General features: G+C 28.1%; 2 protein-coding genes across 2 annotated transcripts; both read left to right on the plus strand.

Annotated features, from left to right (window-relative positions):
* The first annotated feature begins 27,902 nt into the window (after window positions 1-27,902).
* fz (frizzled class receptor) lies at window positions 27,903-36,411 on the plus strand. The gene has a single exon (XM_071183181.1). The coding sequence runs from the start codon at window positions 28,204-28,206 to the stop codon at window positions 29,920-29,922; it is 1,719 nt and encodes a 572-aa protein (XP_071039282.1). The 5' UTR covers window positions 27,903-28,203; the 3' UTR covers window positions 29,923-36,411.
* A 30,918-nt stretch (window positions 36,412-67,329) lies between these two features.
* LOC147813975 (zinc finger MYM-type protein 1-like) lies at window positions 67,330-68,462 on the plus strand. The gene is made up of 2 exons (XM_087160185.1): window positions 67,330-67,684; window positions 67,792-68,462. Exons 1-2 carry the CDS (start codon window positions 67,330-67,332, stop codon window positions 68,460-68,462), a joined length of 1,026 nt encoding a protein of 341 aa, XP_087016311.1.
* The last annotated feature ends 3,627 nt before the right edge of the window (window positions 68,463-72,089 follow it).

A 72,089-nucleotide genomic window follows, 5' to 3' on the forward strand; every position in this document is an offset into this window, starting at 1 on the left:
AAACACTGCCTTAGACGATCGCTCCGTTCGCCAACCTCAAACCGTAACCCTGATTTAAACGATGTAGCCAAACAAAAATAATCAAGCAATATAAAATCCTGAGGAAATATAAAAAATGAATTAAGAAAAAACAATCGTCTACGAGTCTATCAACGAGGTATATGTTTAACAAAATTTTTGCATCTACTATATCTTCTGGTATACAAATAAAAATTATATAATAAAAATTAAAACATTCCAAATCGAAGAATGTTTTGTGTTATTATTCTACTATCGTAGGAAATGCTATCCGTTTCTTACATACATAAATATCTTTCCATTTAATGCAAGACTATGAAGGCAGTAAAATTTTAATATTAAAAAAAAAATTTTTTTAGAAATTTGTGGTCTTGTTAATCTTCTCTTTATGACCTATTGATATGTTTAATTTTTTTATGCCCTAAGTAGATTTCTCCACTTGTGTGCTTTTAAGAAAGCTCTAAATTTTTCCTCGGTAGCGTTTTTGAAATAAATTTAAACAGATTTTTTGACCCGAAACCGATAAGCAAGGATTCTAAAATCTTTTTGATTAATATTGAAGGATGTTGTACCTTGAAACATTGACAATTTCAAAAAAAATTATCATATTACCTTCATTTTTATTTATTTCTTATAGCCTAGATCAATGAATGACACTATAGCAAAACTTAGTGTAGAATTAATGCCGTGGTGAGGAAAAGAATATTTCATCCCTTTATTGTATTTTTTTTTTCAATCTATTTTCTTTTTCTGAATATGAACTCAAAAAACTATTTAACTGAACTTTATTCAATCACAGAAGAGAAGAGTTCTAAACTTTTTTTATTATGGGAAAATAATGAAATTTTATTTAGATTAACACTATTGCACAATTTTGGTTTTATTTAAATTATATGGTGATTGAAACTTGGGACAGTAAAGCATTTTCTATCTTTTGGTATGCGTCCCAATGCACACGATCTTTAATAACTGCAATAACTTTTGTTATAAAATGGTGTGTTATAATCTTTTTCGTTTTTTTTTCTTTTTTTAATATTGGAAATATTCTATCTTTTAGACATAGCTTAGTTTAATTAATTTAATGTATTAATACAATTTTTTTAAAAATTTCTGTAAATTTACTTATGAATTTGGAAGCAAAGCCTTGTTTATTCATTCTACGCATGCACTTGGGTTCAATCATTAATTTTTGCTTTAATTTTTTTATAAAACAGTTAGCTTCCTACAAGCAAATAAAATTTTTTAGTTTAAATTATTCTCATAAAGCTTCCAATTTATTAAAACATTTATTAAAAGTTTTACTTATCGCTATCCTTCTCAATACCGAAAAAAATATTATAACTGCGTTAGTAGAGTGTAAACGCATTGTCAAATTGTGAACATGAATTCTGGAGAACGTATTTTTAATATTTGTCATCCTTGTTGTCTTGCAATGGAAAGTATGTACTATACAAACATGTTCATGCTTGCTCCATTCATCTTCTGGAAAACGATATTTTAATATTCGTCATTCTTTTTGCAATTAGTAGAATAAAAAACAATTCTGGGTTATACATATTCATAAGCGTTTCATCTTCTGTAGAACGTGGTTTTAATATTCATTCTTGTTGCAATTAGTGCAATAAAAATTATGTGTTATACATGCATGTTGATGCTTACTCCGTTCATCCCAATTCTACGTTGAATTTTTTTATGCATCAGGTTTAAATTGAGAACTTCTATTCCTTTTTTAATACGTCTACAATATATATTTCCTTAATTTAGTACTTTAAATATAGAACGTTTGTATGTCGACATTAAATAGGTTCAAATATCTGTTGTCTGAAGCATTAGTCTTGAGATAGTTTGCAATTTCTACTTTACGGATCTGACAATGTTTATTCTTCATTAGTATGTGTTCGAAAAAATAGCTTACGGATGAAAACGCTTTCACTTTTATATTTTGACTTTAGCTTGTAAATCTGACGGTAATTGTCGAAGTGAGAAAGTGAGTTGTAAAAAGTGTTCCAAGGTACACTGTAAAAAAATTAAGGTAAAAGGTACCGGCACCCTGGGTGTATCATCCGTAAAATAAATTTTAGCGTAATATTTTATGTTGTATATTTTACAGTAACAATCATTTAACTACAGTGATACTATAATTTAACAATAAATGCTACTGTAAAAATCATAATACATCAGATTTTATTCTGTAAAATTTTGCGAAAAAAAAAATAGATTTTATGGTAAAAAGTACCGGTGCCTTGGTGCCGGTTCATTCCGATCGGCAATTTTTTACAATGTTCAGCACTCTTCCCTATCTATAATAACCTGAGGATAAAATTCGCACTCACAATTCCACCTTTGGTAGACCAAATGTAGAATCAATATTTTATACAAATGATACAGTTCTTTTAAACTTAAAATTATATTTAATAATCAATTTATTTACAGAAAATTTTTCCTTATTACCGTAAAGATAGGTGAGAAAATTTTTGCTAGTCTCAGATTTTTATTTAAGAACTATTTTTTAGAAAAAAATCAATATTTTAATTCGATTAAAGGCAGAATATGATTATTTAGTTATTATGGGATATGATAATATGATATCAACATGGAATATGATTAGGTGATTACATAATTGTTACTGAAATAAACTTGGTTAGCTAGAACTAAAATAATATACTACTTTAAGAGTTTCAATATTATAAGCAATTTGTTCTCTGAAATTAATCATGACGGTTAGTCAGAAAGTAGCATCATCTGGAATATCATAGATTTTATGTATTGGTTAATTTTAAATATAAAAATTCTTGGCCATGATAAATGTTGAATCGAAGTGTTTCTAAAATTTTGCAACATTCATATTCACCATGCATATAAATTATCATTACATATAAAAAAAAACCATGCACTTCTTATAGAGTTATATTTACCTTGTAAATGCTTTGTTTTGAAAAATTAATCCCTATCATGAAGGTAAAGAATAAATTTTAGGATAATCTCATTTCATAGACATTAATTTTATTAACTTCATATTTTTAAACGAATATATATCTTAGATAAATGTAAAACTGATGTTCTTAGATATTTCTTATAAAAATTAAATAGGTTTGTTAGATTAAAATTTATTATCATGTTTGTAAACGATTTGTTTACAGAAATATATTAATACCATGAGAGTAAGATAGAAAATTTATGCTAGCCTAAGATTATTATTACATATATTTTAATTAAATATTTTTAAATAAAAAAATCATAACTCATATTTTAAAATAATTGTAAGCAGATTCAGGAAGAAAAAAAATACGGAAATGGGAGTGAGTTAGTATTGTTTACTTTTTGGGTGGTCTACAATACTTTATTAATACCGCTATCACAAATTTGTGCTCTTCAAAACTCAGAATTCATTCTTGTCCAAAACAAAGATAACAATTTTTAAATAATAATACTTATAAGGGATTATGCCGAACCAAGATATTTTTCTTCCGTTCCCTCTATAAACACAAAAGAAACCAATCATCTAAAACAGGCCGTCTGGATTTATCAAAACGGCACTCAAAATTTTAGAGACAAAACCAACCTCCTCATACTCAAAATAATCAAAATCTTATCTAGAACTTAAGAATTCTTGGTATTACTCAATGTCACAATACTCTATTTCAAGATTTCTTTTTTTCTCCATAGAACAACGTCTTTCCTTTGTTTATGTTTTCAGTTCTGCTGTTGTTTATGGAACAAAGAATGGTTTGTTCCAACCACTGCGAGTCAAAAGAAAATGAATAAAATACCTTTATACACCAGATGTTTCTACGTTTTTTTTTTATTAGTATTATAATTCACAAAAGCACTCAATATCAATAAATATGGCAACTTATAAGTTGAAATATTTTTTTCCTTACCTTTACCTTTTTCTCACAAAGCCTTGCTATTCTCTATTTCGAACTACAAGATTATTAGAGAATGGCTAACACACCAAACGAGTTCATGCTTCACTTATCCATGAAAATATCAAATTACCATAAAAATTACTAAAGTACTGCAAATAAATTGCACTTTTTTTAAATATATGAATTAATAAACTAAAATAAATATAAAATTACCATAAAATTACTGAAATATTGCAAATAAATTGCACTTTTTTTAAATATGTGAATTAATAAACTAAAATAAATATCAAATTACCATAAAAATTACTGAAGCATTGCAAATAAAGTGCACTTTTTTGAAATATATGAATTAATAAACTAAAAAATATATAAAATTACCATAAAAATTACTGAAATATTGCAAATAAATTGCACTTTTTTTAAATATAGGAATTAATAAACTAAAATAAATATTTTTTATTCTATGAATCCAGTCCCAAGGTGGAGTGTATTTATATCTTCGTTTAAATAATGAAGTATTACACTTCCTAATACGAACAATTTTTTTGTTGAAATTTTTCGTCTGGTGATTAAAAAGGAATTTTTAATTAAAGTTAATGTTTTTTGTAAACAAAGATTGTTAATAGCTGTTATTCCTTCGAAAACTATTATAATTAGATATGTTTTTAATACCAGTTGCCACGCTGTCTAGTTTAAATGAAAAATCGCACCCTAACCTTACGTTACCTGTTTTAAAATACTACAAAAAATAGGTAAATATAACTTTAATTAGTGGAGGTTATCATTCGGTAAATAATAGCCTACTTTATAAGAAGAAAACTAAAGATTTAACTGCACGTAGTTTTAAGAGAGTAAAAACTTTTAATATTTTTCTTCTTCTTTATTTGAAGTTTCTGTACGAAAAATAATATACTGATTTTGATGAAAAGCAACTACACAACCAATCATGGCTGTTTTAAAATAAAATAGAAGATCATAATTAGGATTTTTTATGTAAGTTGTCATATAATAGCCTGGTTAAAATGAAAAATAACATTAGAATACACAGCTGTTTCGGGTTAAAATGAAAAATTGTAAATAGGATTTATATTTAATGTTAGATGCCATGCGAATAATAATAGCCTCATTAATAAGAAAAATAACAACTTAATCCTATATTTTTTAACGCTGGAGTTCGTAAAGCGTTTAAAAACTACATGTACTTTTTTAGTGGGGACATTTGATTTTTCAAAATTCAAATTGATTTTCATCATTAATTTTTACGCGTGGAAAAACGAAATTAAAAGATGTTATTACGCAGAACAAAAGTTAGAATAGCGCGTGATTTTTTCCCAAAAACGTTTCACGAGCTAAATAATTCATTAAAAAAAAAAATTCGAAATCAATTTTCCTCATCACGGTGACGTCCGATTGATACTTTCTGCCGTTAGAACTCCAGAATTATTGTTATTTATGATGGTCAATATTCTTAACGACCTGTAGTAAATGCAGGGTAATCAAATTCTAGTTGCAGGATACGAGGTTTCTTAAGAATTTGGGCTGGGCGTCTAAGGGTCATCTTCTCTTGGAAGGGGTGTTGAGATTGTGATGGAATAGGTGAAAAATTCTAACCATGGAGGCAAGAAGGGTTAAAGAGGATGGAGATAATTTGAGGGGAGTCTGACCTCTTAAAAAGCAGGGAGGATGGAACATATACTGAAGAAACTAATAAGATGATAAATGTTTCCAGCACATCTACAATAAGTACTTATGAGTATACCATTAATCTTTTCTTTTTTGTTACAAATTAGCACAATTCACCATCACAGGATGTTGTCGTCTTCTCACATATTTTTATTCATATTATTATTCTTTCAAGGTTTTAATTACTTATTGTAATGTCAAAATTCTGAAGAATGTCATTGAAAAGAAAGGGATAAAGCTAAATCGTTAATTTAGGTTGCGATGAAAATGATAAATCTAATCCAACTAAAATCGGTCTGATTTAGAATGATTTTGTACTGATTCGAGGAATTGAACCTTCAATTAATAGTTTCTGTGTCATTTTGAATTTATTGATTAGGTAAAAAAAAGCTGGAGTTGTAAAGACAGCGTCTCAAATTGTCATTCATTTTAATATTTTACATCTTTTGTTTCTATGTTACTGTGTAAGTACGAAATGGCGGCATTCTATAAAATGTTAAGTAGGTATTATGTATGTTGATGCTATTGTCCGATTGAATTGACCTTATCCGATTAATGTCCGGCCTGATGTCCGATTAAATTGGCCTTCCCAGGCCTATTTAATCGGACATCCAGTGTCGGGTGACACTTATTTATGACAAACATTACCATATTCATAATTTTAAATTTATAAAAAAATGACAAGCAGTTTCAGTAATACCTTTCGGTGTAATTTACATTTTCTTAAATTTTAATTAACTTTTATAAATCTAAAAAAAAGAAGAAAAAAAAACTGAAAACCAAAACTAGCTGTTACGGATATATTTCGATATGTTACGTCAGTAATAGTTAGTTTTTATTTTCCAAAGAAATGTTACATTTATAAAAGTTAATAAAAAATTGCAATAAGCGTGAATAACATGAGGAGATTTCTTTACACAAAAAAAGCTAAAACAGCTTGACTTTTTTTTTAAAACTGAGTTACATATATTTGAAGTCTGATGGAATGATGGAATATAATGTAATAGTATGATCGAATTCGCAAATGATGGAATTGACCATATTAAAAGATTTAAAACTTAACAGTTTTGGAAAAAAAGGAACTTAATTTAATTTTTTTTGTATTACTTCTAACCATATGTAGTATTACATCGAAATAAAAGAAATTGTAATTTTCATTAATATTAATTATTTCATGTATTTCTTTGTTAACGTATTTAATTTCGAAAGCATAAGGCATATAAACTAAAGAGTTTCAACAATGTTTGCAATTGCGCATCAAAATTTTAAATTTGCAGATGTTAAATTTGCAACAGAAAAAATATGAATATATGATTAATCAATACAAGAAACATGATAAAAAAATAAAATGGATGAATTGTATTAATAGAGTAAATATTAAAAGGATTGTAAAGAAATAGAATGTGTCATTAGAAAAAAGAGCCGTTAAAATACTCTATGTTTATACCTAAGAGGGGGAAGAGTTTTGTCACTTGCATATTTTAGCCAGTTGGAGGGGGATGGGGTTAATCAATGCTTATTTAAAGCACTAAATCACTAGATTTTTATATTTTAATAAGAAAAAATGTAGTAAAAAAATTTGAAAAAAAAAAAAAAAAAAGTGGGAAATTTTTTAAATTGAAATAAAAGTTAAATTGAGGGAAAGAAAAAGATGGAAAAAATTCCTTCTAAGACTTTCAAAGATTAAAGGTTTTGACCGCAGAAGGAAAACACAAAAAGATTCTTTAAGATTGGAAGACTTTTTTAGTAAATGAACTTAAGTATGCAATTAAATATGCTGAAAGCATGAATGATGAATAGATGGAGGAAGAAGTTGCTCACGTTTCATTCTGAGTATAAGAAAATAGGAAAGAAGCAAAGCCATGATATGAAGAAATGGCTGCAACTAAATTGGACACCTGATTAGATTATTTATATATTAAATTTAAATCATTTTTTCATCAATCGTTCTGTTTTTAAATGGGTAAAAGAGAAAAATTTTAGATTCAAAATTTTATAAAATGAATTAAAACGTAAATTTCGTTTCTGCTCAAAGTTATGCTTCTCTTGTTTGTATTTAATTCTAAAATTCTTCAAATTGCACTACAAAAGTAAAAGTCAAATTTGAAGCAGACAGGGGGCGGGTTGTTGCAATTTTCTTCGTTAGCATGGTATTGTAATTTGCTTATTTTTGTTGACAAGAGAAAGGGATTCAAAGTTGACAAAAAACGTGCTTACATGATATTTGAACGACCCTAAATATGAAGGTAAGTTATTTCATAAAAGACCTTTCCTCTCCCGACCGAACTCTACTGTAGAAGGAGTGGAGACAGGTTGGAAAAATTCTAAATGTGTTTTAATCTTCTTTATTTAATTTTCACAAATAAATTAATGGTGGATATTTACTCTATTTGGCACAATCTTACGATGCATGTGAAATACAAGGCCGTCACCCTCTTACAATTTGAGATATACACTGTTAGAGTTTTCCTTCTAAAATTATGGTAAAATAGCCAGCAGCAGTCTGTTTATCCAATTAACCATAAAGTTTACGGTGAAGAACATTTTTTTACCTTTACAGTTTTAAAACCATTTACAACTAGTTTGGTTAAGAACCCATAAATACAAAACTGTACAGTTTCTTAACCATTTACAACTAGCATGGTTTCAAAACTATAAAAGAAAATTTTAACTGGACATTGGAGATAGTTTAACTGCTTTATAGTGCTGCCATCTATGCTTGAATGAGAGTATCGCATTCTATCTCAGTGGTTTCAAATTAGGGAGTGCAGGACATTGGAATCTTGTAAAGTTTTCATGGGATAAAGGGAATCGAGGAAATATTGTAATAAAATCGAATCCCCGTTCATGAGATTGACATATTAGCCCACTCGGGCTATTATATGCAGCCATCATCATCACTAAAAGTCTTCATTACGTGAGCCTACTTGGTACGAAATAATTCTGGTAGCTTAATCATGTTTGGTGACGGCATATATACGGTTTTGCTCACATAAGACAGTCTGAATACCATATTGTTTATGGTCATTTGACTATTTTGTTTAAATATGGTTTAATAAAAATTAAATAGTAATTTAATAATTTTTTTCCGAGAAATTTTTAACATTGTAAAGAGAGTGGATTTTTATTAGTGTTTAGTGGTATTTTCGATCAATTTTTTCTGATAAAATTATGTCAATACAATTTTTAAACCAACAGTGTTTGCCTGTTTTTAGAATTATGATATGTATTTTTGTTTTTATGCACTCAATGGTAAAAGATGTTTTAGCGTCATCCAAATCGGTTTTCATCAGTTTAAATTGCAATATAATTAGATTTTAAAAAATTTAAAAACTGACAAACGTGTAGTTTAAAAGTACTTCCTAAAAACCAGAAATTGCACCATTTCATTGCTTTAAAGTTTTGAACAAAAATTCATGGAAGAAAAATCATTCTAATAATTATCAAGGGCTATTTCTCCTAATCTAATAAGAGACATCTTTTATTTTTTATTTTTTTAAAGATATTTTGCTGCCTAATAAAACTTTATCATCAAATGTTTGTTAAGTACGAAAAAATATCAAGGAAATACAAATAAAAATTTAACCTAAAATCAAAGAGGAGTGAGGTAGGCCTCTTAACGAAAAGTGTAACTAAGAACAATAGGTCAATTTTGCTGCGTGTGATTCAAAATCAATTTATTTTCTCAAAATAACATTGTTATTTATTAAAGTTATTTGAGTTACAGGATTACATTGAGTTACAGGATTACATTGAGTTACAGGATTACATTGAGTTACATGATTGCAGGATAACATTATTTATTGTTACTTGAGTTACAGGAGAAAAACATTTACAGAATTACGAAAAACTTTGGAGGTTTTAAAAGAAAAAAGAAAATAATAAATAAATATTAATTTCTTGACTCGACCGAAATTTTAAAATTCATTTTATCTTAATATCGTGTAAAAATACTCCCTTCATAGAAAAAAACAAAAAAGAAAGAGAGACACCAAATAAAATTCAAAATCAAAAAGCCATTACAAGATGACTACGACCACGTTCGTCAGTTTTGTGTGACTTATCTAAGAAACTTAACGCAACAGCTGCTGTAAGACCGAAACAGGAAACACGGTTGTGACTATGAGATGGAATTCGTTTAATCTGTGCCTGAATTTAAATTCGTGACTAGAATTTATCTGGAAAAATACTCTTTTGACACTAACCTAAATACAGACAGATCGTATTTTATCGTTAACAGAAGTTGGTTTTATTTATTTTTTAATGATTAAAAGGAAAATCTCCTTGAAAAACATGTCAAACTGATGTTTATCACTTGTAATACACATATTTCTCTACTGTATACGTATGAATGTTTTAGTGCTATTTTTATCATGATGCCAGAGTATTGTGCCCGACTCTATTAAGCTTTAGGTTAACGGTATGAGAAGAAATATATAAGATTAGTTTTTTTTATGAAGTTTAATAGCACAAAGACAGACATAAATTTGAGGTTAAAAAAGACACCGTAATGGAGTTCAGAAATTATGCTTGTTGACCAAACGGAGGGCACTACAAATCAGAGAAGACAGGAAAAACAATGCACTTATTGGATAAGGCTTTGTATCTAAAAATAAACAATGGATTAGTCCTGCTATTCAAATAAAGCATTCATGTGCAATTAAATTTTTGCTCATGGCATTAAGTTTAGAAAATATCCAAAAATTATTATTCAAATTTGTCTCCAAAAACCATGTTGTAATGTATCTTATTTTATAAAATCGAATTTTAATACTTTACAACAAGGAAAAAAAGTCATTTTTTGAGTAAATGATTCCATACGAAAAAGCGTATTTAAAGAATCATTTTCTTATTTTAGATTTTTATCTTTGGTCTTTAAATAAAATAAGACTGGTAATAAAATAATAATAAATTAAATAATAATAAATTAAATAATAATAAATTAAATAATAATGAATTAAATAATAATAAATTAAATAATAATAAATTAAATAATAATAAATTAAATAATAATAAATTAAATAATAATAAATGAAATAATAATAAATTAAATAATAATAAATGAAATAATAATAAATTAAATAATAATAAATTAAATAATAATAAATTAAATAATAATAAAGGAAATAATAATGAGCGAAATAATGATAAGATAATAATAAAATAAGAGTTATCATAAAATAATAATAAATAAAGTAAGACTTACTTTTAAGGTAGCATATTTAAAGTTGTTACACGTTTGGCGTAAAGTTAATGAAATGAAAGTATAGGTAAAGAAATTATTGTAGCGAAACAGTTAGCAAAATATGTTTTGGCTGTCGGATTACATCCAAAACATAGTTTTCCTAAATGTCTTATGAAAATATGTTCCAACTAGCTTTTAATCATTGCCTAGTTATCAAATAACGACAAAGAATATAAATTGAGTATTGAGTACAGTTAAGTGCGGCGAGCTCTCTGCTTATCGCTTATAGCTCTGCGTTTAGGATATAAATTTGAAGTTAAAAAATAATTCCTAATCGGATGCGGTTTCCAGTTAAAATTACCGACTAACACATATCCCGAAATTCCGACTCGATAAAAACTCTGACTCCACAAATTATAATTTTTTTTGGACTCAAAATAGATTATTTATTTTTCATACTTTTTTTGTCAATCTATTTCTGATTAAAATTATAAGTTCGATTAAGGTTTCTAAATTTTGTGATATGATTCATCAAAGTTATCGCCATTTGAATCAATTGTAAAATTTTATTTCTAATTTTATTAATAAATTTTCAAATTTTATTAATACATTTTAGAGAAAAACGCATTTACATTTTCAGGAAGTAACTCCTCAGGTCCGTACAATATGTGCACACTGTCTCATACTAGCATGAAATTAAAATTTTAACTTCAGGATTATATTCATCAGATACAGCATTTTCAGGTAAATTTTTAAAATGAATTTTTAGCCTCCACAAAAAAATAAATAAGTAAAGCAATAAAAAGAAATGAAACAAATACTCTCACGAAAAAGAAGAATACGATTTTCCATATTATTATGAGATGTGTTTTGTTTAAATTTTCTATCAGCATTTAATCATATTTCATAAAACATCTACTTATTCTTAGAGACAAATTTGAAATTAATATTCGTTAAAAGTGTAATTTCCAAATATTTTATGTATTTATTACATAATATTCCATACAATTTTATCGAATAACAATACCCTCCAAGCTGCTAGGCTTTTAATAATTAGATGGTACAAAAAACCAATTCCATAAAACCATTCCATTTAATATGAAACCAGTCAAAACTAAAGAAAACAAATATTATTTCTACGTTTAATATTCTGGAGTTTTATTTTGTTATGCATTCTTAAAATATAGATAACTAACCTCCATTACTAAAAGTTATTTTCCTCCATGTTTTCATAGTAGGGCCAATGCCCTCCATATTCTTGTTGATTAAAGTCACGTAATAGTGGATGTTGTAAATTGTGTTGAAGTAGAATCTCATTTTGGGTCCCTTTCTGGTGCCGAAACGCATTCTGGGTAATTTTCTCTGTAATTCGTATCACGATTAAAGAAACAGAAGAACAATTTATTTGTTTGGCGTCATATTTTATCCTTTATAAAAAAAATTCTGGTGATGAAGGAAAAATTTTGACTTAACCAAATGCCCATCTTTTTTTTAATTTTATGATTTTTTGTTTGTTTGTTTGGTTTTCTTTTAATAAATACAAGGAAGTTGGAAGCACTCTCTTTTATAATGAGTATTTGCAATGACGTGCAGAGGTGCTTGAATGTCCTAAACAAACCACTGAATTAGATAGCCGAAAAATAGCCAATTTAAGTTTTCTAAAAACATCGGAAATAAAAATTTAAATCCATATATTAATTCCTTTTTAGGTAAAGTAAGTGGAAATAATTCAATAGTACAAAATGCATTATTTATGAAAAAAAAATTTCATGCAAAAGATATTTTAATTTGAATTATATCTAGGAATTCCTTGTTAAATTTGTTTGGAAGACTTATTTTTACCCATAACCAACTCCTAAATTAGATATCACTGAAAAATAGTCAATTTAATTTTTCCAAAAACATCGGTAAGAAAAAGCTAACTCTATATATTGATCAATGTAAGAGGAAATAGTTTAATCGTACAAAATGTATTATTTTTAATATTTTCTTTTTCTGAAATGTAAAATATATTTTAATTTGAATGATTTAAAGCTTCATTATTAAATTTGAGTGGATGACTTATTTAAACCTATAGCAAACTCCTAAATTAAATATCACTGAAGAATAGCAAATTTAATTTTTCCAAAAGCATTGAAAAGAAAAATCTAAATCTACATATTGATTCCTTTTTAGGCGATTTAAATGGAAATAATTCAATAGTACAAAATTTATTGTTTAAAACAATTTTTTTTCTGAAATTCAAAAGATATTTAAATTTCAAAGATCTAAAACTTCATTATTAAATTTTATCCTTTATTATAAAATGAAATTTTTATCAAAGTTTAATTATTAAAGTTTTTAAAAATTTAAATAAAGAATTTTGCAATTAAAAATTTAATTTACTTTTATTTACTATTTCCAAAATATAAATCTATATCAGCGTTTTTTTAATTATTTCCTGACTCATTTATCTAAGTAATACTTGTAGAAAGAATTTATATTTAGTGAAATTAACTTTATTCAATTAATAATAAATAAACAATTACACTAGTTGATATTTTTGAAAAATTTTAAGTTTTTATCTATTGAAAAATAATTTTAAGAAACCTAAACATTCTTAATTCATTTTGTGAACATATTTATATGAAAAACTAAGCTAATAATGACATAATATCCGAAGACTTAGTTTATCCTTTATAAAATAATTTGCTTGAGTCAAATATTTATCTGCTAAAAAATGTTATTTTATAATAAATATAACTATAGGTTTAAAGTTTTACTGTCTTTAGACCTTATTGCCTTTATTATTTATTGCCTTAATGTCTTCTAGCTGGTTGCTCGGAGCTAAAAACCGTCTGCCAAATCTCTACGCCCTTGGTTGCTTGCAATACTTCTTTTATTTCTTTTTCTTTTGCTGCTCTTAGTTAAAATATGAATGAAATATTATATTTCAACAAGAATTAATGCCTTTCAAACAAGTTCATATACATATCTGATCTCTTTGTGTTAAAGAAATTTTCTTTAAGGCAATGACTTGAGCAATGGCTTGAGCAATGGTTTTCAACTAGCAGCCCGAGTAGTCCAGTAGTGGTTGCAAGTAGGCGGACGTTTCCTTTTTAATGCTCGCGAACTAAGATATATTTACTTAAAATTACAGTTTTTTTGTGAAGCTGAGGATCTGTATTGGTTTCAGATACTCTTCATTCAAGAACAAATTCAATTTTTTTAGCTTCCAGGAAAATTATTGCATTCGCTTGAATACTATTTTGTTTCTTCGTCTCACTCAAGAACTAAAGAAAGAAAAATTAGATTTTGTCCGAACATTTAGAGTAATCTTCAAAAAAATCGCATACGTGCAAAATTGTGTGTTTTCTGTCTTGAAATTTATCAACAATCACGGTGCAAGGAGAGAAAAAAATCTAGCAAAAAATTATGTTACCTGTACTGATGATATTTCTAGTAAAAAAGAAAAAAAACATCTAAATCTGGTAAATGTTTTTATTAATATGGTAGCAGTTAGACGAAAATTCTAGGTTTTAAAATTAAAGTTCTTATTAGCACACATTTTGTTAAAAATACCAAACTGAAAAGTAAATTTAACCGAATAAATGGCTTTTATGCCATGCTCTTAAGGTATCATAATAAAATTTCCAAATTTTAACAGATATACCAAATTTTATTACGTAATACAAAAGCATATTTTATTGTTCATTTTGCCATATGCTGGAAGCTTTAACCAAACATTTTCCCTCAGTGTGGGGGAGGGGAGGATTTGTTCTTGGACTTTGGTTGTCTCTCATTCTTCAATTCTCTCACTGAACATTTTGCAGGCTTTTATATAAGTTCTCTTCCCCATCATTCTGTAGTTCTTATGTTACGCTTAAATTGTAAATGTCTGAATAATTGATATCAAAATTAAAATATTTTTGTTTGGAAAGTTTTTTAAAATGAAATTAAAGGTGTTAAAACGCATTTTATTTGATTCGTAATTGAGAACTTGTTTTTGTTTTGTATAACTTAATGAAGGTTGGCCGATTCTTATTCAAGGCACATAAATGCCCTGTGAATAAACTTATTAATTGTGCTTGTAAATTGAAAACTATAGGAAACCTCTGTTATAAATAAACAATACCATGATTATTGTTATGTTGATAAATAGGACTTTTATCAAGCAATTAAATATCTGTAACTGCAAAATATTTAATTTTTTAATATTTTTTACAGAATATACTACAATTTTGTGCACATTTTTTCATATTTATAATGGGGAGTATATTTATATAGAGGAAAAACAGATGACGTGATATAATAAGTTTCCATTTCCTGTTGTAGTTACATCTTTTTTAAAATTGTTTTGTTTTAAGATGAAAATCTTAGTTTTCCTTTGCTCTTTTTTTTAAAAAAAGAAAAAAAAGAAAAAAACAAAATGGCTACTTTTCCACGTGCAGGACAAAATGACCACACCATAGTTAATTTTAACAAATCAGGTAAAAGTAGGTCAATAAACACATAGTATTATTAAGCATTATTTTAAGCAATCTTTACACAGTAACCAATTGTTATATATCAACCCAATATCAAAAAATGATGCAAAATTGGACAGATTTGTTTCCCAACTTAATTTTTACTCATTTGTTTATTTTAATCATTTCAACCAGTGTATTGTTTAAATTTCAATGATCATAATTCATCATGGCCTTCCGAGTTTGAAAAGCTGATTACAGCAACTCATTATTAAGCATTTTTTTAAGCAATCTTCACACAGTAACTAATTGTTATACATCAACCCAATATCAAAAAATGATGCAAAACAGGACAGATTTGTTTCCCAACTTAATTTTTATTCATTTGTTTTTTTTAAATCATTTTAGCCAGTGCATTGTTTAAATTCTGATGATCATCATTTTCATCATTGCCTTCCGAGTTTGAAAAGCTGATTACAGCAGCTCTGTTCGACTGTTTGTTAGAATATATACTATAATAAAAAATGATACGAATATTAACCTATACATAATTACATTTATATATTCTCGAATATGCAGACAGCAGAATTAAGTAAATATAATAACTCTACATTTAAAAATTCATTACTTTCGCAGAAGAAGAAGAAAAACGTTGTCAAAAGTTGCTCAATATGCAACGCTTTGTTCATATTAATCAACAATTGCAAGAGCTGAAAAACAAATCACTTATATGCTTGTATCACTTGTAACTATACTTTTATCGGTTGTTTAGGTGTTAAAAGGAAATTTCTAATTTCACATTTGTTATCCTAAATAAATTGAAATAGCATCAAGTCATTATATGTTTAGAAGTGTCGAGCAATAGTTCCCAAATTTTTTCTGCTCTGGAACCCTAAATGATCGACCTTCTTTTTGGCGGAACCCTGAGACTTTATGAAGAAATTTCTTAAGCAATTGTGAACACGTTAATTAACGAGAGAGTATTAATTAAAATATATATAAATTCATAAATGCATATTCATAATTCGTCCATTTTATTGTTATTAGAAAAAGCATTGTTTTTAAATTTCTTTCCTCCAGCATTTTAATTAAATAATTTCATAAATATAACGAAAATATTAAATAAAAAGTGAATTATTATCTGAATATAAATATAATTACAGGTTTCAAAAATCATAACTAGTAAAAAATTTCCTAACTCCTACGACCTTTGGGAACACCATTTGGGATCCGCTGGTGTACAGTTAAAATAGCTTAAATAAAAGCATCAGGTAAATAAAACAAATGAAGATAACGAACTTTTAAGTTTATTTAGTTTTTGGAAGTTACTTTTTTAACCTTTCCAAAAGAGACTTTATTGTTCATTTTCAACTAATCAAGTCAACCAATTTGTAGCGTAATAAAAATTTTCAAATTGGAATTTTTATATGGATGGTATTATCTTCCTCAAAGGAGGTGTTACCGAATAAAAGAAGAATAAAAGAAGGTGGATTGATGATCCGTTTTTCATTTTTCTTTTGATTCTTACTTTAGGATGTTGAAAGAACCATAAAATCCGTCAAGTTTGACGTAAAGAAGAACAAGAACTTGTCAACTGAAGATCAAACGGGCTAATTGGGCGAACTTTGTTCTCTTTTATGCTGAGGGTTCAGTACGTTGGAAATGCTTTTGTCTAACACTTGTAGCCGCTAAACTTATTTAGTAGGATACCAATAAAGGTCAACAATCTTGTATTTTTTAAAAAGGAATCATTCTACAAAAGCTGGCCTGTCATGTATGGAGTGTGGGCCTATTGAGAAATTTAGGATAAGTTCCTTTTGAGTTTTATAAACAGAGAAGATTATGAAGATAAAAGACTCGTGTCAAATAAGTCAATCATGTTACATTGTGTTGTGTTAGCAACGATATCTGAATGAAAAGTTATCTTATTAAAAATGTATCTTCTTTTTATTCTTTCCTCTTCTTTATGCATTTTGAAGCACTTCTCTAAGTAAAGTTTTCTTTTTCGGTTAGTCTTGTGTTTAAAAAAAATCAGAAAAAGAAATTAACTTTATAAGAAAAAGTGTTTTGGGCAATATAATGATAAGCCTCTTTTCAAAAATCGTTTGACGTTCTGAGAGAACGTTTTTAAGGATGTTTTTGGTGAAAATCACCATGATTTCAATGTTGGCAGTAGATGTTTATGTGTATTGTGCTGTTATCTCGTGGAAATCCCGGAAAGTCGCGAGAAAGCGCGATACTAAGAAACAATGTGATGTAAAAATATCGCCTTTTAAAAAAAGAGTGACATTAAATTAAAACTGTAAACTAAAAATAGAAATTTATTTTATGCAAATTGTTCTTACAAAATATTTTGAAATTAAGAAAATATTAGAACTTTAGGATATAGTTAAGTAAGTTTTTGGAATTTTTTTTATTGCTATTGGTATTTATTAAATTTTTGACTGTTATTTATTCCACGAGTTATTTGATTATGCGTTCAACTAAAAGTAGGACGAACACACATGATTTTACTTTATGTTATTTTATGAATGCTTTATTTGATACTTTTCCGTTAGTTGGGTGCTAGCGAATTCAGCAATTTTTTTCCCTGTTTTAATTTCTTTCATTATTTTTTGTTTATGTTCTTTTAATATTTTTTATTTATTTTATTATTAATTTAATTTTATTATTCTGTTTTATTAATTATTTTATTATTTTTCTATGTCCACTTTGTCGATTGCTCAATAATAATAATAATATAATAAAAAAAAATAATGTGAAAAAATAGTTGTCTTTATTCATGCATGGATAACAGAAAAGAATCCCCCGATTTTTCGAATTACACTTAATTTTTATGCAATTTTATATAATTAGATTTATTTATTTGTTTTGCTTATTACTTTCAGCCGTATTTTGTTTCGAAAAATAGTTCTTAAATATATTATTCATTAACTTGGTTATTTAATTAAATTTATCTAAAATTTCCAATTTTTCTCAATAGATTTTTGAATTAAAAATTTAATTAAAGAATTTTGTTATGAAAAATTTAATTTACTTTTATTTACTATTTCCAAGAGATAAATCTGTAATAGTGTTTTTTTTAATTATTTCCCGACTCATTTATCTTAAATACTTGTAGAAAGAATTTATACTTAGTGAAATTATCTTTATTCAATTAATAATAAATAAATAAATAATTACATTAGTTGATATTTTTGAAAAATTTTAAGTTTTCATCTTTTGAAAAATAATTTTAAGAAATCTAAACATTCTTAATTCATTTTGTGAATAAATTTATATGAAAAACTAAGCTAATAATAATATATATTGCTTGAACAACTAATGATACCTGACATTGAAGTAATTTACGGATAATTTCGTAAAAAAAGGAAGAAGAAAAAAAAAGAATTCAAAAATTTTATCTTATTTCAAGGATGCATCAAAAAATTGACAAAGGTGGAGAAGCTGTTACTTACTTAATTTACTTATTTATTTTACTTATTTATTTGTTTATTTACTTTTAATTCTCTCTTGATTATTGTGATTGTAAGTATGCCGAACATCACATCTGTGCTTGAGAGAAAAAAATGAACTTTTCAAAAAAATATGTTAAATTTCGGTTTTGTGTACATTAAAGCTTTTAGTATTATTGTTTTTTTTACTATTAAAAAATATCATTATTAAAAAAAACACGTGAAAAAAACAATTAACTACAAAGATCAGGAAATTAATTCAAGTAAATACAAGTTTTACATGAATTTTAATTTTTATATAATACATTTTGAAATGTATGCGAACAAATATAACTTTCGCAAATTTTAAAATTTCACTACGTTTATATACAAACTTTAACTTATTGTTTTTGTTATTCTTTTAAAATTTTAATCTTGAACAAAATGCTTTCATTACATAGAAGCTTCCATTCTTATGAAATAATTACATCAAGAATTATAGAAAAGGCTGTTATTCATATAATTCTTTCAAATTTGCAAAGATTTTAATTGATTTGAATTTTTAATATGGTTAAAAACTATAACCCTTTATAAAGATAAATGTTTAATTATTTATAAATTAAATTTGCTTAATAATTTTATTGATTGCAAACATTTCAAATTGAAGAAATTTTGGCACTTTGAAATGTATACACACTTGGAAATGTATGCAAAGAAATATAAATTTACAAACTTTAAAATTTCGTTACGTTTATGTTCAGACGTTTTTCTTATTATTTTCAGAATCTTTAAAAAATTCTTTCATTACGTAGAAACTTCCATTCTTATGAAATAATTATATCAAGGATTATAAAAAGTGCTGTTATTCATATAATTCTTCCAAGTTTGCTAGGATTTTCATTGATTCAAATTTTTAATATGGTTAAAAACTATAACCGCTTATTACGATAAACGTTTAATTATCTATTAATTTAATTTACTTAATAAATTTATTGATTGCAAATATTTCAAAGTGAAGAAATTTCGACAACACTTATTACATTTTAATTTGAGATGAACAATGCTGAAATCAATGTTTTTTCTTTAATAGCAATAACGACTCTAAGACATCAATCGTAATAAAACAGCAAATGTAAAAAAAGAAGAAAAAAAAAAAAAGAAGAAAAAAAACATTTCAAACGAAATCACCCCTACAATAAAATCGTAGTTCGCCGAAAAGTTCGTAGTTCGCCAATCTAGTAAAAAAAAGGGAAAAATTATATTTTTTTCTGAGAATTCAATTGGAAGCCCTAATTATAGGTTTTCCGTATGGAAATGTTTTATTAGAAACAGAATATGAAATTGTCGACATTTCATTTGTCAAAACAATAAAGAATGAAACATTTTTGACAGGACCACCTTAGACGAAAGGAAGCCGATCGTATTTCCCATTACTAGTTAAAAAAAATTGCTTTTTCGGTTGAAAAAGTTATGATTTTTTTTCTTTTTGTAGTTTATTTATGTACCTGATATCATTTAGGAAAACTTGCAATCTAAATTAATTTCAGATTTTAATGGCTAACCTACAAAATGGGAAAAGTATGTTTCGGGGAAACTCTTATTTAATACAGATAAATTTTAACAGTTGTTTGCGTACAATGCTGACAATGAACTATCATCTCAATTCTATGAAATTGAGAAGAGAAATCAAATAAAATTTTTTTAAATGTCATTCATTCTTCCACTTAAACAATTTTGGTATTACTTATTTTATTTCTAATTTTCTTATTAAGTAAAAGTCATTAGGTGTTTTTGGAAAAGAACAAAATTATATTATTTGGAGAAATTTCTTCCGAAACCTATGCTCCAACTTAACATTCCAACTTTTTTCAAAAGCGTGCTATTTTAAATGACATTTAATGTTTTTAAATTGTTATTTCACGGAAACTATTCTATTCATTTTAAATTTCACAATAGGGGCAACTGCGCAGGAGCTTCAAAAATATAGCATTCACACTATTGTATTAATATATTTTGCTTTAGCTATATTAATGCAATATTAGAAAGCACTCCGATTTGTGAATGTGAGCCTCTTTTTGCTATTTTGTTTCCTGTCTTTTTAATTTTTTCAAAAATTTTTAAGAGAATTTTTGAAACAAATTATATATATATATATATATATATATATATATATATATATATATATATATATATATATATATATATATATATATATATATATATATATAAGTTCCAAATGAAGAAAAAACAAAGGAAAAGGAAAATCACAGACATATGAAAAAAAGGGGGAAAAGAAAAATAATAATAAAAAAATAACAAACAACTGGGGGAAGGGAAAGAAAAAGAAAAAAAAAGGATAAATTTTTTTTAAAAATCCGGAAAATAAAAGGTATAATCTTTTCATCAGCCCACACGATTATATCCGCAAAAAAGAGCGCGTTCAACTTGATTGTTAACAATTCTTTTTGAACTTATCTAATGAGTTCTGTTTACTTGCAGCTTATGCACAATAAATGAAACTTATTGTTTTTCTTAATTTTCTTCGTGTTTTTTTGTATTTGTTTATTTTTTTGCATATATATATATATATATGTGTGTGTGTGTGTGTGTATGTGCATGTGTGTTATTTTTTAACAGTCCCTTAAATAGCGGAGATTTTCATTGTTTAATAGTGGCTTGAAAGGCTTAGAAATTTTTGCATCCCAAGCAATTTTAAATAACAAATTCTGTAAATGAAAAAAAAAAGAAGTTTTTTTTTCCTTTGCAGCTATTCAACTCAACCAAATCTTATATTTTGCATTACACAGTTTAAAAAGAACAAATCTTTGTATACGTCACAATTTAAAATTTTTTGATTATTAAATTCAATTAGAAAAAAATTAATAAATAATTAAATATTATTTTTTTATTTAATCGAATAATCAAAAAAAAAAAAAAAAACTTTAATAGTAAGGATTAAATTATTTCTTGATTGAAATTATCTTTGGGTTTACAGTTTCATAGTGTGCAGAATTTAATTTGGCCTTGTTTGAAGGTATTTCTTTTCTTTTCAGGCCTTATTAATGTTTTTATGTCCATTCGGTCACTGCTAATATTAAGCATGTTTCTAGTTTCTCTCAGTAAAGCATTTTGCAAAACTCAAAAAATAAAAGAAATAGTCGTTTTTCTTTAAAACTTTTCAAAATAAAAGAAGAGAATACTTTTTCCAAACCTAAATTCTCCGAATGTAAACATTTTGAATAAATCAACAGCTCTTAGCTGTGCTTCGCCAAATCTTCCAAATATTTATTTGTTTTCACGGAACATTTTAGCATATATTCAAAACTTAGCACACACAAGTTGGTTGGTTTTTGAAAACAGTTGTATTATAACTGATTTTTCACAGCTCCTGGCCCTTACAAAGGAGTGTATCCTAAGATTCGTATACTGCTTCTCCTTCCTTCTCAAATTTGCAACATTTTCTACTTTTTGGGATGGGAACTCACTTGGGCAATCAGAACTATTTCCCTCTCTTCCTCAAACCGAGAGAGATGTCGGGGATCTTGTACAAATTACGAAAACGAATGTCTATTTTATTATGTATATATCCCCTAACCAAAATCTGTAATGAAAGACGACCTTTTTCATCAGAAAATGAACACTTTTTCAAAAATAGAGATGATCAGGGCCTAATATATCATAAAGCCTGAGAGGCCCGGGTCTGGGGCCCCCTATATGTTACAAATATTTTTTTGTGTATTTTTTCTTAAGAATAGTCTATTAGAACTATGCGTTAATTGACATGAAAATACGTACAAAATAACTCAATATACTTATGTTATGAGAAATTAAAAATGATTTTATTGATGAACAACATGTGAATTTAGAAAATTTGTGGATCTGGTGGGTCCCTCTGACAGTTTTGTGCCTAAAGCATCGGGATTACTAAATCATGACCTTAAACATAACTTTGGCTAATTTGCTATCTACACAAGGATGATGTCTAAGAATTTCGCCTATTATTGATTTTTCTTAGTATGACTCTAAAATTCAAATATTTTATAAATCATATTTGTAGGAAAAAAATGAAGTGGGTGAAGTGATAGTATATATAATATAAAATAACAGTGAAAATAATCATGCATATAAAATTCAATCATGTAGGTAGACTAATATCTAAAAAAACTATTATTATTTCAAGTTATTGGCGCTATACAAAGAACAAGCAAATTATTAAACAAAATTACTTTTTTTTTAAATCCAAATTTTTTGTTTTAAGCAATAAGTCGAAAAAAAAAAGAATTCATTCTGAGAAAGTGCGTTTTGTGTTTGATTTCCTCAATTTATGATCAGCACTAATTAATTAGCATATTTGAGGTCACCCCTTTGAACCTCAAGTTTGTGAAAATCCGACCATTGGAATAAAAGTTACTAAGATCTCTCTCTTTTTTTCGTTTTTTCATTTTTTTTTGTTGTTCTCTGTACAATAATATTGGAATTAAGAATGAATAATGTAAGTTTTGTTCAGAAAATAATAATGTGTATTAAGAAACTTCGATTTGATGACAATAGATTTATCCCAATAAAAAGTTGCATGGCAGTAAAAATATTAACATTTTGGATTTTAAAAGAAGATTTGTGTCTTCAAAAATCAGCCTCAAAGTATTTTAAAACTGTTTTAAATTCGAAGGTAATGAGTCACATTTAAGTATTCAACTGTGTCTCCTTGCAATTATGATGATTCAAGTGGTGGCGAATCGGGAGCTGATCGGTTACGTATTGACCCTCAAACGCACCGCTGATTATTTGTCTGTTTATTGTTTACACTGTGCAGTAGGACAAATTACTGAAAAACAAGGTGTTGAAGTGAAGTGACATTGATTACAGGCCAGTAAATTCAAAACTCGTAAAAAGGAATTCCTTTAAAACTTATTTGTTACTATTCGCTCTCGAAGGCCTAAATCTATATTATATAAAACGCTAATACGTACGTACGTATGTATGTATGTATCAATAAAACCGATGATATTTCTTTTCTCGCGCTGGCAACAGTTTTCATTTTTAATTGATTGGATTCGTCGCGCAAGAGCACGTAGTGAGCAACCAGATAACAATAACCAGAGTGAGCATTATCAGGTTGTTCAATTCAGATTCATGCACTAAAAACATGACAATATTTAATTTAAACTCAATTAGGAATTAATTAATTAATTGAAGTGAGAATGCTTTAAAAGGCAGCTGTTGAATCGATATTTTTCTACTGGGAGCTACCTAAACGTCTAAAAAACGTTTAAGTGTTTGTACTGAATGCATTGAATTTTTTTTTATATTTCGCGTTTATTTATGCATTGAATTTTCACGCTTTAAAATGCAGAATATTAGTGAAGCAATATTTGATAATTTATTTTGCTAATATGTTTCTTATTTAGCTAATGTTTTGATTATTTCACCATGTACAATCTAAATAGCTAATATACTTTTTTAAAAGCCAATAAGAACATTGATAGAATTCTTCTACATAAGTACAATACTATGTCTTTGATGATAAAATACTATGTCTTTGATGATAATATATTATGTCTTTGTGCTAGAACATTGTGTTCATTGGCGAGCGACCTCAGCGAGCCATGGTTCACGGCGTGAACCACATAGGATTGCGTAGCAATTTTCGGGGGTTGGCGAGCCTTAGCGAGCAGGGGGCGGAGCCTCCTAGTTTTATATTATAACCATTAATTTTTTAAAATTTTTTTTCAGTTACCTTTAAAACGGCCAATAATTTGAGCTACAATGAGCAAAATATGTTAAAAACTGCAAAAAATTATTTTAGCTCATTTATTATTTATATGTAATATTTATTACTTACGTATGTTAAAAATTTGCAAGCTACAGCATCCAATATTTTAACGTGTTATCAAACAAATTTTCTAAAATCATATTAAAAAATTTATAATTACTAATTATTTGTGATGAATTTTCGCAATATTAATTGTTTTAAACAGTTAGAGGCAGAAAAAGATGAAACACAAATCACTAATTTCTTTGAAAGTTTAACTTCATTCAAATTTAACAGCTATTTTCATACAATTAATCACAAAATGAAGGACGTCATTGTTTTTACGGTTTAAGATATTTTCATCAAATGAAATAAAAAATTTAGAATTTTTTTTTCACAAGTAAAAGCTTTCGTTCCATCTAGCGCCACGTGCATGTATTTTTGGAAAAATAAATTGAATCTTTCCGAAGGAAATTCAAATTACAACGATATTTTTCGTGTGAAATTAGCATTCGATTTTTTAAAATTTTCTAAAAAGTGCTCATCTTTAACAACCAGGAATTAAAACAACGATAAAACAAAGTTTATTACTCATTTTAATCTTTCGATGTTTTCGAAACTTTACTTAACTCATTAATGCCTAGTTGTGGGGAATTAATCTTACACTATGTCAACCTTCATCTATCAAAAGGTACCTCGTGATAGATACAAGTTAACAAGTCTTATATACTATTGATTTGGTATTTAATATTTGTAGTGGTAGTTACGCCACATTACTCCCCTTCCAGAATTGTATCTGTGATAGAATTCGATGAACGATTACCACTAGTTGATTAATGCTGTTTTATTTATTAACTTCAATTTTTGCTCATTATATTTATTTTTCTTATTTTTTCCAAGCATTTCGCTCGTTATTTTTTTTTATTTTTTTTATAGCTTTTTCGCTATTTTTTTTTCCTAGCATTTCGCTCATTATTATTTATTAACCGGGAGACTTTATTTACTTCACCGGATTTCTTTTTTTCTTTTCTTTGAGCAGTTTAAATTAAGCATATCAACTGTTTAATGTGGATTCATCCATCAATATTGACAATTTCTTATCACGTCCGTAGGTCACCAATGTGGGGAATTATAAATCGACTATGCCAACCTTCATCTATCAAAAGGTACCTCGTGATAGATACAAGTTAACATGTCTTATATACTATTGATTTGGTATTTAATATTTGTAGTGGTAGTTACGCCACATAGTCACAATATTGCTTTACATAGGAAAAATTCTTACATAAAAACGATGATATTATGTATCTGTTAATACCAAGTGGATATATCTCGTAGTTACAATATTTTATATATTAACATGGTTTTTCGAAGCTCTGTAGTTGAAGAAAATAAAAAAAAGCCACATTTTTGTTTTACACTTGTAGCAAAGCGATGAATTTAAACTGCGTATATCATCGTACCATAAAGGATTTTATGAGCTTTAGAACAGATAAATAACTTAAATATTTTAAAAATTACACTTTTTTAAAAATCGCCAATTTGGCGGCATTTTCCCACCCAGATGAAAATTATCAAAATCACTGCAGTGTAATTAGTTTTTACCTATAATTAGTTTTTTATGAGCCTAGTATGATGCAACATTTAAGTAAATTTTTAAATATTAAAAAATTAGAACACAAACGCTTTTCATTTTCACAAAAACTGTGTAAATTTTACAAACTCACAGCAGTTATGAAAATAGCATATTATTCGCAAAAAGCATAATTTTATTTGACGACGGAGACTAAGTGACAGAGTTCGGTGGTCCTTATAAAATATATTTGCAAAATGTCCTTAGTTCATTGTAACTAATTTTGACATTAAATTATATTAATATAATATTAAATTATTAATATTAAATTACATTAATATAATATAATGTTAGTAATAAAGTGTTAGAAAAATTATAATACGTATATGATAATTACGTGAAATAAACGTTGGACCAATGCAATTAAAATTCAATAAAAATTATCTTTATCTCAAACTATTAATCAATTATGTAAAAATTTAAATTCGTTTTCAGAAAAGTATCTGTTGTTAAATATTTAATGAGCTAAAAGTATTGCATTCGGTGACTCAAATTAAATGCGTTTGATTCAAAAGTTAAGTTTTAATTTCATATCAGAATAAATATCGTTATCTAGTTTTGCAACAACAAAATATTGAACCACTTGAATAGATTATTTATTCTCCTGACATAAGTAAATGACTGTCGTATCTAAGTACAAATATATAGCAATTTTATTATTTTTATTTTAATAACATATTTTATTTATAACTTATTGATAACAAAACGTAATTAATACATCTTTTATAACACCGATTTATTATTGCTTTTTATAAATAGGTCATTTTTACCAGGAAACGGTAAGAAAATAAACAAATGAAAATGAAATAAAAAAAACAATTGGCGCAAAACAAGATGTATCTGTTCATCATTCGTCTTCTTTATAGATTAATGATTAAATAAAATGTAATGTAAAATCCACTATTAAATCAATAAACGATATTATACAAAATTTCCTAATAAAATGTGTAACAGTTCAATGGAATTTTTATGAAGAAAAAAAGTTAAACAAGAAAGTAAGATAATAAATTCACTTTTAAATTGTGTCGCAAGATTATACTCAATAAATTGCTCATTTTTTTGAAAGGAAAATAGTTATTATAATATAATACACGATTATTAATGTATAAAAAAAATCAATCCTGCGAATGATGATTTATTTACATTTATCTACTGAATTCAAGTGATTTGTAGTTTTTTTTAAAATAAATTTTTGTGTTGATTAATGTGCCTATTATGCTTGCATGAGTAATGAAGTAAATATATTTCTGCTAAATTGTTTTCCCTTATAAAATTCTTTACTTCCAAACTAGCATAAAACTACGAATAAAAATTGTTAAGCACATTCATATTTCTCTAAAATCCGTTTTTCAGTAGAAGATCACAAATGGAATGAAATCTATGCGCATAATAAATTAATAATAATATTTTAGTGGGGAAACATTAAAATTTCCATTATTTTATGTACACTTTATTGAAAATAACATGCATTGCTAAAGAAACTTTTGCTTCTAACTGCCTCCTTTTTAAAATTTAAATTATAACCACTTTATAGTTAAGTTTCTTATCTTTGCATTTAAAATCATAATATTTAATAATTAATAATTAGTATAATAATAAAAAACAGCTAGTATAAAAATTGTAAAGACCGTTCACATAAAAAACAATATTTCCTAATAAAATTCGTACTTAATGTTTATTTTTTTTATGTTGACAAAAAAAATGCTATTAATAAAAAACTGCGGTATCGATGAATTTTATCAAAGAAATAATGAAGTTTTATCAAAAATCCAAGGGTAAACGAGGTCCCTTTTTCTGAATATTATGATAAGAATTTATCTCCTATTTTCGATTACAACTGGATTCAGACCTAAAAATAACTTATCGTATCATTAAATAGCCCATTAAATGCGAGCAAGGAGAGAAACGCGCTCAGCCCTAGCGGCGCCTCAATCGTCCAATCACGGTAGAGTTGGGGGTGAATGGGTAAACGAGACTCTCGTCCACTTGAGTTTAGCGGACATACCGATCTGAGATACCGAAACTGTGGATTATCCTCTCATGGAAAGCGTTTTGCATCCAAACCCCGAATAATAGTTCATGTTTTATTATTCGAATAAATGAAGAATGGTTCCAATTGACTCAAGACATGTCAGCTGTAAACACCTAGTGCTCTAAAGTTGAAGAAGTTTCCCTTCTCCCAACATGGCCGTCATCTTGTTTGTGTCTTGGTTACCGGTGTTGCTCGTCCTCGCCACTGCTGCCGTTCAACATGGAGGGAACGCACAAATCGTGAGTTCACGAGTTTCCGATCGTGAAAGTTTGATTCCTCACCATGGTCGATGCGAACCCATCACCATACCTCTATGTAAAGATATACCATACAATGAGACAATAATGCCTAATCTTTTAAACCACCAAAAACAAGAAGATGCTGGATTAGAAGTGCATCAATTCTTTCCTTTGGTGAAGGTACAGTGTAGCCCCGATCTACAGTTTTTCTTGTGTACCATGTATGCACCAGTTTGTACCATCATTGAAAAAGCTATACCACCGTGTAGATCTTTGTGTTTAAAAGCTAGAGAGGGGTGCGAGAGATTAATGAATAATTTTGGTTTCCAGTGGCCTAAAAGTTTGGATTGTGATAAGTTCCCAGAGGCCGGAGAAGAAGCTTTGTGTGTAGGAGAAAACAATACAGATAGAGCCCCACATCCTCCATCTGGAGCTGGTAATTATCCAACAACTTCTATACGCAATAATAATGTTACCATCTTAAAAGGACGTAAATTTATTTGTCCTGAAGAGTTTAAAGTTCCGACTGGTTTGGGATATGTGTTTGAAGTGGGTGAAGCTGAAGAAAAAGATTGTGGTGCACCTTGTGATGGAATGTTTTTCACACCTCAAGAAAGAAAATTTGCCCGAACATGGATTGGTGTGTGGGGAATATTGTGTATGGTTTCTACATCTTTCACTGTTTTAACTTTTCTAGTAGACATGCACAGATTCCGTTACCCGGAAAGACCCATCATATTTTTATCAATTTGTTATTTCATGGTAGCTGCTGCTTATGTTGTTGGTTTTGTTGTTGATGAGCAAGTATCTTGTAATGACCCATTCCCGTCTCCAAATAATCGCACTAATATCAAAATGGTGCGAACGATTAGACAAGGCAATGAAAACAAATATTGCACTATTTTATTCATGGTTCTATATTTCTTCAGCATGGCTAGCTCTATATGGTGGGTCATTCTAACTCTCACATGGTTCTTGAGTGCTGGATTAAAGTGGGGACACGAAGCAATTGAAAACAACTCCCAATATTTCCATCTTGCTGCTTGGACTGTGCCAGCAATTAAAACTATCGCAATTCTAGCTCTACGTAAAGTTGAAGGTGACATTCTAAGTGGTGTTTGTTTTGTTGGATTATGGAACAAAAGCTCCTTGCGTGCTTTTATTTTAATACCTCTAAGTGTGTATTTAGTCTTGGGGACATTATTTCTCCTAGCTGGATTCGTGTCTCTTTGCCATATCCGAACAATCATGAAACATGATGGAACACGTACTGATAAACTAGAGAAGCTCATGTTTCGTATTGGCGTGTTTTCTGTACTTTATACTGTACCAGCAGTGATAGTGATTGCGTGCTACATTTACGAGACTTACTTTTACGATTCTTGGATGATAACATGGCAGAAAGACAAGTGTAAGCGCCCGATGTACAGCATACCTTGTCCTGATGTGCCACATGACTATGACTACTGGCCGAAGCCAGATTTTCCAGCATTTATGATAAAATATTTAATGACATTAATGGTAGGTATTACATCTGGTGTCTGGATCTGGTCAGGCAAAACTTTTACTACTTGGAAAAATGTGTATTTGGGATTGTGCCGAAGGCTGCAGCGTAACGAAGCTTATGTGTGATAATTACTTTTCATTAGTTGTGCCATATATTAATCAATTAAAACTGTTTTAAATGAATTATAAACAAAGTTAGTAGAGAATGCAAGTTTCTGTACAGTTAATATATCTTTGCAAATGGATAGATCAGCCGCAATTACAAGGTAGATGTTTTTCATTTGTTAAATTCTGGTCTTGCTATTTAATTCAGAATTAATTATAGTTATAAAATATAATTATAGCTATAATCAGGGTTGGGTTTTTGCCTTAAAAAACCGTGTTTTTACCGATAAAAACTGTCAAAAACCTACTGTTTTCTTTAATTTATGGCATATAGCGGACAATATATTATTTTCACATAATTGCCTTTATAAATGATTGTTGTAAATGATTGCTATTGATTTTGCAACTATATACATGTATTCTTATAGAAGGATATACATTCATATAGAAATATTGTAATATACTTATTGAAAATAGTGATACTTACTTTTATCATTATAGCTTGATTTGCGAAGGATTCAAAATTTTGCACTTCTTAATTGTTAGAAATAAACAAACAAACAAAAAAGCGTGGAACTATTAATAAATTCAAGAACAAAAAAGAAGAATTTAAAATTTGGCGTTTCTTAAATATTAGAAATAAGCTAAACAAAACTTGTAACTACTAACAAACTCTAAGTCAAGAATAACTTGACATTCTTCAGTAATGTAATATGCCGAACAAAATGATGCTTGGAAATGTTGAAAATTTTGTTTAGTATTCTAATATTTTACTTCAAATAGTATGTTTTGATATAATCATGTTAGGAAAATGCGAGAATCAGTTCTTAAATATCTTTTAACAACTTTTTTTCTAACTTTATTGCCCAAAAATGAATTAATTTTAAATTATAAGCAGTTTAACTCAAATAAAAATACAGTTTTACCAAAATTATGGGTTTTTGACATGACGGTAAAAACCATGGTATAAACTGGTAAAAACCGTCATGTGTCAAAAGCTTGCCAACCCTGGTTATAATTATATTTGCAGTTTAAATTCATAAACATAGCACCAAACTTTATTTAAATATTTTGAACAGTTATAAATTTTGTAGTAAATTATGGGTATTTACTTTAAGCATCTAAATAGAGGCAAAAATTGCTTTATAGTTTAAACAAACCACTGTATTTTTTAACAATTGCAAAATTTTTAATGTAAATTGGATACTTTAGTCCTAATAACTAAGTACTTAAAATTGTTTACAAATAGCTTATATAGGCTACTTTATTTCATATGAAAAACATTTTGTAAGTATAATAATAAATTTATAGGGATTAACTAATATTTCTAGGGTCTGCAAAAGAACAGATCAATAATCAAAACAGATCTCCACTTATCATCAGTTCTAATAATGAGCTGATATTTATAAATTTGCAAAATAAATCATCATTAATGCAATTAGATCTTCACTTATCATTAGTTCTGTACTGTGCTTATCATTAGTTCAGCTGTGGTGCTGCCACTTGATTGTTAATTTTAGTTATTACAGTACTTAAAATAATTTATTAGATGTTCAAATTGGAACTTGTAATGTAGTAAATTGTTAGTCTTTAATGAGTTCTTAAAGTAAAGGTAGAACAATGCTCAAGCTTTTTATTATAAACAACTGAAGTAAGCTAATATGTCTAAGAGATGGGTAAATGATTTCCAATTATGAATAGAACTCCACATCTTGTTTAATTCTAATCGTGTTATGAGATTATCAATGCAGTTATTTATTAACAATTAAGTACCTAGATTAGTTTACAAATAGTTAAATTTAATAATTGTAATTTAAATAGCTGTTGTAAACTTATATCTAATTACTAAACTATTTATTATTATTATTTTTTTTGCTGACTGTGCAGCTAAAGTAATTTGAATATATAATTGCATATTAATTAAACAACGTTTACATAGTGTAGACTTTACTTCGTGTTTTTCATTTGTTTGATTTTGTTATTTGACTATTAATTATAATTTATTAATATTAGAAATCTTTAAATATAAATGTTTAAATAGTTTGTGAGCTATTAAATTTTATAGTATTAATATAATTAATGTATAAAATTACTCTTATATATTGACTGACACAGTTTAAACTATTTATAAATATGTATAAAAATATTTAAATTCAGAGTATATATTTTTAAATAAATATTGTATATATCAGTTATAAATTTTCTTTAAATTTTTGAACTATGCATATTTTTCATGTGGAGATTTTTCTTCTTCTTGTTTATGCAAACAAAGCTAAAAGTGAATTGATTGCATGCATGCTGCATTGCGCTACTGTATTTTTTAAATAAATTTTAAAATATTCAGAGAATATGTAAATTAGTATCTTTATATTATGTGAGAAATTCATGTAATCTTGATAATGATCAGTTTTAGATGTTTGTTTTTATGATGGTGTCCTAAGAACTATAATTTTCTTTTTGTTAAAAATGCTCTCTCGAATAGAACTTAAGTTACCTATATTCATAAAATGTATAGATTTCCTTCTTAATGTATACTAACGCTTATCTCTCTTTAGCTTTATAAATAACTATTTCTTCGAAGTCTTTCAATATTTGAAAGAAAATCAGGGCTGATTGTGCTCCGGAAAAAATCCGGATTTCCAGAATTTTCGCTAACAGTGATCCGGAAGCTTCAAAAGCCAGATGTTTCAAAAAATCATTGATCACAGAAGTTCCCAGAAATCAAATTTTCAAAGGTGGAACTTAAAAACACAGTTTATTTTATTTGTTTATAAGGGAGAGACAGAGAGATACTTTATAAGCTCATATTCATGATTAATTTTCATTTTTTATCAGTAAATAGTTCTTATAATCATAAACACAAGAAAGAAAGACATATTTGTAAATTTTAATTACTTCTCCAGGTATGTGTAAATGGTATAGGTATGTGTAAAATTATAAATATTTTTAAGTGAACTAAGAAATATTGAGAAAACAGAAAAAAACCTTGTTTAAATTTTTTTCTAATTTTTCAATTAAACTGTTCTTTCTTTCTTTTTTTTTTTTTTTTTAACTCAATGAATTTTCTGGAATTTTGACTTGGGCCCACTATCACCCCTGGAAAATCAAAAACCTTTTAATTCGTATGATAATTAACAATTTTCATTATCTTGCTTAAATTAATTTACTTCTATAAGTTAGTCTGAAGAGTTAATCTTTGTTAACAATGTAGTGCCAAATTATATCGTCATGCTTGATATGCCAACGCTTTTGAAAGAAAGATTTTAATGCAATTAAGGCTTTTCTAATTGCATGGAATTTGAAAAATTGATACAATTTTTATAAGTATTAACAATTTTTCTAAGTGATACAAATTATTTTTATTAGTGCTTAGAAGTTAATTTTTTTAGATTATATCATAATTTCATTAATTTTCAAAATGATAATTTAATTTTAATATTTCTGTATATCTTTTAAATTTTGTATGTAATTATTCTTTTAAAAAAATGTGATGAATTCAAGGTTTTAATTTCTTACTTTGTTGTAAAATGAAATTAAGTAAGAATGCTCAATTAATAGTCTATAATACTTTTTTTGAATTGGCCCACATACCATTAATATCAATATGTTCGATTATAAAAGATTATAAATATTTTTTATCTTTCTGTGTCGGCAGGTTACAAAGTGCATTAAAGCACTGATACATGTAAAGCAAGGTACATCTTCTTCATTAAAAGCATGCTTTAATGTATGACTAACTATGCAAAATTTTCTTAAGACTTTTAATTTGTTTAAACATAGCACTTAATTTATGGTATTGAAGTTCTTATTTACCTTTTCAGACATTTCATTCCCCTTCTTAAACTACACTAAAAATATTTAATCTAATTTGAAAATTGTGGATAACTCAATGATCTCTAATTTTAAATTATCTAAGTTCTGATGGTTATAGCCTAATGATGTATATAGCAGTGTTATGACTTTTGTGTACCCCTTCTAAATTTTTCGTTACGCTGTGTGTGTGTGTACCACTGATAAAAGAAATGAATGTATTTTTTAGTATAAAAAATTTTGCAAAAGTTAAAACTCACAGCTGGCTGTTGTCACCACTAAATATTAACTGTTAACTCTGCATAAAATAGCCAATAGAAAAATATGTAATCGTAAATTTTCCTGGCTAGCTTTGTTTTTGAATAAGAAATTTTAAAAATTTCGTTTGTTGCAAGATATTTCGCATAAGAACGTGCACCCTCTCTGAACTGTTCCCGTACCCCTGTGGGGTATGCGTACCTTACTTTGGGAAACACTGATGTATAGAATAACTTACCTCAAAGAACAATAGATTTTCTGAGCAGTGCAGGCTACAAGAAAACATTTCTCTGGCTTCTATTTAATATTAGGATATGTTGTAATATTCTTTTTGAAAATAGTGGTAAAAATATTTAAAAATTTTTTTAAAGCTGTTTCTAATTTTTAAAATTTTCTGAACTTATACCATGTAGATTTTGGGAAATTTTATTCATTTCAGGAAGCATTTAAATTTTTTTTACATGCATTAGAAACTTATTAATTATTTTTTCTTTCAATTCATGTTTATTGAGTACAGTAGGTGTTATATCAAAAGATTCAAGCTTGTTTTTTATTTTAATATTTTTTTAAGATAAATTCAGTATGATCTACATCTCAGTGAAATAAAAATTAATTCATTTTTATTAAATGCATGTTGCTGCGAATTTTTATAAATTAATTCATTATATACTATATATTATTTTAACTTTTAACATTGAGGTATTTTTTTCTAAAAAAAAGCTAGGTAGGTAGATACTTTATCTATGTCGCACTAGAGCTGCACAATGAGCTATTGGTGCTGGTCTGGGAAACATCCCTGAGGATGATCGGAAGACATGCCATCGCAATTTCAATCCTCTGTAGAGGGGATAGCTCCCCTGCGTTAGTAGCCTGACAGCCCACACAGCGAGCACTTAACAGTAGAACAATTTAGGGAGGACGGATACAAAAGAAGAAAAAAGCTAATGTTCTTATTTTATATAGTCTTGTTTTCTTTGCTTTATTTAGTTGAAAAATAATTAACAAATAAAATGAAGAATGTGGATGTATGAAAAGGAATAAATTGAAAAGTTTTCACACTAATCATAAATATTCTGTGAAATAAAAAAGAAATGTTCATCATATTTAGCAAGTTAACCAAAGTCTAGTTAAAACATCTCCAGATATATTAGCTTTTTTCTTATTAAGATAAAATAATAATTTTTATATCATTCATTTTATTTTAGACCACTTATTTAAAAAATCAGTTTTGTCAGAAATTTAGTCATGGTCTTATTGATTTTCCTTTGAAAAATTATTATAATTATTCTTCATTGCCTGTGGAATTTTTTATGAATTTTTTTTATTCATTTAACACAATTTTAGGTCTGTCTGAATTCCATCTTCAAATTCCTTTTCTATTAGTAGATTAAGGTCTTTCTTCAAAGGCTTATTAACATAATATAATGCTTTTTAGTGAATGATATGCTTTTTTTTCTATAATTGCTGTGATTTTGTAACAGTCAACCCATCTCTATCCAGTGTCCTTCATGCTTGTGAAAATGATCTAATTTTTCTCATATCTTTGTGATTTAATATATAAAAAGTCATGAACTCTGCATCGCTTCAATGCATAATTGTGAATTATTTTTATTGATTTTGATAATTTTATCTAAGTTGAGAAATATTAAAATCTTCTTTTTTCTCCCAATTGTTTAAGCTATTGGTCTGATTTTATAAGTTGACTATATTATTAAAGATTAGATCTCATTAAAATCCTCCTTCTAGATTTAGGTGCTAAAACTGAGGTTTTTAAGTTTCCTATCCTTTTTATATTTATTTTTTCCAAAAGGAAATCAATCTCTAAATATATCATTTGTTTTAAATAGCTTTTTTTAAACCATTAATTGTTTTGAAAATATTAAATTTTCATGATTTTTTCTTCAATATCACTGTAATCATTAATATAAATAATAAATCCTTTTATAATCAAATTTTTTATCACCAAATTACCTTTTTTCAATCACCTATATGCTTTTAAGTGTGTAATCATGAAATAACGTATTATTTTTAATTTCGGTGGCAGTTATGCGTGCCATGGCTAATTTGTTTTCTGGTTTTAAAAAAACACGTAAATTAATATTTATTTATTTTTTGCTTTAAATGTAAATTATACATTAAAGTTAATATTTAATTTTCTAGAATATTCAACAACTGGGAATTTAAACAGGTCTATGAATTGAGTTTGGTTAATTTATTGTTTTTATTTATAAATCTAAACATCCAAAATTGATTATTAGAATTTTTGATGAACCATTTATGTCTTGAATTTTTTTGTCCACTTCATAGAATTATATATAGTTTCATATGTATTATATTGTTTTTTGTAAATAATATTCCTACTTGTACATAATGATGTAATATAGTTGATGTTAACTACTGTCTATAATATTGTTTTTAATAAACTGTTAATATAAATTGTAAGTTGTTTTTATTTATTTGTTTATAATGTTTTTGGAGTAAAAGAAATTTATGTTATTATTTAAATGTACTCAAATTCAGGATTTGAAAAACCCAGATTTTTTTTGTTGATAAAGCATAGCCTACCTAGGTTTTTCATCAAAATTCTGGGTTTTATCCAGTATTTGATGAAAAAACTGGTTTTTTATTTTTTAGGAATATATTTCTAATTTTTATTCCTGAGCCCTCAATGAGATTGCAGCTTCTGTTTCTAATATGAAGGTTAAATGTTTGGTAACTATGTCTCATTTTTTTTTTCTTTTTGCAATAAAACCATTTTTTGTGTATGTGTTAGGTTGGTAGGTTATTATTTTTATTTCTTAACGGCAAACAGATTGTTACATAAACATTTAAAATAATGAAATCCAGGGTTGGCAAGATTTTGCCGCAGGTGGAAAAAACCATGGTAAATACCGGTAAAAACCGTCCTGGCAAAAACAGGTTTTTGCCAAGCAAATTGGCAAAAAGTGGCAAAAACCTATATTTTCCAAGATGAGAGGACAAAAACACATTTTTGATACAAAATTATTCCTAAAATTGAAATATATACTATGAATATAAATAATTACAAAAAAAATAACAAAACTATTATTCCATAATTAAATGATAATGTATCATTTTAGTAATTTAAAACATTATTGATTGGAAATTTGTGATTATTCTCTTTTTTCCAGTGAAATGAACTTATTTTTAAATTAATACAAATATAATTTAAAGCATAAAATATCTATCAATATGTGTAGTTAATTATTGTACAAATAAGAATTTTTTATAATAAATAATAATATTATACAAATAATATTTATTTATTTGTAAAAAAACATTTATTTTAGGATTCTAAAATGAAAAAAGATCACAAACTTTCAATCTTTTACAAATTATTACCATTATATTAATTATTAATATGTTAAAAATAATTTTTTCATGTAATGTATCAAAATTATTATTCCTTATGATTGATTTAAATTTGTTTCAAGTATTTTGTAATAATATTTAATCAGCAATTTAGATAATTTGGTTTTTGCCGGTTTTTACCAGTTTTTGCCGGTTTTTACCAGGTTTTTGCCACTGTCCTGGCAAAAACCCCTTTTTGCCGGCAAAAACTCCAACCCTGATGAAATCAAAGGATCCCAAAAATTTTATTGCACACTTACATAGATTTATTTTCAGTCTCTTGGGGTGAGATTCAAATTTTTGCCAGTTAGTCACTTAGTCCACAGTTTGGTTTTTCAAATTCCTATAAAATTATTTAAATTAAACTACTATAAAATTATTTAAATGTTTTTCATGGAACCAATTGCTTAGTAATGTTTTGTAAAATTAATTCCTAAATAACATTTAAATTTTTAGCATTGAAATTATAACATGGAACAAAGTTTGAAAAAATCTTGTCTTTTTCGAGCTGAGCTCGGCAAAGCTTGAGTATATTGTCTCCTAATGTAAAAATATAGGAAAAGTTTGCATTAATATTGTCAGTAAGGATTATCTTAAAATTAGTTTCTAAATTTGTTACATCTGGGAGCAATTTTTACTATAGATTTGTAAACTGGAAAGTGTCTTCTAAAATTAAATTTTTACCTTGTATCGATTTAGAATGACATAGGATATATTAAGTCTAATTAATAGGAATTATTAGATAATTAATTGTACTTCATAATACAGTCGAAGCTAATTTTTAAATTAAAGAACATTAAACAGCATTCATATTATCATAAAAAATATTCTTATATGACCATAAATGCAAGGTTTTTGTATTTTAATTATTATTCCTGAAATTATTCCTAACTTGCTTAGCCATTTTCCCAAAGTTGCACTGTTACCAATAATAACACTTTTAATGCTGTACTATAATTTCTAATTTATTTTCAATGTGTACGCATAGTGTACATTGCCTAACATGCATAATTTTCATTTGTAGTCTATGAGATGAATAATTCGCTACTAAGTAAAATGGTATTAAAGTTACATATTTTGTAATGTAGCTGGGGCACTGCAATTTCGGTTATATTATTATCTGAACCTTGGAAAATGTTTCGTTTCTAACTACTTTATTAGGAAGAGATTTTTTTAGAAAAGAATAATTTCGTAAATTTTGCATTTATAAATAATGCTTAAAATAGATCTTTTTTAAACTTTTATTATAATATTTTTTTTTTTTTTTTGTATTTATTAAAATTTTCTATTGAGACAAATTTTCAAAAGAAAATTCGCAATTGATTTAAAAATAGTTCTTTAAACTTAAAATTGATCCGATTGCTCAGTTAATAAATAAAAATTTACAAACTAATATTACCAAATTCTCTATTATTTAAGTTAAAAAAAATTTTTTTTTTTGACATTTAGATAAAATTTTTTGCTAATATAGCTCATTTTTAGTTTTAAATTAAAAATTTGTGTGTTTTAATTAAAAAAAATAATGTGATTTTTAATAATAAAAAAATTCACATATTATGTAATTTTTTTTCTTTTTTTTACTGATTTTGACCGATCTATTTATAATTTTTTGTTTATTTTTTTTCAAATAAAGTTATTTGACATAACTTGGGATAATTTACTGAGATAAAAATTGTTCTAGTCCTAATGTACTTGAATTTAGTGTCGTTTATTCATCCCATTTTCTTTCAATATTAATTTAAATAAGACCAATCGATTCGAAGAATCGATTTTTTTATAAATTTAGATGTTGAAATTCCGATCCTATATCTCTGTATGTTAATTATTAATGCTTTTAAAAATCAAATATTCAATAGTTTGAATCCGGAACAGTCCATTAATTATATACATGGTTTACACATTAAGCATAACCCACAGACTTCGTTGTTTCCAACTTTTTGGAATTTTAGTCATTTTATGAAAAAGAAACTGTTAACAATTTTATATTACCAAATTTTTATGATGAGGAATTCAGGGGTCGTATACTTTTTGTTAAATTTCATCTGTTCCAGTAACAAATCTTGTCTTGTGGTATGGATTTAAGTTTCACAATTATTGATTAGTCTTTTTCATCTGCTAATTTGATACTGGTTCTTTTTGTCTAGTGCCTCAGTACTTTTCAAGTTTTTTACATGTTAATGTCAAACTAGTAAGTGTAGTACAGTGCTACTTTAATAAATTTATGGTTAGAAACTGTTAGAACTTTCTGTTCTAAAATTAAAAATAGTATATTTTAATACTTTTTGGGCTAAAATTTGCCTTTGTTGTACTTAAAGTAAATGAAATTGTACATTCTTCGTTTGCCCTTTTTTAGTAATCTATACAAAAATGTCCCGATTTTGACTGTGAGGCCTACATACTTAAACTATGCTTTGGGCTATTATAAGAGTAAGTTTTGAAATCGATAGGAACCATCTATGTTTCAGAGTTAAATTTATATTTCATGAACATTTTGAAGTAATGACTTGCGTAAGTAGTTCCATCCTGTTAAAAATAAATAAAACCTTTATTAAAAACAAAATACTTTATTCGCACAATTATTTTTATTTCTTGATTAATATTGTAAAAATAATAATAAACTTAGAGATTAAAAGTAAGCAGAAAAAGAGCATTCCATTAAATTTTGGCTCTTTTAAGCGTTTTCAACTTTAAAAAAAAAATTCTATTTTCATGTTATTAATTCAAAACAAAAACACTTCATTTCCAAATGATTATTTCCATTCCGAAATGCCGCAGTCCTATCACAGAATTCTTTAGTAATAAGAAATTAATACAGGAATTTTATTTCCTGTCAACAAATCTTCCGCATTCAAAACAAGGCAATTGCTTTTCAACCAAGGTCGTTTAAATTTTCGTTTTTTAAGAGTTGAATAAAAGAACAATGAATAGACTCGCTCGTGTTAATGCATAATAAAAATGGTGTTATTAACTGTGGCTTACCGAGTATTGACTCCTCTGAGTTGTTTTAGAAAAATGAAACCAGTTTTGAGTAGACTCGCATTATCTAGTTCTTGCCGCTGTTGATTAAGTTATAAATAAAATATGTTTCCAGAATTTACATTTCATTTTGAGTCTCTTATATGCTTTTATTTTTTCCATAGTACTGAATAATACTCATCAAGTAATCATAGAAGCTTAGATAGATCTTTTTTTTCATCCTACACTATCGATTTTAATGGAGGTTTTATGTAAAAGATATGCAAAAAAAAAAAAAAAAAAAAAACCAAAGAGAATAAATGCAAAGAATAACCCAAAGATCATATCATTTTTTTTTTTTTTTAAATTCTCTGTTATTTCTTTTTCTTCTCTCAGATTTAACGAACTTTTACAAGCTTATTTTGTATATATATACAGTACACTCTCGATTATCCGTGATCATTCCGGAGTCACACAAAAAATATAAAGAGAAACATTTTCAAGATTAAAAAAATTTGATTCATGAAGTTATAACACTGCCAAATTTTTGGAAGCAATATTCGTTATTGGATTGCAGTATATGGAATATCAGAAGCATGGTCAAAGGTAAAATTGTCTACGTTATCAGGATCTTGGAGAAAGATATCATACCGCTTGATGAACAATCCTCTTCAGATGTTCAAGAAAAATATGATAACAGTATTCTCGAACAAGCAAAAGAAATCTAAGGTTTCGAAATTCTTGATGAAGAAAACTTAGAAGATTGGTTTCAAAGTGATGCATGTGAGCCTGGCTTCCAGTATTTGATTGATGAAGACATCGTTATGTTGTTAAATCAAATAGTGATGATAGTAACTGATGCAGAAGATGTAGTAAATGAATGAAATACAATTTCTCATTCTGCTGCTCTGTGGTAACTTTATTAAATTATATGGGAGGATTTGATTACGGTGACATTACTGCGGTTCGTAAAATATGTGCATCGATGTATGGCGAAGACGCATTACACATTTTTTAATAAAGAAAATGCCTAGTTTGATTTTATACATGCAAATGTCAGTAATTTTTATATTTTTTGTACTGATATTGGATTTTTCTTTAATAAAAGGAGTTTTCGGATTATCCGTGTTTTTCGATTGTCTGTGCGACCTGTTCCGGTGATTAACCCGGATAATCGGGAGTGTACTGTAATGTTTCGCATGTTATAAATGGATAGGTGTATTTAATAATTATTATGAAATCCTTTTTTTGAGTTAAAAGGGTGATTGGTCAGTATCTGCATTTTTATCATATTCATTTGGATCAAAATAATTTCTGACTATACTTGTAAAAATCTTAACGCCGTCTGTTAAGAGACTTTATCAGATAGTGCAATATTTTGTCGTTTTCTGTTAAAAACTACTAATTTCGCTTGCAGGCATCCAATTAAGAATGTAGGTTTGTGACGTCATTTGTCGCAAGTTCTCACTTAATTTTCTTTATCGCCTGGCCAGAGAAGAAGCCTTCAAAATATTTCGAACCATACTTGTTGACTAAATTCATGCATTTGACTTAAGTTTAATAAATTTATTTACTTACACGGAGACCAAAAGGCACCAAGTACATCGACTTTTTCAAAAACGCTGTAACAAATGAAAAAAGGATCGTTATTATTCCATACTTGCATTTCACAAATATGTCTCCTTAAAACATTTTTCTATTATATTTACGACTTCTTTGCGTGAGTTTAAGCTTCAAAATGGGTCATTTACTGCAACTGTATAGCAGTTAATTCACTTCATTTTAACTTCTTCAGCTATTACATCGTCTGTTCATGTAAGCTATTCCATGTAACGGAGATAATTATAATCTCAATTTCACCATTTAGTGCTGGCAAAGTTTTCATTCTAACTTTAGCAGAATGTTGTGGTTTTGAGAAATGTGTAATTATTGCATCATTTAAGTCGCGATTTTTTCCCCCCTTACGAGCAAGTGTACTGCATATTTACGTGTAAAAAATGAGAAGGAAAAAAAAAAGGTGCTGCGAAATAATTTACACGATTATATTAAGATGTTCTTTAACCTTTGCGTGTTCGTTTTGATGGATTTTTTTCTTCGATTGTTTTCACTGAACATTTAACGACCATCAACGACTTGTATAATTTTGAGAAAGAAAAAAATGTGTCTAGTTAGAGTAGGATGATAATAGTTTAAAAGAATCATTTTGAAATAATTAGTATCAAATATTTGAAAGGTTGTTATGCTTAAAAAAAAAGAGAAAAGAAAAACGAACGTACTTTAATGGTATAATTCAAAGTTGAATGCTAATCGTCGTGAAAGATTAACTTTCTTTCGTCAAATGATCCAACTTGAAAATTCGTTACACTAATCATTCTGAAAGTTGCATTTCGGAATAATTTCGAAAGCTGGTAAATTAAGGATATTAAAAACGCTTCAGTATGCGCATGATTGCTAAGCACTTTTCAATATGCAGTACAGTAAAAGTACGTTATAACGACAACAAATAATAGCAAGTGAAATTACCGTAACAACGAGCTTTGTTTTATTTTATTTTATGACCGACGTTGAACAGCCGACCCAATTTTTGGGTTTACGACTACTAATGTTCAACGCCGTAGCCTTGTAATTTTGAACCAATCCAGAAGACAAGGACACTCCTGGATCGGTACCCTCAGAGGTATTGAGTAACAACGAGCTTGTCGTTGTAGGCAAATGTACATATTTAATTTTAAAATAACCGTGTACATGCGATGTACGTGCTCGTAATATCTGTGGAATCGAAAGCCAGAGGTGCAGGAAAAGGAAAAACAACAGAAGAACCTTTTTTTTTTTTTTTTGGAAGAAGAGAACTTAGCCACTGGTCGCCCACTCCTTAGCTTATAAAATAGTGGGTTTAAATTGTAAGAAGGAACCGTTGATTGTTGCTCGTATTCCTGTTTCAATACTAGAAATTAATAAAAATGTCTTCCATTTAAACTTTTTTCATATAATATTACTCTTAAAATCAACAAAACAACAGAAAGGAAAAACAGAAAGAAAAGGAAAAACAACAGAAGAACCTTTTTTTTTTGTTTGGAAGAAGAGAACTTAGCCACTGGTCGCCCACTCCTTAGCTTATAAAATAGTGGGTTTAAATTGTAAGAAGGAACCGTTGATTGTTGTTCGTATTCCTGTTTCAATACTAGAAATAAATAAAAATGTCTTCCATTTAAACTTTTTTCCATATAATATTACTCTTTTAAACGGCAGAAAAATGTATTTCCTTAAAAAAAATTGTTATAGAGGAAGATAAGTAGCTTTAAACCAGATATAAACGTACAATTTTTGTATCTTTAATTGCATTTTGACGGTGATTTGGAATTCGTCGTAATAACGGATTTCTCCAAATATGCCGTATTCGTTATATTGAGCTTTTACTATATATATAAAAACAGTATGCAATTACCAAGAATAGTCAATATAAATACATAGTTTAATTTAATAATAATAAATATATTCATAAATATAATTTGTTCAGTATTTTTTCCGGAGTTTAATTTCATAAGTAATTCTTGCAATAATTTCCTAATCATAAATACATACATTGAAAAATGTGCGCCTGTGAGAATAAAGAGTTTTTTGTTTTAATCATTAATTCGTAAGTGGCTGAAGTAGCAACAGTAACAAGTCTAAAAAAAAAAAAGGTTTAGATAAACGTTTTTTGGACATATTCTCTCGTCCCCCCCCCCCCCTTTAAGTCCTTCAGGATCGTGATGCAAAACATTCTTTCTTCTATCCTACGATTATTTTTAAAACGAGTCTTTCTGACTCTAGTGGCCCAAGATTACACGAATGATCTCAACATGGTATTCTCTTGTTACATCTAGTATAAGTACGCATACGTTTTTATTAATTCGTATAAATTCGGAATACATTTGGCCTCCCAATGTAATAATGATCCACGTTCGAATCCCAAGGGTGGCTGGTCAATAAGAATTCTCTTCTCGACTCTCAGCGACCGCAGTACTGACGTAAAATATCCTCAGCGGTCGACGGATCGGGGTTAGAATCTCCTTGCCGTCGGGCTAACCGTGGGAGGTTTTTGTGGTTTTCCTCTCCATATAACGCAAATGGGGGTTAGTTCTATCGAAAAGTCTTACATGAAGGCCAATTCATCCCAATGCTTAAACCAGAAATCTCCTTGTTATTACTAGGTTACGGAGTTGAACATTGATAGTCGTAGACTCAGAATTTGGTCGGTTGTTCTACTTCAGTTATAAAATAAAATAAAACACTAATTATACGGTATTGGAGAAGTGGTTCTTTCTCCATCCGTTGGCCCTGAAGGGGTTAAGAGTACACCTCAGTTATAAAAGCCCATATAATTTTAAAAAGTGTAAATTTTTTACTTTTATCTTAATTTCTTTGCAAGCCTTTTCTTTATACTTTTTAATTCAGGCTATATACTTTTTATTTTTAAAAAAAAAATTATAGCTGACGTAAGAGTTTTTTAAATTCTAATAAACTCAATAAAAACACAGCAATTTTGCCAGCTTCTCACTGATAAATACGCATCGAGAATGCAACTCGTTTCTCGTTTAAAAATATGTCCTTTATTTATTTTTCTAGTTCACCTGAGTAAGTTTTCTAGTTCACTTCTGGAAGACATTTATGCTAACGCCAGTGGATTTAGAAAGCCTATTGAAATGAAACCTGCACGTGAACTTAAAGACGAATAATTTTCTTTGCTCATCTTAATATTTGTTAAAAATTAACGAATCCTGTCAACCGGTGCATGATGGAAAAAATATATATTTGTCTTGGGTCCGAAATTAATTAGCGTGTAACATTTCAAATCTTTGATTGTCGTTCCAATTTCATTTTGAAAGACTCGCTGAATTAAATCTCTCATCAGAAAATCCGAACAAAACCGGATTACACCAAGAAAAAGAATCCTTTTCTACAAGGAAGTTTCGAACGCGTGTTCTCAAACTTTACGCTTTTATACACGTTACTATTATTTAATCCAAGCCTTTAAAAAATCTTACTCCCTTTGTCCTTGTTTTTTCATCTAGCTACGAAGAATCGCTTTCTTAAACATCAACTGGCCCAGACTTCTTCATGGATTTCTCATCAAACCGGTGAGAAAGTTGAAAGCGATTAAATCTTAGACAGGATTCATGACCCGAGAGAGGCGATACATTGATGAAAAGTTATGTTCGTTGAGTTTATGAATGATAAAATTCATTTTGTTCGATATTTTGTTATTATGTATCGAACTACGAATGTTTTTTTATTTTGCGTTAGCACGCAGGGTTTAATTCAGACTTTTTTTGTGAAAGATTCTGTTTTTTTTTTAAATTTTTTACGAAGCATTTATTGTAAAGATACTTAATGATTACTACTTTAATTTAATACAAAAACAAATTAGCAATGAAGTTAAAAAAATGCGAACACAAAGAAATTAAGCAATATGTGTCTATTAAAAATATATCTATTGAAAATATAGTAGAGCAATATCAACATAGTCAGGGGATAGAGCTTCCGCCTTTCAATGAGGTGAACCGGGTTCGAATCCCAGAAATGGTTGGTCGGTACGAATCCGCATCCGGCTTGCACCGATCATAGTGCTGACGTGAAATATCCTCAGTGGTAGACGGATCATGGGTTAGAATCCCTTTGCCGTCAGGCTAACCGTGGATCTCGTGGTTTTCCTCTCCATGTAACGCAAATGCGGGTTAGTTCCATCAAAAAGTCCTGCAAGAAGGCAAATTTTCCCCAATACTTGATCCAGGAGTTCCCTTGTCTTCTGGATAGGGTTCAAAATTACAAATATATATATATAGCATTTAAAATGAAAATATAGCGAAGAATCCGACAAAAGAAACCAAAGAAGAGTACTTATTCAGCTAAGAAACCTGAAATTTTTTTTTTAAAGAGAGTTAATGAAATAGTTTTTGTATAAATGAATTAAAATTGATTTCGAGGTCTGCTTCTGCCGAGATAATTTAACAGATATATTGCCGAGATAATATTTCAGTGTTGAATTCAAATATAAAATAAAAGCAAATTGCTCATTTTCTAAAATAAGTAACTAAATTACAGAAAAAATCATTAAAAAGGTGGCGTGGTATTGTTTTACAAAAAAAAAAGGAAAAAAAGAAAAGAAAACATTTTATACAAAATTTAGAAAGACCCCAAAGCTTTGTCAAAAAGTCGTGCGATCATTGTAAAATTACGCGTTGTTATAAATGTCCGAGTGGTGAGAGTATTATATATTCTTCATAGTTATCATATCAGTTTCATAAAAAGAAAATAATAAGTCGCAAATATAAATTTATTCTGCGATGTTAAAACAATAACAAAGACAGTCAAGCAGAAAAAAAAATGAAAGTAAAGAAACTGCGATTCTAAAATTTAACTTAACAAGATAAACTATATCTTGTAATAATTCGTGCATGAAAAACTGTATCAAATTCCTTGCTGTATAATAGGAGCTAAAATTATCTATAAAAAAGTAATGTTTCAAATTTCTACTCATCGAGGAAACAATGAAACTCAAAGCACAATGAATGATATAGATGTCACCTTTTCTTAGTTTTCATTGTTTTCATACGCTTCTTATGTTTATATTCAACTATAGATGAAATTTCATAAAGGTTTTTTTCCCCCCTGATTTTGATTTCCCTGAGATACTGACAATTTTAAATTTATATTTTCTTTAAGCAAACACTAAAATTAACTTATTGGAAAAAGAAACTTTTAAAAGAAAGTCATTAATTATTTTAAAATGCCAAGAAGAAAAATCATACAAGTTTCTTAGTAGATACAGGTATTATGCTTTGAGAGGATCTTAGATATTTCATTATAGGTATTTCATAATGAATGCTCTTAATATATATTTTTAAAATCATTGGTGAAAATAAAGTCAAAATGACACTGATAGTTATTATTTTTAAATATTAATCAGAGGAAGGAAATACATACAAGTTTGTTATCAGATGTTTCGCAATGACTGCCCTTAATATATACTTTTAAAATACTTTTCGAAAATGAAGTCAAAAGAGCATGCTCATCATTAGTCGTAAAGTGAAGGAAGAACAAAAGCGGTAGCCGAATCACTAGTGAGAAAAGCGAGATCAAAAACATTTTGATTAGTTGGAGAAATTTTGAGGTGTTTTTCATAATCGATTTTAAACTCTTTTGTGTTTCCTTTCTTTCTTCTTCCCTCGTTTGTTTGTGGCCTCTACTGTGCATGCAATTTTCGTTTCATTCAAGGATTTCAAAAATATATTAAGATTACAGAACACGACGCTGTTATAGCGAATTTCTGGAATCGTTTCTCATTTCTATATTATTTTGAATGGAATATGATTAATCGAGTCTTTATGTGACGTTAAACATTTCAAGCTCAATATATTGAATTATAAAGTTTAGAAACTTATTTTAATTTAGAGAAAAGAAAAGGCTGTTGGTGTAATTTTTTACTTAAAAGTTACAGCTACAGATTCACAATAATGTCAATATTTAAGAAGGTATTATATTTTATAATCGGTGAACAGCCCTATTCTGATTGAACAACTATCTTCAACCCTGTAAGTTTGAGCCCAATCCAGAAAACAAGAGAATTCCTGGATCAAACACCTAGTCTTCGTGGAGAACTTTTTGATGGAACTAACCCGCATTTACGTCACATGGAGGGGAAAACCACAAACATCTCTAACGGTTAGCCCAACGCAAGAGGATTCTAACCCATGATCAGTCTACCACTGAGGATATTTTATGTCAGCACTGTGGTTGGTGCAAGCCGGGCGCAAAATTCGAATCAACCAGGCACCAATGGGATTCGAATCTGTCCCACCTCATAAGGAAGAGACTGCTCTGTCACCTGAGCCACTGAAGAAGGTATTGGATAAAAGATATAAAGTTGTAATTTTATCACAGTTTCTTGATATTACTTAGTTATAAATTAGGGATCTTGAACGTGTGGTCCGTGGATCACAAATGACCTCTTGATTATATTTTTATGGCTCGCCAAATCATCTCAGTCCATTTGAAACAGTAGTTCAATAAGATAAGTGAGAATAATCGCTAAATGACAATTATTTCAGACGATAGTTAATAGTGCAAAATTCGTGACAACGAAGATAGGCCAATCCACGAATGATAGCATGCGTGGAGGGAAATGTGTGACATGAGAGAGAGAAAGAGTAAAAGGAAGTGTGACAGCACTCATTTAAAAAATTCGAAGTAAAACATTTTAAATCATCAAAATGAAAAATTAGAAATCAGCGTCATCTTTTTCATCAAAAGCTCACAAAAAAAATCACCTTAGAGCCTAGTTAAATTTAAAAAACAAAATTTAAAATATGATCCATAAAATAGTGCTTTTTTTTTTTTTAACTGTAAGCATATGTTTATGCAAAACTATAATGTGCCATGTGTCAAGAGTGTTTTGGGTAGGACAAAGGGGAGGAGGGAGGGGTAAAAAAACAGCACCAGACATTCAGAACTTATTGATGTTGCCCTCTGGCGTATAAGGTTAAGAAAGACACCTTATCTAAATAGTTTAAAAGTAAGACAGAAAAAAAAGTGTCATTCTTATAGTTATCTGTGATTTACACAATAATATAAGTGATTTTCTTAATTTTTAAATAAAAAAATGTCCATCCAAAACAGTTGCTCTTGAAGTTAAAAGAAATATTTTATTTGAAGAAATACTAAGTGAATTATTAGAAGCGTAAATTTATTTAAACTTTAACGCTGCCTCGCTCTGAATTTTATCGAAATACTGATAACTAAACCTTATGATAAAACATATAAATTATAAATATTTATTCTCTAAATTAACGATATGTTTTTATTATACTTTAAAGAAAAATAATTTTTTTAAGAATTTTCTTTTTCAATTTTAAAATATTTACCTAAATTTAGCTTAATAATTTTACATAGTTTAATGGAATAATAATATAGTTTAATGGAATGCCATTCTCTTTTGTTCATTTTATACCACTCATTCGAAATCAGTGTGTGATAAATGTATACGTCTCTATTATTACTGTTGTTTATTAAAAATGTATTATTTGATATTACTTTTACTCATAAATGTTCTTCCATTCAATAATTCCTAATTTTTACAAATATCATGAATTTGGATGTTTGTATTTTAAGTATTAGAAGAAATAGAAAATGAAAAGTTAAAGTGATATATTTTATAGTTACATAACATGCAGTGGCCTAACTAAAGGATATTCGAAAGTCATTTGTTTCATATATTAGTACTAGCGCAATAAAAAAACTTTTTTTTAAGTTAATTTTATTCGCTGAAAATAATTCAATCCATTTCACATCAGTTCGGGAAAAAATTGGGGGGAAACATGGGTGTCACAATAATGGAAAAGTTCGATGTCAACTTCTTTTCATTGCACAAGTGCCTGAAAAAGCAACTCTCTCAAGACCATGCTACGTATAACATCTGTCACTGTCACATCTCACATATTTCAGCTGATACAAAGTCGCCTTAACTTCAGCTAAACAGCATGGCCATTTGTAAACCCCTGGTAATGGAAGATACCTAGCTTTTTGATAGGCGGCAGTGGAAGTGACATTCTACAATCTGAAGTAGACAGGTGATAGCAGTGATGCATGTCTCGTTCCGTTGCCACAAGGACGAATATTATTCTTAAATATCGTCTGTTCGTTGTCATATCAGCCGAAATTTTGCTCTCATTCTTTCTATTAATGTTGTTTTCTTTTGTTTTTATTTGTTAATTTTTAGTTTGAAATTGGTTTTATAGGATGGTTTGTAACCCCCAATATTTTTTATGTGCCTTATTCTTATTCATAAAAAAAAGTTTAAAATTGAAAACTGGAAAACGATTTTTAAATATCGTCTGTTTGTTATCATATCAGCTGAAATTTTGCTATCATTCTAAATTTAAATGTTGAAATTGGTTTTTGTTAGCTCGAAGAAAATATTTTGTTTCTTAATTTTTATCAACAAAGTAAATTAATAAATAAATAAATAAGTAAAAGTTTAAAATTGAAAGCTAGAAAACAAACTTTAAATATCGTCTATTTGTTATCATATCAGCTGAAATTTTGCTATCATTTTTTCTATAAATGCTATTTTCTTTTGTTCTTATTTATTAATTTTCATGTTGAAAATGGTTTTAGGGGATGGTTTGTTACCCCAAAAAATATTTTGTTTCTTAATATTCATCAAAAAAAAAATATATATATATATAAAAAAAAAAATTAAAAATCACCTCAAAATTTGGATATAATTTTTTCTAGAAGTACCGTTTTTCTTTTCATTTATAAATTTCTGGTTTGAAATTGGTTTTCTGTGATGATTTGGTACCACAAATAATATTTTGATTTCTTTAACGTATTCTTATTCAAAAACAAAAGTTTAAAATTGAAAACACGAAAGCAATTTTTAAAATTCATTATTCATATCATCATTTGCAAACAATACATTTTAAAATTCTCTTTACTCTTAAATATTGTTTGTTTTTGTCAAATTAGCTGAAATTTTGCTGTCATTCCTTCTATAAATATTAATGAAATACCATGTTCCTTTTAATATTATTCGTTAGTTTTCTAGGATGGTTTGTTACCCCCAAAATACTCGTATTTTGATAAGTCTTATTCAGAAATAAAAGTACAAAATTGAAAATTACGAAGTGATTTTTAAAATTCATTATTTGTAGGATTAATTGCTAAAAAACTGTTAATTTTATCATTTTAACTCTTTACGATTATGTGTTCATTTACAAACTCCATAGCACAAAGGACCTTACCATTAACAATCTTACGTTAAACCAAGTCGTCAAACTTTGTAAAGATTTATTGATTTCCAAATGAAATGATAATAAACAAATCCTGTTTAAGTTTAATTGGGCCGATAAGAGATAATAAAGTTTTTTTCCCCCATCATAATCTTGCATATTATGTTGCATACTGCTCATTCAACGGAAATCAATTACAATTAATTAGCGTGTAATCTATAAACTAAATACTATCATAGTTTAAGTGTTACTTTTTAATAAAATGAAGATAAGGCAGTTCAGACAAGGCTTCGCAATGATAGGTAGGTTGTACAAAATTTGAAATCCGATTATACCATATTCTTGCAGAAAGCATGAATGCAGAATTTATATATATCAGTCTTAATGGTTTAATACAATTATTAGTCTCGTTCTCTTTGATAATCAAATTATTCTTCACTAAAATACCTCTGACGCAATAAAAATAGCATTTTTATAACTTTTTATTTTTTTATTTTGTATAATCTAATATCCAATTAGTTAAAAAACAAATATTTAAAAACTGTATAAAAACATAAGTATCACGAGGTTGTTAATGTTTTTTTTTTAAATTTAAAAACAAAGAAACTATGTTCGAATTCATTATTAAACGTCATGATAAAAATAGAAAATAATCTGTAATTAAAATATTTATAGGTTTTCAAAATAGACTGGTGCACGAACCAAGCATGTATTTTTTTTATCACAGGTATTTTACGACTGAGGTTAAGTAGATTTATATCGATATATAACCTACCGAAGAATATTTTTATGTTAAAAATAAAACAAACAAACTAAAACAAAATCTTATGATGCTACGGAAACTAATTAAACAAGACTGGTTTCTAAACAACCTGTAGCAATTTCAATAATTTTATTACTCCAATAAACAATAACAAGATACAATAAATACGAATTATGGTATAAGATGTTTGAGGCCAGGTGTTTAATAACAAAACAGATCCAGTTTAAAGACTTTTTCTTTATTCAGAAGCAATGAAAAAGAAAACATGATGATGATAAACACAAATAATTCGGTAAATCTCTTTTTTTTTTCATTGAAAAAAATAAAGAATGACTAGATAAAACATTTTTAGGTTTTTAAAATAAAATTTTATTACACTATAATCATTAAATGTGACAAATGACCTAGCCAAAGCCTTTTCAGCAAAATAACGTATTAAAATATGAGGAAATCATAAAAAGCTTTATGTATATAGAACAGTACTAAATCTTCCGCATTACACGTTTTTTTTTAAAAAAATTTTTTATTAATAGTTTTTTTTAATCTAAAGATTTATACGGAGAAAAAAAAATTCTGGCAAAATTAATGGAAATAATTTTGAGTAATTAAAATTCTGGTTAATGAAAACAAAATATATGGCATTTAAACCATTCATTCAATAATTTTTCCGTTCGTGTGGTAATTGTTTACCAGAAATTCATGTTTTCAGAATTTAAGTTCGTATTACCACGCATTTAGTAAAACATACAAAACTGATGAGTAAATTTTGCCGAATAAATGGTTTTTATGCCATGTTTCTAAGGTATCTTGTTAAAATTACCACATTTTACAACATTGACCAAATTTTATCACAGATTATTTTAGCACATTTTATTGTTAATTTTATCAAAATCATTTCCAATGCTCCTCGGTAAAAATTGCCATGCTTTTTCGTGTTCCTATTGATCTAGAAACACCGTAAATGTTACCATATTTTGGTAGTTTCAGCCATACTTTTTTTCTCAGTTTAATATTAGCAATCTGAGCTTTGAATACAAAAATGAATAAGACATTTATCTAGTTCTCAAGGTTAAATTTAAAAATCAATAAATTCAAAATTTTAAGATTTCAAAATTTAAATCATTTTTTTTAAAAAAAAAGTTATTTTTATTTTAATTTAAAAATTCCTACTAGTATTTTCTCCGAAGAAAAATATAATTAAGGAAGTTCAGTTTTGTGTTTGCGCTAGATGCATACGTTAGATATTATTTGTTAATTTTTTTAATGAAAACAGCTGTTAAAATAATTACTAGAGTCAATCATTTTCACTGGTTGTAGCAGTTACTTGTATTTTAATTTATCATAACGATAATTACGTATAACAACATAGTTTTAATTACACATATCGATTTGATTTATAAATTTCCATTCTGCTTGAATATAATATTTGGAATAAATAATTTCAAGAATGCACAATTATAAATTTCAGTGTTTGGAAACATAGCATTTAAATCTTTGCTTCTAATATAAACTGGAAAATGCATAAAAACATTACAGTTAATAATCAATGAATTAACCAATTGTCTAATTAGTGAATCAGTTAATGACCAAATCATCGACTCATTAAAATACCGAAATCAATTAATTGAGGAAGATATATAGTTTTGTAGTTTCTGATACAACAGTCAACAACTACCGTAAACCGGGGCGAGTCTACCCATTTTTTCAGTTTGTCAACTTTCAAGTGGTCAAACTTTTGTAAATATTAAAGAAAAAAGGCTTTTAATAGGTGTTTCGGTATCGCTATTTATCCCTCTTTAAAGCTGTGAAATCGATTTTAGAAAATATTAACAGTTACGCTGTTACTGTATATTTTTATAGAACTGCTGGCAAATCTCTCGTATGGGGCGAGTCTACCCATTCTATTAAAATGAATGTTAACATTGTAAATAATCAAATTTTACTATTCAATTATTATTTTAGTTACTATATAGGATATTTATGAAGTAAAATTCATAACTTTATTATATATTCCATTTTTTATTCATAAAATAACACAAATTGAGTATTTGATCGATTATCACATTTTGATCACAGTTTTGTTTTTATAATCATTAACATTATAAAATAAAATTTTTTTCTGATTATTGTTGATAAAAATAAATTAAAATTTATATAAATTTACAATTAAATAATTAATAATAATAATAATTAAAGATTATTAACAAAATCGAAATTCAAACATTGGGAATCATGAAAAATCCTTTTCCCATTCCATTAATTTCGAACCATCTGTAATAATAAATAATAATTTATTTAACTTGCAGTAAATAAAAAAAAGTTAATTTTGTAATATAAAAATTGAAAGAAATAGGTAAAAAAGATTATATTTACATTTTTTATATTTAAAAAAGTTTATGTTTATTAGTTTAAGTTATGAAAAAAGTTTATATTTACATTTATATTTAACCTATAAATTTTCTTATTAATGATAAATTTATCAATGCAGAATTAAAATAATATACTCAAATTCATTTAAAATGACTTAATTTTAATATAAACAAAGTTCTAAATTATATTATTATGCTTTATTAAAACTAAATACGAATGGGTAGACTCGCCCCGCGAATTCTGGCTTTTTGTTCACAACAGCAAAACTTACATTCTTTTTGCTTTTTTTCATATAAAATTAATGTAATCTTAGTCTTAGATAAGTTTATCGCTTAACCAAAGTGAAAATAGTAATAATAATAATATACTTACGGAGCACCAATTAAAAGTTTGCTGATTTTCAATACAAATCTCTCAAAAGACGTTTGAACAGGTCGGTTAAAAAGACACCAAATAAATATAAACGGATCAAATTACTACAGCGCCATCTTCCTTAGAGTCTGAACTAAGTCCTTCGTCGGTAAAAATTTTTTTATTTGCAATTTAAAATAGTGAAAATTAAATAAAACTAAAATGGGTAGACTCGCCCCTGGATGAGTAGACTCGCCCCGGTTTACGGTACTTTATTATTTCATCATTATTATGTAGAATTAAAGTAGTTTTCAAGTAAATAAAATAGTTTCCTGTTAAAGTAAATAGAAGGATAAATAATAAAGAAAAAAAAATTTAAAACAGGAAATAAATTGTTGAGTTCTATCAAGCAGTCGAAATTTATCTGTATTCTAATTTTAAAACTCATTTAATTCACCATTAAATCAATTTTTTAAATACAGTAAAACTGACAGCATTAATTTTGACTAACGACAATGCCTAATAGAAAGTTATTTCATCTCATGCAAATGTTAAAATTCAAATATTTTCATTTATAAAATGCATTAGATAATATATATTTTTCATTTATAATATTTGTTTGATATGATAAGTAAAAGACCAATTTTTAACTCTCAAAACTCAAACAGTAAGACTAACAATATTAATTTTGACCAACAATAATCCCTTCTAGAAAATTATCTTCCTCAAAAGTTAAAATTCAAGAATTTGTTTGACATTTTTCCTTAATAAAATGTGTTTGTTAATATATATTTTTCGTTTAGTTATAATAAGGCTAGTAAAGCAACAATTATTTGAACTCAGAACTTGTGCAGTAAGTCAAACAACAAGTAAAATTTTAACTGACAACAATGCCCTCCAGAAGGTTATCTCATTCAAAAGTTAAAATTCAAAAATTTTTTTTAAACATTTTTCATTTATAAAATATGTTCGATAATTTATATTTTTCATTTATAATATGCGTTTTAATGATAAGGTTAAGCAAAAATTCTTTGAACTCAGAATAAGAACCCATATAGTAAGACCAACATTAATTTTGACAAACAACAATGCCTTCTAGAAAGTAATCTCTTTCAATAATTTAAATTCAGAATATTGAAATAATTATTGAAATAATATTAAAAATAATTATTTCAATAATTATTTTTAATAATTTATATTTTTCATTTATGATACGAGTTCTATATGATAAGGTTAAATCAAAAATTCTTTGAACTCAAATTCAGAACCCACGCAGTAAAACTAACAACATTGATTTTTACGAACAGCAATGTGATCTAGAAAGCTACTTCTTTCAAAAGTTGAAATTCACGAATTTTTATTTTTAAAATGTGCGTTGACAATTTATATTTTTCATTTTTTATTTGTGTTTGTCAACAATTTTTTGAGCTCAGAACTCAAACAGTGAGGCTAAACAGAATTGATTTTGAAAACTAGAAAATTATCTCCTTCAGAAGCTTAAAAAAAATTTTTTTTTTACATTTTTCATTTATAAAATGTGTTTGATAATGATCATTTTTCATTTATAAAATGTGTTTGATAATGACCATTTTTCATTTATAAAATGTGCTTGATAATGACCATTTTTCATTTATAAATGCGCTTTTGATATGATAAGGTTCGCAAAGCAACAACTCTTTAATCTCAGAACCCAGCTTATAGTTATTCAGTTTAGGCTTACTTTAAACATAGAAACTGTTTCCTCTTTTTTATTATTATTATGATCAAAGTTATTTCAGGCAGTCGAAGTAGGGGAGAGGACAGACACCAGGGGGTGGTGAAGTGTCAATGCCATTTCCGAAAAATCAATACAGCTTTTCGTCATCATGCTCGCTCTACTTTACTGTTCCATTGAGCAAGAAAGTCAATAGCCCACTCTTCACGAGGAGCATACAAATTTTAGTTTATCCATGTCAAAAAGGCTGTGCGAATAGAAAAATAAGATGTAAGATGATATCCATATTTCTTTTGTTGTCTGGTTTTATTTTAGGGAGAAACTATTTTGGATTATATTTCAAATCGATATTTTGTTTGTTATCGATATTATGTAAAAAAAACAAAACAGGCATTCTATTACCAATCTAAATTATTGCATCATTTATATTGTCAACTCTTTCATTATCTCATGGAATGTCTGGTGTTTTAGGGACTTAAAACGAAAGATTTAGTTGGATCATGTTAATCTATAAAAATAAAAACTAGAGTTTGAGTATATCCATATTTATTTTGCTGTCTGGCTTTATTTTAGGGAGAAACTGTTTTGCATTATTGTTCTAATTGATAATTTATTTCTTATCAATATCACGTAAAAAAAACCCCGACAAATATAAAGATAACAATGAGATGAAGAATAAAAAAGATAATAATAAGATAAAGATAGATAAAGACAATAATAATAATAGACCTAGTTAAATTATTGTATCATTTATATTGTCAACTCGTTCATTACCTCATGGAATGTCTGGTGCTTTAGGGATTTAAAACGAAAGAATTAGTTGACTCATATTAATCTATAAAAATAAAATCTAGAGTATGAGTTAACTGTATGTCTCCCTTGTAACTTTAGAATTATTTGGACTAGGGTCCTGAAATTTGGTCAGGGGGCAGTTTTAGATCTAATTCAGAAAATCTTTCAAAATTTTAATTTGTCCATTCGAGTGGGAAGCATGAAAAACGATTTTTTTTTTTAAAAGGGGTTACTCATTGTTGCAATTAAAACTTACATACACGTTTCCTTTTTAAAAGATAGCATCAGTTATGTTTCCTTGCCTACAGCTCTGTTAACTCAAACTTGGAATTTATTGCATGTTCTTTGACAATTATTTATCTTTATAATTCTTTATGTTCGGTAAGCACTGCTAAATTTCAGGTAACTGGCAAGTGGGAATGACGTCATTAATTAATATTTCGGAAACGGGCTTAATCCACAAGTTTATTTGGTTTATGCATAGTTATAGTTATGATTGTGAATCGTGCTGCGATAATCCTGATTATTCAAGGAGAAAAAAATTCTAACAAAATTACTGTACTGCATGGTAATGACATTTCTGGTTTTTTTTTTAAATAAAAAACAACAACAACATAATTTCGGTATTAAAATATACTGCATTTAAGGAAGTCATTTGGTGATTTTTCGATTCATCGGTTTAACGGTTTACTAGGAATTCTGGTTTTCGAAATTATCGTTTTCATTATCACAAATTTAATATAAAATACAGAACTGAAAAGTAAATTTAATCGAATAAGTGGTTTTTATGCCATGCTAAGGTTTCATAATAAAGTTATCAAACTTTACCCCATTTTCCAAATTTTATCGCACATTATAAAGCCGTATGTAATTGATAATTTTACCAAAATCATTTTCAAATCGCTTCGGTAAAAATTATTCTAAATTTACTGTCTAATAACCAAATTTCACCACATTTATTACCAAATCGATTAATAATCGAGTACCAATCCCAGCGATGACTGATCGATTCGAATTCTCGCACTGGTCCTTGCTCGCACCGACCACAGTGCTGGCGTAAAAGACCATCAGTGGTAGACGGATCATGGGTCCCCTTGCCGTCAGGCAAACCATGGAAAATTTTTGTTGTTTTCCTCTCCATGTAACGCAAATGCGGGTTAGTTCCATCAAAAATTCCTTCACGAAGGAAAATTTCCCCCAATACTTGATCCAGGAGTTCCATTGTCTTCTGGATTGGGTTCAAATTTGCAAGGCTACGGAGTTGAACATCAGTAGTTGTAAACACAAAATTGAGTCGGCTGTTCAACGACGGTTATAAAATGTAAAATATCGTTTAAAATACTTAAGTTATTTATGTGTTTTACAGATAATTTTTTATGGTAAGATTATAGTTTGAAATTATATTTTTGTCTCAAGTGGACGAAACTTAATTTGGTGATTTTTTTGTTTACTTTGGCGAAAGAGCTTCAAAGAAGAAAGGAAATTAAGGCTTTTTGTCGAATGCTTTGTCGTCATAAAAGAACGCTTTTAACGAAAAATTTGCAATTTTAATTTTTTTTCCCCTTCATATTTTAAAAGTTAGAGTAAAGCTATTTATCGATTTGCAAAAAATGAGATTTAATAATTTATCTAAATTATATCTAGTTGAAAAATCTCGGTAAATTGGCGATTTTTTTTTAAAAAAAATGTATAACTTTTTAAATGTACGAGCTATTTCTCCATTTTAAGGCCTGGCATATAATTTGAAATTGTATGTTTGCTTTTAGTTTAAAACACTCAAACTGTGGCTTTTTTTAATTTTCTTTGCCGAAAAAGCTTGCTAACATTTAATTAATTTCTGAGCTCCAAATTTGCACTTCATTCAGGCATAGCAATACAACAAAACATTTTATTTTCTTAACTTCTTCACTTATCGAAATGTTTACGTAAACAAATTACACGTGCACTGCAATTTACATACCAATCTATAAAATACGAAGTCTGCTTTCTATCCTTCAAATAAAAATTCTGTCGGATGAAATAGGGCAGACAAATGCTGTTTGCAAATAACTTCTGCATATATATATTTTTTGTAGCCGGAAATTAAATTTTTTCCGCTTCAATCAACTCAAGGTTGTTCTCCTTTCCGAGTTATGAAATGATGATGAGCTTTCGATTCTTTATTAGAATTCATCCGTAACCATTTGCTTTTTATGTTTTTTTTCCTCCAATTTTTTATCTTCGTGTGTGGGTTTAGAAAATTAGGGGAGCGATTCTTTTATTGTTGGACTGGGCCTCGGGCTCCTTTTCCCTTACTATCTCACTTTGAAGGGATGAAGCAGAAACGAAACATCTTATTTGAAAACCCAGGTTATCAATGTGTGGCTCGAGACCCAAGTTTGAGTCGCAAAAGTTTCTTAGAACAGAAATTTTTATAATTGAATTTTCAAAATTTTTTTTTTCTAATTCTAAAATGCATTAGAAAAAAATTTTTTAATTAGAATTTAAATTTGGAGTAAATTTGAAAGATATGGGGGAGCGATATTTGAATATTGTGCAATATTAGAATGAAAAAGGGATCTGAGAAAATTAGAGGAGCGATTCTCTTGTTGTTTCTTGGATGAAACCTGGTACTATCTTACTTGAAAAGTACACGAAAAGGATATACGAAAACGAAATAACTTATTCGAAAGTCGAGGTTATCAACTTGTGGTTCACGACCCAAGTTATGGTCGTTAAAGTTTCTTAGAACAAACAATTTTTATAATCGAATTTTCAAAATTTTTTTTCTTTCTAATTCTAAAATACATTAGAATGTAAATTTGGAGTAAATTTGAAATATATTGGGGAAGAAATATTTGTATATTGTGCAATATTAGAACGAAATAGGGATTTGGGAAAATTGGAGGAGCGATTCTCTTGTTGTTTCTTGGATGAAGCCAGGAGCATCTTTCTCTTCCTATCTTACTTTGAAAGTACACAAAAAGGATTTACGAAAACGAAATGACTTATTCGAAAACCAAGGTTATCAACTTGTGGTTCGAGACGCAAATTCGGATCGCAGAATTTATCTTAGAACAAAAATAATAACAAAAATTTCTATATTTGAATTTTCCAAGTCTTTCTTTCTTTAATTCCAAAATGTATTTGAAAGTAGATTTGGAGTTATTGGGAGAGCAGTATTTGGATATTGCTAGATACTAGAACGATAATGAGATGTACAGTATAAAAATTGGGGGAGCGATTCTCGTGTCATTTGTTGAATTGGGCCGCTAGCACCTTTTCGTACTATCTTATATTGAAAAAGAATGTAGGAAAACGAATCAACTTATTAGAAAACAGAGGCTATCAACTTATGGTTATCGTGCCCCAAATTTGGGTCACAAGGGTTTCTTAGGGAAAAAAATTATTGATTAATATATTTAGTCTTCCACAGTTTTTTTTTAAAAATTGAATATGCATTAGAGAATAGATTTGAAGCAAGTTTGAAAGATATTGAGGAGCTATATAGGGATGGGTTAACTGATTCTCTTATTGGTTGTTTAACTAGGTTTCAGGCTCTCTTCTCTTACTTTTTCATTTAATCAACTTATCAAAATAATCAACTTATGTTCTGAGATTATTAATATACGAATCGTGATCCGAATTCAGCTCAAAACAACTTTCATGACTGCCATTTTCGAATTTTCTCAATAAATAAATAAATTAACAGACTTAGTGATTTTTACTTTTTAATTTTCATTTTTTTAAAAAAAATCTAGCAATTTTGAAATTAGATTTGAAAAAATCTGAAATACATTTTAATTTAACATGCAATAGTAGTTTTTTTCCTGCTTTGTCTATTGTTCTCTAATTTTGCTTTATTTATTTTGTATGATGGCTTAGTTCAGCACCCAACAATAGTTTTGTAAAAATTTTACATTAAGACCAAAATTTTTTTTTTTTCACTTTTCGAACATCAAAATTAAATTACTCTGTACACTCTGTAGGCCGCAAATAGGTCACAAATTATTAGCTTTCAGATACTTTTGGTTAAAAAAAAAGATTCAGAACCCTTTTCCTAAAATATCAAGGCTACATACATAATGAAAAAAAATTTTTTTTTGGTTTTTCAGCCTAAATATTTATCAACTTATCACAGCAATTCTTTTAACCCTTTGACGAAGATGGGACACCGGTGACCTTTAATATATATATTTTTTTCTGACGCTCAAGTCACAAGCAAAAATATAATTTGTTCCATTGTAAGGAACTATCTTACTAAAAAAATCTGAAGTTAATAGGAATTATATTTGTAATAATATAATATATAATCCAAAAAAACGTTGTTTTGAAAAAAAATTTTCATTCCTATTTAAAAATGTATCAATAATTAATTTTGTTAATGAAAAAATTTCAATGATAAATAACTGTTTTTCTTAATGGTTGCAAATAAGTGCAAATTTGAAAAATTATTGCTTTGAAGTGAGCCGTGTTTGGAAGATTTTACCTTCAACTCAAAAAACATCTCCACTATTTCAGGCTGTATTTAATAACCATAAATTATCAAAATGCTGAATATAATGTTTTTCATTTAGTTTGACCTAAATTAATACAAAATAATAAAAAAAGTATCAAAATTATGTTTAATAAAAATTCTGCGTCAAAGGGTTAAGAATCATAATAGCAGGAATAGTAAAAACCTTAATTTCAACCGATTCTTATAATTTCGGATAAATTTTTATGAACATGAAATAACAGTTAAATAAATTAGGTAATTTTTATTTTGTTTAATTAAAACGGAATTTTTAAAATATAACTCTATTCCCAAGAGATAGAGAGAAAGCCTATCTCCGAATAACAAGTTTCGCTGGAGATAAAGACGACAAATTTCTTATCCTAAATCAAATAACGACTGGAATTAACACTAATTCTAATTTAACTTATATCACTGTATTATATTTCGAGCTTTCTGATAATGTAAAATGGTGTATTTCTGAGACTGATTCGGAAACGGCCATAAAAAATCATTCTGAAAAAAGTAACAGTTAGAGCCTCTTAAATAATTGAGAATAAAAAGAAAAAAAAACTGTAAAAATTAACCCAGAATCTAAGTATTTAATCTATTTGATTTACTTAATTTTTTTTTTGTTATTCTGAAGTTTAGAAACAAAATTATTTCGAGCAAATGGCAGAACAAAAAAATACAATTTTGTTCGTAAAAAAGTTAAAAAATTAATAATTAACTAAAAAAATATTAAAAATGATTGAAAGAGTGAATCTAAAATGTTATCGAAATGAAATGATTTTTATCTTCTGTATAGAATAAAATAAAAATGCAACAAACTCAATTTCAACTTGTAGTACTAAACGCCTACGAAAAAAGTATAGAATACGAAAAAATCGGAAATAAAAATTTTGATCATTCATTTTTCTTTTTCAATCTTTAATGATAGTTGAATATAAGCTCAGAATAAAGAATTTCAGTATTTTAGTATTTTCAATATTTCTATAACAGAAAAAAAAAATTATTTATTTAAAACCCTTTCGCGACGCAAAGCGCGAAAGCGCGCTTACCGCTGAGGCCGGCAGTCTCTCTAGCGTGTGTCTCCCCAGGGCCGGAGGGTTTTTTGATGTTAAGCCTAATTCCATGAAATTACCGAAATATCAGCGCGTTGTTTAATATTGTTCTGTAGAGTATTTAAGTGACATACGCTTTATATATATTTCTATGGATACTTTATTTATTTAAGTTATTTCTTGTTTAAATGTAATATAAATGTTAATAAGTTTAAATATTTTGCATAATTTCCTCTATTTCCAGCTAAGTAAAAATTTTTCGACGCTTCCACATTGTAACGGTAAAAAGAAAAAAAATTTAAGCCTACAAGATCTAATTATCCACTAAAAACTAATCCGAAAATCGAAAGTAGCGAGAGATAAAAAAAACTTCCTTACTTACTGTAAATAAATATCACGTGCTAATTTAAAGAGACCTCATAAAACATTCCCCCCTCCACTCCTTCCCCTAAAAACCACGTGAATGTACTTTCATCTTGAGTAGAAGGTCAAATCTACATGTATCTGAAACCATATGGACATACAATGCCATCTTTTGGAAGAAATTTCATTTTTTAAAACGTTCCGAAACGCTGGCACAAATATGTGACGGTCGGGGGTGAACGAGAAAACTCTCTGACACGCGGGTGTGTCGGCCGGGAAGTGAGCGCGTTTCTTGCTGTCACATATATGTGACAGTCGGCTCGAAAGGGTTAAAAAGAAATACACAGATTTTGTTTCCGATGATTTTTTATCTGTTTAAGTAAAAAAAAAAAAAAAAAAAAAAAAAAACCATGAGTATTTCGTGTTTTTATATTTGACTACACCAGTAAATCGATTTCATTGTTTTTTTTTTTTTTTTTTGTTAACCTTTGAATACATTTTATTCCCTACCAAATATAAATCGATTTTTTCTTTTTTAGATTTCTTACATATTTATAGTTCTATACGTAACAAATTATCTTTCATTTTATTTGATGCAATATGTTAATTTAAGACTTTCCTGTGCGTGCGTGTGGTTTTTATAAATATTTCTCATATAAATTTTGTTTTTGATAAAAAGTGAAATAAAGAAATGAAAAATGAGAAACTCCATATAAAAAAGGGGAGGGGGAGAACATAATAAATAAAAACATAAATAATTCTTCTCCCATTTTATTTTGTTTCTTATTACAGCCCTAGGCAGACAAATTGTTAATATGATTAAAAAGATAAAAAAAAGTAACATCGTATGAAATATTTATCTCCTTTTGAAAATCATTTCGTGTTTCTGTTGTTGTTCTTTTTAGCAGAAATTCTTTTTAGAAACAACTTGATTTTTAGTTACTTATTTCTTTCTTTATTTTATTTTTTGGCATAGTGGAAAAATAAATGTCTAAGATTTAATAAATTATTGGTTTGCGAAAATTATACTTTTCGCAGCTTAGCGACTTCTTGAGAGGTTTTTATTTGTTTATTTTATTTCTTCATTTAATTTTTTTTTAAGTAACAATATTTTAATTTCTAAAGGAGATAGCATTATGTTTAAAGTTTATACGTTTGCGGAATTATTCAATGAAAATATGTATTAATTTTTATTGCTTTCATTTTGTGATAATGTTTGAAACTCTTTAATTTGTTTCGTAATTAATAAATGTATTTTTGTTTATGAAATTATTAAAAATATTCTATTTATTATTTTAACAAAAATTAATTAATTTTATTTTATTACAAAAAAAATATTATTTATTTGAAAAGAAATACACAGATTATGTTTAAGACGAGGTTTTATCTGTTTAAGTAAAAAAAAACCATGAGACTGATTCATAATTCAAACAGTTTTTAACATTTATTAAATACCTCTAACTTAAGAATATTTTTACTAATTGAAAATTTATGCTTCCTATAATAATTGATATTATTGGAAATTATAATAATTGATATTATTGGAAATTATTGTATCGAAATAATGTATAGTTATGGTCATTGCTACTTAAATTTATATAAGTGTGATATTTTTGTATTTAAGTTATTTTAGAACAATGTAATATTGATTCAAAAACCCTGGAAATAATTTCTCCACAGTGTGAAAATAATGTCAAAAATTCTGAAATATATATACATATATATATTCTGAAAACTCTCAATAAATTCTGATAAAATACAATAAACACTAATGAAATCTTTATAAAAAAAAGTTTTTTAATTTTATTTATTTCTTTTTGAAAAATATATGTTTTTTTTTTTCCAATTACATTTGTTTCTCAATAGCTGAACTTAGTTTCGAGATTAAGCAAAAAAATAATCAATAAATCGGTATCAATCAACACTACAAAATTGTGTACAAAATTCATATACATATGCGACGACAACAAAAACTCAAATTTTTTTTATTATTTCTTTTATTATTATTTGCTGAGTTTTGCGGTGACTCTATATTTTTAAATTTAGCAAAACTCGGCATCAAGGTTTAACTATACACACTATCATCCAGCCCTGAAAATGATATTATTTGCGGTCGAATCAAGATGGTCAAAATTTTTCCTTGTCAAGCAATTTTTTACGAAAATTTTGCACTTTAGCTACTTTTCTTTCTTTCTCTTCTTTCTTTTTTTTTTTTTTTTAAATTTCAATTACTGTTGAATTGAAATTATCTATTCTTGTATAAACATGTTTCAAAAGCATAACTATAGATAATTAAATAAAGACAAGTGGTTTCAGATTGTGTTAAAATTTCTAATTCGTTGACGTCATCTCACGTGGATTTAGCCTATGCCTGCTTGACATAATCCATCAAGGATAAATATTTATTAAAGAACTCTCAAGCTATAGAAACTCGGTTTTGATCAAACACGGCTGTAAGTTAGCTAACGCCATTAATGTTATCTTTTAACTATTTTGCAATAATCTACAGTTAAATTTATAACAATGCCTAACTAAGTCCTTTCAAACTCCCCTAAAACTATGAAAAAAATTTATTATTCTAACGTCCTTTACGAAAGGATTAATTGAAATTCTTTTACCATTTTTAGGATCAGGGAGTAAATTTCTTTTTGCACCAGCTATCCAAACTGCAGAACTATAACTCTGAAACGTTTCCTGAGAGAGAGAGACACCCAGACAAATAGAAGTACACACACATAAATGCAGTGGCGTAGCTACCTAGGGGCTAGGCGGGGCAGTGCCCCGGGGCCCTCAAGCTCAGGGGGCCCTCGAATCCTCACCAGAAATCTCGATCGAACTGAACTTTTGGAAATTTCTCCCATTTTCAAAATAAATATGACAGGTTGCAACCCCACTTTAATCATGACAACTCAGTTGAGAGAAATTTAAAAGTTATGCCTAGGGAATTCCCCTAAATTCTTTCTGTAGGTTGGCAGTGTTGTCAATTTGACGGATAGTGATATGTGCGTTTTATTATTCATCGATGTGCGTTTTATTATTCATCGATGTGCGTTTTATTGTGAATTCGAGTTAAGATTTTTTTCTCGAGAACGGTTAAAAAATTAATGCTGTATCAGGAGTAAGTAACCTAATGTCAATAAACTTTTTTGTACTGGTCAATATAGTGGTTCAATTTTATTTGATTTTACCACTCATATTGATGTCCGTTAAGTCAATAAATCGTGTCAAATCTATAGATTTCGGCTACAGCTCATTGAATAAAGCGAAATATCGTGAAAAATGCAAGTCACCTGCAGTAGGTACATTAATTCAGGTCCGCGGGCAGAAGATCGCTCATGGTCTCTGTAATGCCTTTCCTTTCCAATAAATAAGCAGACCAGATTTTTAAAACCATAAAACTTAACTTTATTTAAAAACAAACGAAATAGGCATTGTTTTCCAGTAAGAGCTTCCAGATCTTAGAATACCAAGGGAGACCCTCTCCCGATTATATAAAACATACATCTACCTTTCTCTCTCTCGCATCCCTCCGACCGGAAGACAAAATGCGCCAAGTGCGCCTTGAAAAGTCGCCAAACAGTTGTCAACCATTACAGTCTCCACCGTTAAATGTGGTAACACTAACGGTAATAAATTTTTTTTCCGGGGATTCCCCAACGACACTTGTAGCGTATCATAGTGTTTCTCTTTCCTTATATTTTACTTTTAACGTCGTCAGTGAACAGTGAGTACCTACCTACTCGAGCACAATCTAATATTGTATTGTTTAAATAAATTAGAAAACTAAAATTATAGATAAAAAGAAGAAACCCAGTGGTGCATTTAAACGCAAGCAACGCCAAGAAAGAGAAAGAAAAATTGACAAGTTTTTTAGTCAGCCTTCTGCAAGTACATCTGGCCAAAATATTTCTATTGACAGTGACTCAAATAATGTGGTAACTGCAGTGTTGGTTGAGAAGCCTAATGAAGAAGATTCGACAATTATTGCAGTTGGAGATACCTCCGCCGCCGATCATGTGAACGTGGATGATGTTTGCATGACACACATAAGAGCGGAGGGTTTGGAGGAACCACAGACCTCTACATTTTTCGAAAATGTGTACGACAAATCTTCTTATGACTTTGGAAACTTCGCGAACAAGATATTAAGTGATAACGAAAAACGTCAAATTCTTGATATGGGGCCTTTACAGCCTTCAGGACCTTTTCCAACAGACATCAATCAGAACAATAGGTGTTTTTCAAAATCGTACTACGTTTCGTGTTCTAAATATGGGCCAGTTAATCATTTTTGGTTGTGTCTGTAAATTCCAAAATACTAGACGCTGCCTATTATCAACCCTGCTGGTTATTTGCTTCACAAAGGAATAATGTTTGGTGTACAGGAATTCGAGATTGGAAACATTTATCAGATAGAATTAAACAGCACAGTTGTTCGAGTGGCCATTCGGAAGCATGTGCTGTGTATGAATTTTGGAAAAAAAAACAATACTAATACTATCGACAAGGAACTTGAAAATGAAATTCGCAAAGAGGCATCATTTTGGAAAATGGTTCTTCAAAGGTTATTCGATATCATACTTACCCTAGCAAAGAGTTATTTGGCTTTGAGAGGACATCAAGAAGACTTAAGTCAGAAAGGATACCACGGAAATTTTCTGTCCTTTGTAGAGCTTATCGCCCGATATGATCACATTTTGCGGCAAGTTTTGGATATGCCCAAAGGTAACAATAATTATTTCTAAGTTTTTTTTTATCGTTTTATTTTGTTTATAATTATTAACTGTTTAATATCAGGACTTTTTTGAAATTGTGTTTTTTTATGTTTTTAGGATTTACAAGATATCTGAGTGCAACAATTCAAAATGAAATGATTGAGAGCTTGGGGACCCAACTCGAAACCCATCTACTAGAACAAATTAGAGCGTCGCCGTTTTTTGCCATCATAATGGATACGATACAGGACATATCGAAGGCAGATCAACTAAGCATTGTTGTGAGGTATGCAGTAATAACCAGATCGGAAAATGGACAGCCAATTGATATAGAAGTAAAAGAAGTGTTTCTAGGCTTTTATGCAGCCATCAAACATGGCGCATTAGATTTAGTCAACCAAGTGACAACATTATTTATCGACAAAAATATTGATTTAAAAAAATGTGTAGGGCAAGGCTATGATGGAGCCATTGTGATGAGTGGTGTGTATAATGGTGTACAAAAACATATTAAGGATATCCAGCCTAATGCAGAGTATGTACACTGTGCCACTCATAATTTGTGCAGCAGTTGTGTGAAAATACAGATTTTTTTCGCAACGTTGCAAGATTTGTATAACTTTTTCGGAAACAGCATCAAACGTTGGGATCTATTGTCAAAATTCACTGGCGAATCGGACACCACTCTAAAAAATCTAAATCCGACTAGATGGTCCAGTAGAGTCAATACGATATCTGCTATAAAACTTCGTTATTATGATATTATCAAAGCATTATCAGAGTCCTAATAAAGATGAGCGTAGTGAAGGAGAGAGTATTAAAACAAAAATGCTAAATTTCGAGTTCGTGTTGCTTTGCGAATTCATGCACAGTGTATTGAACGACATCAATTATGCATCCAAAACTTTACAAAAATGCGACATCAATTTGGGCGAGGTGAGTAAAGCTTTAGCAGAGACCAAAGCAAAGTTGCAAATTTATTGAAATGATTTCAAATTATTCAAGTACAAAGCCAGTGAAACTGCAAGAAAATATGGTATTGATATCCATTTTCAAGAAAAAAGGAAAAGAAAAGTTAAAAAAACATTTTGATGAATTAGCTGCTGATCACCGATTTCCAAACCGAGAAAAAATATTTAAAATTGAGATTTTCAATAATGTACTAGACACAGTAATATCTCAATTAGATACGCGTTTTATTGGTATGAGTGCAGTCTGTCATATATTCGATTTTCTAACACCAACATTTTTATTACATGTTGATGAAGCAACTTTATTACAAAAGTGTGACGAATTCCAAAGAAAATATTCAGATATAATAGGCCCTAGTTTTTCACTTCAATTTATTAATATTTACCACCTAGTTTTATCTCAACTAACTCAACTTTTCACCAATTATGTAAGGAAATAATGAGCAAATCTGGAATGCTAGAATGCGACCTAACGGAAGTATTTGCAGCAATATTCTTTACAATTCCTGTCACTTCTGCAGCAGCTGAAAGGTCATTTAGCAAATTAAAAGTAATAAAAAATTATTTAAGAAATAATATGGACCAAACTCGATTCCGACATTTATCGCTAATAGCAATTGAAAACAAAACCGCATCAAGCCTGGCTTTAAATGAAGTCATTGATACTTTTGCGAAAACTAAAGCTAGGAAAATTTTTTAAATATAATTGTTATTTAGTCAGTTGGTAGGTCCGACTTTTATATAATAAACCCCTGTATCTTCTCTAGTTCGTTTTATTAGCCAAACCTACACCAAGTATTAATTGTAATTTATGTTGTTACTGTTTAATATTTTTATTACCTGCCCTGCAGTGCACAAAAAAGAGTTTAAGTAGCTTAGCATTTTTAAAGTATTTGTATATTTCATATTTTTATTTGATGAAACCTAATCAGTTTACATATCAGTGGGGCCCCATTTTTTTAATTTGCCCCAGGGCCCTTGGCTACCTAGCTACGCCGCTGCATAAATGCTTCATATTTATTATAATAAGTGATCGATATTTCAATTTTTGCAGTCCGAAAACGGGTCGTGACCCAACATTTAAACGACGGTTTAAAAAAGGAAGTTAAGTCCCAAAGCATTCTTTTTCAATTTCATTTCATTCAATGCCAAAACGTAAATAAAATAAACCCATTTTTTCCCCTTTTTATTTAGATAAAGATATCACACCAAAGGTGTAAATCTTTTCATACCAAATGATGTGCTGTTGGAAGCGTCTTTTTCTAAATCCCCCACGACCGTGGTAAAAATCCTGCCAGAATTCTTTTTGGGAGATGCCAGAAGGAGCTAAGCTGGCTTTGTCGGCTCCTTTTAAACTCCCGCAAGGCCTAAAACTTCTCCTCCCCTCTAGACAGGTCATTTATTTCTTGTTATGAAATTTTCGGCCAGCTACAAATTTAGAAGGGAATGCTTTGGCCATGGTCTGCTCTTTATTTTGGGTGGAAGAGGTGACAAAAGCAGACGTTTTTGTTATTTTTCGGCTAGCTGAAAAGAACGTTTTCTGAATTGTGACATGTGTCTGTTGTGCTTGATTTAGAACGGTTCTTTTTGGAATGACCTATGCGAGCGGGCATTCAATAGTCGTAAATATAAGTAACTTGCTCAGCGGAGTGTATTTGAAGAATGGGAGTGTTTCGATCCGTGTCGGCTACGTGGAGTTCGGCAAGGATTTTTTTTTTTTCATTTGTGGAATCCTGTCTGGATATCGATGGATTTAAATGGATGTTCTAAAAATATTTTTACAGAAATCATGAATGTATATTATATGATTTGTATGCTTAAGTTCATAAATACTTCATAATATTAAACACATAATGAGATATGATTATTGAAATTTAACTGAGATATTAACACTTTGTCGAAGAATTTTTATTAAACATATTTTTTATACTTTTTTCATTATTTTGTATAAATTTAGGTCAAAATAAGTGAAAAAAAAATATATTTAGTATTTAATAATTTATGGTTATGAAATACAGCAGTAAATGCCTGTGTCTTTTCTGCGTTTAAGGTAAAAACTTCCAAACACTGCTCACTTCCAAACATTATTCTTTAAAATTTGCACTTATTTGCAGTTCATTTCATATCTAAGAGAGACAGATATTCAGAAATTTTGAATTGAAATTTCTTTCCTTTACAAAATCAGTAAATGATATCAATAATTATTGATATAATTGAAATCAATAATTGATTTTTGAATATGAATGAATAAATTTTTTTTCGAACTATTTTTTGTGGATTTTATATTTTAGTATAAATATAATTCTTATAATTTAACCGATTTTTTTAGTAACTATTAGACTATTAATTATAATTAAAGAATACCAAAATATATTTTAGCTTGTAATTAGAGCATCAGAAAAAAATATTTAAAGAGAAACGAGTGTTCCATCTGCATCAAAGAGTTAAGAGGTTTAAATATGAATATCGAAAGTACGTAGAAGAAGTAAAAGTTCTTTTCATTTTTTTTCTCTTCATATTAAAGACAGGGAGGATCTCTTCTATAAAAATGTATTTCATGACCACTTTCTTCCTTTAATGAAAATCTACCAGTTTCTGCCACAATGAGTTTCACTTTTTAAGGTTTTTGTATACTTTTTTGAACTGTTTTGAAAAGAAATTGGCAATATCGGAAATTTTTTTAGCCGTGAAAATGTTAAAAACAAAATTTCCTAGAATGGCTAGTTTAGCATTGCTCAAAAAGGGAAAACAATGGTAATGAGAATTAATTTATGAATAAGCGCTACTATAAAAAACTACCTTTATTTTTTAAATGAATGATTATATGACAATATAATAACATGTAATTTAAAGCGTAACTTCATTAGCAAGTGCAATAAAGGGTGGTTAAAATTAAACTGGCTGTGCTCAGAGACCCGTAGCTCCGGTTCTACAGAACGAATCCGGAAAAAACTTCGTATAGTAGTTAACATCCAATTATATAGATTATGGAGTTATAAGGTTACAGCGGGAAAATTTTTTTTCTTCGTAATTTTGTCAACAGGTGGTGCTGTTGCAAAGAAATAAAATTATAAATGTTAAAATATAAAAGAATTATAGAATATATTATTAAAAAAAAAAACGGTCAAATAACTTCGTCAAACAATACGCATCGCTTTTATTAGATAAATGACATGCGCTCTTAATTTTTGCATATAAATTTTAAAAGCACAGCGCCACCTCTTGGCAAATTTTTGTACTACTTTATTTCCGACTCCATGATCTACAAAACATGTAGTACTTGAAGTTTCATCCTGCTGATCCATTCGACAGAAAAGGAGCTACGAGCCTTTGAGTACTGTCAGTTTAATTTTAACCACCCTGTTTTTGAAGAAAATTTAAACGTTTTTTAAATGCATTCCTTTATCACGAGATCAATGACTAGTTTTTCAATCATTTCGTTAA

This window comes from Parasteatoda tepidariorum, chromosome 3, assembly GCF_982258835.1.
Source record: "Parasteatoda tepidariorum strain Cologne lab strain chromosome 3, Ptep-v5.0, whole genome shotgun sequence".
Lineage (NCBI taxonomy): Eukaryota > Metazoa > Arthropoda > Arachnida > Araneae > Theridiidae > Parasteatoda > Parasteatoda tepidariorum.

Bases quoted from the DNA above. Each gene is read 5' to 3' on its own strand.
- fz (XM_071183181.1), top strand. From the start codon at position 28,204: ATGGCCGTCATCTTGTTTGTGTCTTGGTTACCGGTGTTGCTCGTCCTC.
- LOC147813975 (XM_087160185.1), top strand. From the start codon at position 67,330: ATGTTTGGTGTACAGGAATTCGAGATTGGAAACATTTATCAGATAGAA. The intron at 67,685-67,791 runs GTAACAATAATT...TTATGTTTTTAG, and splicing joins AGTTTTGGATATGCCCAAAG to GATTTACAAGATATCTGAGT.